We start from the raw sequence: 71340 nt of genomic DNA, 5'->3' as shown, positions 1-71340 counted from the left end.
TATTACTTATGTGGAATTCCTATAGTGTTTCCCAGCCACAGATCTCAAAGTATTTTATAATTCAGCCTCACAACTGCTTTTGAGACAGTGAAAAATGGATGAGAATGCCTAAAACACAGCCACGGAGATATTACTTGGTGGCATGTGGCTGCAGCTTGGAGGTAGAACTGATAAAGATCCCAAGTTTCTAGACTGTGTCCTGTGCTTTAGCCACACAACTCTGCTCTTACTGTGTCATGTGCTTTCTGGGCTCAGAATAAATAGCAATATTGATGTGGCTGAGAATAAGCTGGTTTGGTTCCTTTCTGAGCTCTGAAGATGCATTCTTTGTTATAATGTTGTTAGATGGTGAAGTGTGTTCTTCAGCCAATGCTGCCCAGAAGAAGTGGGTGCAACCTCCATGCAAGTCATTCATCCCAACACAGCAGACCCTAAGCACAACGTCTAGGAGGCTAAGTCATATCATTTGCACTAATTTGGCTTTGTCCTGCTATTTTTACTAAGAATCTGAATTTGTAATGCTAACCCTGAGTTAGCTCCTGCTTGTCAGCCCTCAGACAGGCTCCTGGATTTGAAGTGGGAAGAGCCGCGTGACTCACGGGCACTCAGTAGGTGATACTGTGCTGGCATCGGCAATACTTGCATCGGCTTCAAAGAAGCAAGTAATTCATTCAATATGAGTGCAAGGAGCACAATCAACACCTCACCATTTCTTTGCTTCCCTTCCTCCTCCTTCCTCAATTTCTTTGCAGCAGTGGGGGGTGTTGAACATTATCCTTCCCATTCCTCTCGCAGGCGGTAATGTCGGCTCAGCACAGGAGGGGGGAACAGCTGCACGGGGGCAGGAGTGAAAAGTTGAGGCGGAGGGAGGACAGGAATCGCTTAAACCAGCGTTGCTGCCAGAGACACTGGAAGATGAAATTGCACCTTGTCTTATAATATGGAGTCAGAGATTTGCTAATGTGTCAAAAGTCATGCGGTGACATTCTTGCCTGAGTGAATCACATCTCCAGCACAGCACACCTGCTTCATGAACAATTCCGTTTCTGCATGGTTTTCGTTTCACTTTAGTTGAAGTGTTTTGCTGAAATTTAAATGCTTCACATTGAATTTAGATCTTTTTAGATATGTTTTTATTCCTTATCAATTTATAGTGTATTTGTTCATAGTTACTTTTGTAATTAGAATTGTAACAGGTATTTTAGTAACAGGTATATTAAACAGTAATTGTTGAGGTTAGTAAATGATAGATAGTTGATTGTTAACTGTTTCATAACTGATATTAAAAAAGATAATACAAACCAAAATAACAGTTTAAAATTAAAATGTGAGTTATTTCATATAATTTCAAAATGAAAATAATTTTGAAAGGATACAGTTCAGTACCTTTGAAATGTTTTGCTTCATTGTGCTTCTTTTCTTAATGCACTGTATCCTTTCTTGTATTCTTCATTGAAATTAAAGTTTCCTATCTGCTGCTGAACATATATGTATTTTTTTTTTTTACCTGTGCTATGTAGGAAGGTTTGCCTGGGTAGCTGTGCTAGCAGTTATACATACAAATTTTTTTTGTCTACAGTTGGCAAGAGTTAAGGATTCAACCTTCAGTATGCTGTCTCAGTTACGAAGGCTTTTGTATAGTAAGCAAAGAAACAAGTAAAATAATAGAAGAAAAAGCTGCAGTAACAGAATGCCAAATATAAGCCACTTGTATTGCTTTGCTACTTCTAATCTGTTTTGCCGAGCTGTTTTGCTACTTGTCTATATTGCCGGAACGCAGCAAGCTCTCTGCTTGCACAGCTTCTCTTGATTTCACCAGATGGTCACTGTGGTCAAGATCTGATTTCTGAAGCTATTAGCAAAGGTGGTGCTTTCTGTATGATAGGATGCTTAGTTAGTTCTGTGTGTGTGTGTTTTTTTTTTTTTTTTTGATTCTGCAGTCATTTTATTACAGCAATTCAATTTTGTACAAAAGAGAAAAGGTAAGATAGTTTTGGAAACAACCACAAAGATTTTCTAGGTATATTAGAAGGAAGTGTAAGTATTACATGAAGTTTTTAGCTTAAAGGATGCAACATTAGACCTTTACTAATTTCTTCTCTCTTTTTTTTTTTTTTTTTTTGGTTTTGAGGCAACAGTCTTTCTACAAATATTTAAAACATGTAATGTAAGTAAGTGAGCAGATGCTTAGAATTTCCTCTCTCTCTCTCTTTTTTTTGTCCTCTTGGAAATCTATTGTTCCAGTTCTCTGATTGTTTGGATCCATTCCTGGAATTCTTGTTTTTAACTTAAAAATTCCAGAAATGTTGTCATGCTGCTTGTCTGCCTCTTTCTTTTGCAACTGGAAACAAAAGTGCTTTGCTGACAGTATTTGCAATACAAAATAGGAGAATGTTTAAATGCTTGCGGCTTCAGCTGTACATGTTCACACTCACTATTTTTTCCTTTAACTAAACAAGTGTGTGCAGAAAGATGTGGGTATCACTTTCTAGAGGTGTCATGATACGCACTCCCGGTTCAGCCAGCAGAAAAGTAATAATGGATGTATACTTACAGCAGTGCCATGCTAAAATTCTTTACAAGGGCTTCTCAGAAATCTGTGCTGTCTCAATAGGCAATGTGTATGACAGTCCTTAGTTAGAGGTACTTCGAGATTTTCCTTTCACCCATCAAATTCACACTTAACAGTGCCTTCATTCCATACTTCTTTCCACTTCCAAATTAATCACTCGTTTCTTGCTGCGGTGCTGCTTCTGCATTCTGCTCATTTCAGGAAAGCTTTGTTATTTGGCACAGCAGTCACAGCGCTGGCAAGTGCTGGCATGGCAAACAGGTATCCTCGGGCTGCTGCATGCAAGGGGTTGGCTTGCCACTAGACACCCTTTCTATGGCTGGTTTGGTGGTAGGCGAGGAAACAGGTTCCTCTTGGTTCCCAAGGTCTTTGGTTGCCTCAGCCTGCTGGCAAGTGTCATTCTCTCACAAATGCTGGGCAGAAACCTGGACGATAAACATTTCGAGTTGCCTCTCGACACTGGGTATATAATGCTCTAATAATGTAATTAATAATGTAATTGCTCTAATGAGACACAAACAAGGAAAAGTGATGGCTGTGTAAGTGGAAAACATCTTCTAGATGAACTTTTTAGCTTGGCGCTGTCTTCCCTGTTCTGCTGTAGTAACTGGCCCAGGGGAGATGAGCTGTGGGGTGCTGGGCTAATTGGGAACCTGGGTGATACACCCCTCTGTGGTGGTAGTGATGGTTATAGCATGGCAACAGAGAAGAAAATAGCAGTAAGCACAGTTGTTGGGCAAGAGTCAGCTTGGTTCCAGTTTCAGAGGGACAGACATGATGTTACAATGAAGTCACCGTTCCTCATGGTGAAGTCTTCAGTTCCTGCCTATTATGATCACGCCACTTTGTTTAGAAATGAGACAATGAATTTGGGGAGAGTACTGGGATAATTCTTGGGAAGTACTCCAAGCTTCATTATTTCTGCTGCATACTACCCACATCAAGAAACCAGTAAGATATTTGAACCCAGATTGTTGTCTTACGGTACAATAAAATATGTTCATGCAACTGAAGGATCTATTACATGAGTGAAGGAGAAGACTCATTAACTAGTACAACAAAAGGAAGGTGCTGGCAGGGATTTAGCTCATTTTCTTTTTACTTAAATTCAACAATTTTGTTATCTAAACTTTGAAAATATTCTCAATTTGAGAAATAAAAATAATCAAAGTGCTTCTTTGCAACAACTGAAATATGTAGATGTTTCTATTCAGAAGTACAATTCTGTATAGCTTCATTTGCTCCAACAAGTTTGTTTGGGATATTTTCCATAATATTATTTTGAGAAATTACTCATTGCCTGAGCAAATTCTCTAGCTATAGGATTGATCTTGTAATTTGTAGAATGTGAACAGAGGGAAGTAAAGAAACTGAGTATAGGGTAAAACGCTGCAACTTTGTCTATTTGCATTCTACGCAGAATAATTTAAGGGCAAATTAATTACCAAGGGGAATGAAAGTGATGTATTTCAGGATAGGCAGCTAACAGAAGCAGACAGATAAGGGCAGCTGTTTCTTTGGGAGACCATTGTGTATTGTACATGGTGATGAATGTTGCTTGTTCTGTTGACTACATCCTTCTGGCTCCAAGAAGCAGTTGTTAAATATTGTACACCCATTTAATGCCATATCAATTGCACTGCCATTTACACTCATTTCCTGACTAGTTTGCACCCACTCAGTATCTTGTACCATTGACCAGTGATTACAATCCAGAGACTTGCTGGAAGAACTCAGTTGATGTGACGTCTGCATTTTGCTGCTTGTGCTTCCAAAATCAAAATGGAGATGAGATGTTAGAGTTCAACTTTTGAGATTTCCAACTCTTTTAAAATGAGATCTGAAGGAGAATTGTAAAGGGGTGGGGTGTAAGGTACTCTTATTGTAACCCAACTTTAAGAAAGAAAATAGAGCCCTAACAACAAAAGAACGAAGAGGAACAAGGACGAGGGAGAGAAGAGTCAGATTAGGCAGAAGGGTCAAAGGCTGCACCTGGCGTTATTAATGTTTCGCAAAGTTAGCCATTCTGGGAGCTGGAGAAACATCTGCAATGACTAGCCACATCCAACGAGTATCATGCCAGTAAACAAACTCAAGGAAAAGAATGTGGAGTTTTTCAGATCGTGGCTCTGCACATTGAACATTATGCTTCAGCTCCACCTCTGAGTTTTGTGAATCCCAAAGGTCTCCACGCACAGACTCTGAGCTAACGGTGCCCTTGAAGAGATCGGAATGAGCTCACTGCCTAAACGAGCTCCCAAGCGCTCCCACCCCAGGGTTAGCAACACACTGAAGTGAGCAGAGAGAAGAGTGGTGGACAATGGGGGCGAGGAAAATAAGAAGTGACCATTTTTGAGCAGTGCTATTTCTTGCTTTACAAACTTGATACTTTTCTCACTTATCACTTTTGAGCAGGAATAAGTTTGATGCAGTAAATGGAATACATATGTGAAAATGAATATGAGAAGACAAAATAATTCTCTTCATTTAATCTATTGTGTGGAATTAGGTGCTGGATGTAGGTGAGATGTCTCAGACCTTGCTTATATAACATTAGGGGGAAATGTCTGTTGGACAAATTTTTATGTATAAACTTGTGTGGAGTTTGGTGTCCATATGGATGTCCTAAACTACTGCCTTTTGAATAGGAAAATCCACATGTTGTGGGTTGCCTTTACTCTGAAAGATGTCATCTCGGGTTTTACCACATTGCAGAGAAAATGATGGGAATACCATCAAGATATGAGTGATGTATTCATTCCAATGGCCTCCTAAAATTTGCTGCAGTAGAAGGCCAGCACTGAACAATACTGCCACTTTTTATCAGTCCTGGAGTGATTTTCTGGCCTTTCACCATTCATGCCAAAATCCTTGTGTTGCTATAGTTTCCCTTTATTGTATACACAGACCAACAGAAAGCGCCCTCCAAAGCAGGCTTCCGTGATAGCGATTCTGAGAGTCAGATTAAAAAGTAGCCTCCTGTCTTAATCATTTCTCTGCATTTTGGAATGTCTTGTTTTGTGGAAAAACACCCCATCGAGGATTAAGGTAGCTATAAACTCAAGGTGTTGCTCAGATGTGAAGCCATCTACTCTTTATGCTTAGATTCATCTTTGTGGATCAGCCACTCCAATAAAAACGCCTTTGTTGTAAAGTGTCTGTTTATAACCTCTGAGGTGCCATCAGCTGAAGCCAAGGATTATGTAGCGGTAGCCATCTGAAAGGGAACACTTCGTTATATTACAAAAATAAACATGTTTACTGGCACAGACTCTATTTTGAGCACATGGTGAGGGAAGAAGTCATGCAACAAGGGACTGAGGGAATAGTAAATAGGATGGGTAGGTAGGATTGAGGGGGTGCTTGAAAAGGGTAATCAAAACCAGGAGGATTTGATACTTCAGAAAAGGAAATGCTACAAAGCATACATAGACCGCTCATCCAGAAAATGGGTGTGGGTTTGGTAATAAAAGCTGAACTTGTTTGAAAAGCAGCCAATAGCTTCCCAAGAGGCCCCCAGAACAAAAGTTATTTTAAAATTCATTTTTGTAAGTGAGCCCATGATAATCCTGGTACAGTTAAGCTGGACATCTGCTTGGGGTTTGAGGATTATCTCTCTCTTGGGGTCAGACTCAGGCTGTAGGAGATGGATCTTGTGGGACGCAGGGTTAAAGTTCTGGTCAAAACTGCAGTTGTGATCTCAGGGCTACTTCACTCCTGTCAGGAATGATTCCCCAGGGAAGAAAACAAGACCCATTCATAATGCTAGGGCAGGGACTGAAAATGTGAGCACATGTCTGATTGCTGTCCATTATTATTCTTAGGTAGGAGCCCCTTCTCTTGTCACAGCACCGTATCCTGCCCTGGAACGGCCTCCATCCATTTTCTTCGTTTTTGCCTTGTACTTCTGTAGATTTGGGCTCTCCGGTGATGCTGTCAAGAGAGGGCGACATCCTATCCTTTCCCTAAACCGTAAGGAAATCCTTGATCTCTGCCCTTGTCCATCCAGAACCAGATGTGAGTGGTGTAAGGCCAAGAAGTGTGTGTGATGCTAGCAATAAATCCTTGAAAAAGAGGAAGATTGTGCTGCACGCTGGTACTTAAAGCTGGATGTGACACTGAGTCGGTATGATACCAGAGCAGCAGAGAAAGTATAATGAACCAAGGAGGTCCGTCAAGGTAAGAAGCAGACCAACTTGGGACAGCAGTGGGAAGACTGCTTTAGGAAGTAAAGTCCATCAGAAAGTACACCAAACCTCTCTCTCTCTTCCTCTCTCTCTCTCTCTCTCTCTCTCTCTCCAAGTAACCAAGTGGATTTCCCAAAAGTCACTGAAGTAACAACAGAATTTAGAAAGTAATGGTGGTATGTGGTGTAGACAAGCCATAAGAGAGGATAGGTGATTTATCCAGTTTGTCACTGAATAGCTTCTCTTCCTCCGGACTGAGTCCGAGGATGCAGTTTTTTAAAACCTGGCTAACTGGCTCACTGAGTCAGGTCACTGCCATTGACACAAGCACTTGGGTAGGATGAATTACAACACCCCTCTTCTTCGGTGTGGCAAGCACACTAAAACAGTGCTCCTCCCCGTGTTAGCATCAAGCTCCCCAAAGCTTGGAGCTTTGAACACTTTCATACAATGTACTTTCGTTGTCCGTGATTACTTGTGGTTTCTCTGCTGGCTAGGCTGCCATCTCTTGTCTTGCTGCGGGATTTGCTAATCTCAGAGCAAAGAGTGTGGCTAGAAGCCCACTACTGTGCTCTACTGCCATCATTCTTTCTGTTTGCAGAACAAACTAATAACATATGTGACATGTGCCCATCTTTCTCGGGCTGAACTTGGCTTAATTCTTTTGCTAACTTGTCGCAGTCTCCAGCCTCTTCTCATTTTCTTGGGGTGAGCACTCCTCTGTCACTCCTATAGCAGACATGAAGAATTTGGAATCCTCCTTTTTCTGATGCGTCTCTTTTTCCATCACAGAGATTTGATAATTTGATGCTATAGAGTGATTATAAAGTGCACAAGTCCCCCATCTTGACTTTCTCCAGTAAAACTGTAGCATTCCTGCAGTTGGACTCCAATTCGTCAGAAACTTTCACCTGAAAAGGTTCAGTTTCAATAAAACAATGATGCAGTCTGCCAGTGGCATGCATGAGCCTGCAGCCTCCACAGTCCCAGTCCCAAAGCAGAAAGATCAAAAATACTGCTCAGACGTTGCCCTTGCTGCCCCAGACCGAGCTATCTCCTTACTTTCCCCAGAGGCTGTCTTCCTCAGAGGGGTCTACAGTATCATTAGTCTTGCAAAAAGCTCTGGCTTTTCAAAACTATAGGTTTTAAAATACGGACAAATGCATAGAGGTGGTTTTTGACTAGTAGAAGGAGCTTTCAGAGGCTTATCTTTATTCTATTATGGTCTTTTCTGCACCCAAAGACAGGGTCTACTAGTCAACCTCAGTAACACCATTGTTTTATACACATTATCTTTAGGAGAGCACTTTATTGCTATTCCATTGTGAATAAGAATATCCTATACCCTAATCTCTGTCACATTCCCTATAAAAAACTAATCTGTAATGCAGCACTTGGTACCCACTCCCACCCCCCCATGTCTATCCATGCAAAAATGTTATGATTCACATTTTAAAGTTCCTGTATTTCAAAATGCTTCCATGACTTCTGTCACATACAATAGGGGTTTCCTATGCCACGTGGCATGTCACCAAGTGCAAAGACCTGGCAAAAAAATATTTAAACTGTTGGCCAACCAATCACACAGGTTTCAGCAGGGATCTTCCCCTTATTACAGCTGAATGAATCAGAGGGCCTTGCTTAAGTTCTCTAGGGGCTTGTGAGATCAGATCCGGCAGGGAATAGCAGAGGACTTCAATGGGAGAGTGTTCTTGCAGGAGGTACCAAGACCACAATGCTAAACACACACAGTGCTCACAGATGCAAGAAGAAGGTACTAATGGGTTAAACTGGAGACCAGTTTTATTCCATTTATAGAGCATTAGGACATTTCCAATGATGTTCTGCCAGAAAGAGGCCCTGGAAAACGGACTCTCTGCAGTGCATAGGGAGACGCAGAGCTCTGGCCAGTTTGATCACAAGTTGACATGCAGCCATGTTCTGCGGAGATGCACAGAAGAACTGCTGGACTGATATAGATTCATGAACGTTTTGTGAGCTCTTCCGAGAAGTCTATGTTGTGAAATACAGTACTGAGCTTCTGAGGATAAAGACTACCTGTAAGCTTTAAAGCTCCTAGTAATGGGCATTTAGTTCTCTGCCAGCGTGTGTGTGAATTCGCACCAGTAACTTTCAGGCACTCTTTAGTCTGAGTTGTTTAATGGAGACTTCAGCAGAAAAAAAGAATTGTGAGGAACCAACTGTCATCGCTTTTCAGTAGTTTTGGGAAATTGCAAAAATTAGCATCCACCTCAGTTTACAAGCTAATAGGACAGACTGAAAAAAATTAAATCTTTCTGTACCTGAAGTTTGTGTTATACCGAGCCAGTGGTGCTTGCTCTGGGTGTGTGAGAATAACGCTGTTTTATAGTCGGCTGTCAGCATAGGCAAAGCAGGCAGTTACCTAGGACAGTGTGGCAAGAAAGGCTAAGCTGAAGTAAGCAGGTAGTGGGCCCCAAAAGGAGTGGTTCTGTATTTGGTACAGAGGGCCCAGCGCTCATACTGTATGCATTTGGGGGGGGTTAACTGCAGACCAGCTCTCGTCTGGCATCCTGGACTGAACACCCACCAGTGGCCAGAGCACATGAGGTGCGCTCCTGGCTTGCATCTTTTGGTTTAATTTCAGCAAAAGGGAGTCGTGTTTCTGTGCCCCGAGACTTCTCTCCGATGTGAACCGAAGCTCAGCAAGCGGAGGTGCCTGGCAGGCTGGCTTTGAAAGTCCTGACAAAAACAGCGTTGCTGTAGCTGCACCCAGAGCAGCCGGGCCTCACTGCCTATGGCACTCACGGCTCTGGAAAGCCCGGCTGACCGGCACCTTCCACCTGAGGATAAAATAGTTATTGCCAGAAACAACAGTCACTGCTCACACCTCTGCTGTCCGCCCAGCAGGAGCAGGAGAGCAAGCCCGACGCTCCAGGGGTCTGCTTATTTGCACGAGGGTTGCGGTGAGCTTTGTGAGCCCTTTGCTGTGCCCTTGCATGCCATCCGAGGGCCCAGCTTCCACCAACACCAGATGAAATGAGGAGGTAAATGGCCCAGCTCCACTGGTCCAAATCTATACGTGAGAAATGGTTTACAGTACGTCAGTTCTTCAAACTTTAACTTGCTATTCCTTCCAGAGAGCTGATAAATCTCAGTACGCTCAGCACTCAGGGGACAAGTATCACATTCCTGGTTCTGTTTCAGTGAAGTTACCGAAGAAATAATGGGCATCTGAAAGCTTGTTAAGCACTTAATAAAGAGGGCAAACAACTCTGAAAATGCCACCATTCATAATATTACGCAATAACAATCCACTGACATTTAATGCCTTTAAAAAAATCAACTTGCAAGCTGTTTTTTGTCAAACGTTTGCTCACTTTCATGCAGTCTCATAAGGGACAGGCCCTAAAATGTTGTCACACTTGGAAAAACATTGAAGACTTTGTAAGTTGAAAACTTACAAAGGTTGTTTAGATGCAGTAACAGTTAGAATTACATTAAACTTCACCGAAAAAAGATAAATTCCATCTGGAACAAAGTTTCACATGCTGCAAATGATTCATGCATTCACTCATCCTCTTCTTATTAAACCCTTACAAAATAATTTCAAAACTTCATTCCAATTAGCAGTGCATTGTGATTTTTTTCATGCTAACCAAACCAATGAGAACGTGATACACTTCTTTCCTACATCTGCTCAGCTGCCAGACTGCTGGTTTTAGCGGTCCTATCGGTTGCCTGCAACAGCTTTGATGCCAGTTGCTAGAGTTACCAAGCACACAAAGAAAATACTGATATAACTGTGGCCGCCTTAATTCCAGCTAGGACAGTCCGGTGTCTTTTCTCCTGCTGTTCATCTCCTGGGTCATGGTTTTCACGTCCGCTGTGGTTACTTCTTGGTTATTTTCCATACTGTTCTGCAATTCTCACAGGTATTGCTCCTGCAGACAGAGCTGCAGGGCTTCGCTAGCGTCTCTGAGCACCAGGAGCTGCCTGGAGGGAGCCTCCCTGGCCCTGGGTGCAACTTTGCTCACTGGACATGGTCAGTTTGGTAATGCTCAATTTTGTTGTTCATGACTTAGTTTTACCAACACAATTTGGGATCACTTTATGGCCCTCCACAAGCAGAAGTACCCAAGGAAATGGCTTGGTTTTATCCCAATTGCTGTCTCTTCTCCACCAGCATTTCCCTAGAATTGTTGCTCTTACCTACCATTTACTGTGCAAGTCCAAACTATTGTATTGATATATGGGTCCCAAGAGGGGGTCAGTGAGGCCATGGTCAAAAGTTCACAACTGGTCCATACAACAAAAATAAAATCTATGAACTTCATTTTGGATGGTTTGATAGTAAGGTAGCTGGAGGATTAGCAGAGGTCTGTTGGTCCAAAGCTCCGAGGAATATCTTTTAATTAAAGTATGAGTTGAAAATTACTTCAGTTACAACATCAGATATTAACACCAATAATGGCAACATCTCAAAGATCCTTTCCCTACATAAAATTTTTGAATATAGATGTATGACTCTCTTTTCTCACATAGTGACCACATGCAATGATACCTCACCCCAAACCACTAATTAGAGTTTTCAGTATCATAGTTTTTTTGGTAATACTCCAATGTTGCGTCAAATTTGACCCTTTTACATTGGAAGACCTCCACATTGCCTTTCTCATATCTACCTACACCAATCAATTCAGACAATCTTGTCAATACACACATGGATTTATACTTAGCTGCTTCAGCACCAGCTTGTAAACTAATCTGTCCAATGACAGATTTATACAAAGGGTATACAAAATCCCTTAGGGCAGAAACATTTAAATAGAGTCATTCTTTTTCCTGTTAGGGAAAGGAAACCTTGTTCTTCCAAGTCTATTTGTAATTATATTTACAACTGATTACTAGTTAACTAGTAATACCTGTGCTGACTTTGATACTGAAGATCCATACTCAATGAAGGAGAACGCAAAGTATTTATCTTGAGCCTGCAGGAAAGCTGAGGCCTTCTTTGACATATCCAGTAAAAAAATACGGTCCTCAACAGCTCATGCTTAGTTCATGTGTATTGTGCTCATCTATAGCTATGCTAATTATGTCAACCTATAGCTCACACCTCTCACTTCAGATGGCTGGGGAATCTGAAATAGCCACCTCAAATATATACAGCAATATTAAAAGTCTACAACCTCAGCATCTCCTATGGAATAGCTCTTGCCACAGATATTTCCAGGCATTACAACATTTTCAGCTCTGATACAGTAGTGTCTCAGTTAAAGAAGGGAAATAAAGAATACAGAGTAGATTATATTCCGTAAAACAAACAGCTCAAATTAATAAAAAATATTTATAGGAATTTCATGGGCAAATACGTAGGTTGTGCACATGTATCCCTAATGCCTAGAAGGAGTATTGAGCTGACTTTGTAAAAAAATGAAAAAATCAAGAACATCCCTAAAAAATGAAAACAAGATCTACAATTTTGTTAAAAAGAAAAACTGAGCTTCAAAAGTACCGATCACCCCAAATCCCACTGCTAGAATCTCTGTACACGCCATGACTTGGTACTTCTCAAATTAGATTGAACAAAACGTTAATAATGTGATTTAAGGAATCATCTTTCAGTCTAGCAATTACTTCAAATTACTGAAATACATTATTATTTTTTCTTCTTCTTGCCATTCAGTATATACAGCTTATGATGATATCACAGTGGGTTTTTTTGAGAACAATATTATTAACCTGAATGTCTTAATGAATTTAAGCATGGGTAATTGTAATATATTATCAACAATTTAAAAATTGTAATATTTCCTAACTGAAATTTCGTGTCAAATTTCAGTGGAAAAAAAGCTAGTCTTTTCTTCTGACCAACGCTGGCACGTGAAGCGTTATTTACCATACTGCACCTCTGGTGGACAGCTGATCCCATGTTGTCATATGTGACCTTTTTTTTGTTTAAAATTCAGTGGACTTCAACAGGACTTTTTACAGCTGGTGAGCATTGCATAGAGCCCTTGGCTTGGAACAAGATAGTAGAGTTTGTCAGATGCTTTGATGTCCTTCAGAATGATAGAGCTGTCTGAGCTGTTTTATAATAGGTGCTTTATTCCTACCTTCAGATGTGTACTAGAGGCTTCTGCTGACTTAAATATGTTTCCATTCAAGGACAGGGTTTGGGTTTCACTATAGCCTGAGCAAAAGACTGTCCGTGGCCCCCCGTTTCCTGCAGCTTTGCCTTCAACATCATCTTGTTCAGACATGTGACTCTGTAAATACATTCAAGAAGATGGTGAATAATAATATTTGTAATAAAACCCACTCATATCTTTTGTGCCGCATAGAAAGTATTTTCCCATTTCAAGTAAGTGAATGTGTTTGTGTTACTGCCAGGAGGGGAATCCGGAGCTGTGGGTTAAAAAAGGCCTTCATCCTTCAGTTGCTTTTAAAGATAAGCGTTATAGACTATTTGGGAGGAAGAGGTAGTTAAACACCACTTGTATCGTGTGTAAATTTAGGAAAGGAGTACATCTGAACTACCTACTGCAAGCAAGAGAAAATTAAAGTATGTTTTATTGATACATTTAAAAACATTACAACGGGGAAAATTCGGGGGAAAACATGGGGGAATTTGTTGGAGATGGTCCTGAGGTCTTAATGCAAGAGCAAGATCATGAGAGTTGCCAAACATGCCGGAGCAAAAGAGAGCGGCTGCCGCTGCTGCAGCGGAGGAAGAGCAGAGGCGCGCGGGGTGCCCGGCTGACGGGCCCAGGGGAGACAGCACAGAGGGCTGAACGGGAGAAGCAGAAACAGGGCTGGGCGGGGAGGCTGGGGTAAATGAGAACAAAATGAGGACAGAAGCACGGAAACAGATGCGCACAAGCCAAACCGGGGGAGAGAAAGCAGAAGCAGCGGGGCCGGTGCCAGCAGGCGCCTAACGGGTACCAGCAGCGCCGGCCGCGGGGCGGGGGGGCGGGCGGGGGGCCTGGCCCCAGCCCTGCCGGGGGGCCGGACGGGAGGGGACCCAGCGCCCGGGCAGCTCGCTGCCGGAGGGGGCCCCGATCCCCCAAGCCAGGGGCGAGCGGAAAATACGGTCTTCTGCTGGGACCAGCAGCTTGCTTTGGGCTCACAACGGCAGCAACGAAAGCAAAAAACACAAAAACAACCCCCCCCCCCCCCCCCAAGCAGAAAAGGCAAAGAAGAAGAAAGGAGAGGGAGAAACTACCCGTAATTGCGGTTAGGGAGCGCCTGGGACTCGGCCTCGCGCTCAGCACCGGCCGCGGCCGGCGCGGGGCCGGCAGGGTCGGGAGAGGAGCCGCCGCCGCCGGACCCACGCGGCACCGTCGCGGGCTGACGGCGGTCGGACGCGGCGGTTTCGGGGCGGCGCGGGGGCAGCTCGGCACCCCGCAGCCCCGCTGCCTGCGGCGGGTAGCGCTGCGCCGCGGCGCCCAGGGAGGCTCGACGTGAGGGCGGCGCACCGGGACCCGCGATGGGCGGTGTGGGGTTTTGTATGTCTGTAACGAAGCTCGGCAGGTCGGGGCCTGTCTGCCACACCTCGTACCGGGGAGCCCCTCGCCCTCCCGCCCGCGGCGGCAGGTACCGAGCGGAGTCGCCGGGAGGGGCCGCGCGGGGGCGGCCCGCGGCCCCCGGCCCGCCCCCGGCGGTGGCACCGTGCCGCGGGCCCGGCCCGCCCTCAGCCGCTCACTCCCCCGCGCCGCCGCCCCGTAAGTACCGGCGCGGGCCGGGCCGCGCCCAGGCGGCCGCGGGCGCGCAGCGGCCGTCATGGGGCTCCGCGCCGCCTCCGGCGTCTACCTGGGCCGGCGCGCCGCCGCCCTGCTGGCCGCGCTGCTGCTGGCGCTGCTGGCGGCGCTGCTGGCGCTCGCCGCCCTCTACGGGCGCTGCCGGCAGGAGGCGCCGCCGCGGGCCTCGCCCGCCCCGGGGGCGCCGCCGCCGCCGCCCCGCGCCACCGCCGCGGCGGGGCCCGCGCCCGACCCCGGCCGGCGCCTGCCGCGGCACCTGGTGCCGCTGCACTACGAGCTGGAGCTGTGGCCGCGCGTGCGGCCGGGCCAGGCGGGGCCCTTCGCCTTCAGCGGGCAGGTGAACATCACGGTGCGCTGCCGCCGCGACACGGACGCCGTGGTGCTGCACAGCGCCGGGCTGCGCAGCCGCGGCGCCGCCGTGCGCGGGCCGGTGGCCGAGGCGGGCGCCGCCGTGGAGGTGGCGGCGGTGCGGCAGGAGGCGGCGGAGGAGCAGGTGGTGCTGGAGCTGCGCGGGCGGCTGCGGGCCGGGCGGCGCTACGTGCTGCAGCTCGGCTTCCAGGGCCGCCTGGAGGAGGACCTCGACGGGCTCTTCCTCAGCCGCTACACGGACGAGGGCCGCAGCAGGTGGGCAGCGGCGCGGGGGGCCGGGTGTGAGGGCGGGGACCCGCGTCCCCGGCGCCATTTTGGTCCCCCCCCGGCGCCCTCTTGCCCCCGGCCTGGTCCCCGGGGCATCGCCGGGTGCGGTGCCCGCGGCCGGCGCTGCGAGGGGGCGACGCACGCCCACGTCCTCTCGTGATTTTCCGCCACGTCCCGCAGCTCCATAGCTGTCCCCCGTCGAGCGTGGCTTGGGGGTGGCCCTGTCCTCCGGCATTTCGGCAGGTGGCCGCTCCGGCCAGCGCTGGCGCGAGGCGTCCCGCTAGCCTCGGCGGCAGGAGCTGCTGCGTGCCACAAGGGCTGCTGGTGGGGTGGTTAGCTGGTGGTGCTACCACGTGTTTCCCCCAGATGTACCTTGTGGGTTACTCTCCAAAAAAGAGCAGGTATGTGCTCGTGGGCCGTTGTCCCCTCCTCTGGAAAGCTCCAAGGAGTGCGCCCCGGCTTTCCCAGGGGAGCTCACGTGGCCAACAAGACCAGCTTGGGGTGGTTGCGGAAACCACGCTGGGACTCCGGGTTGCAGCGGCTGGGGCGGCTGCTCCCTGGAGAAGGGCGAAATGCACGGCATGCATGGTGTACGGACTCTTCTAACCAAAGGCCTTCATGTTAATTCATGTCTTGCAGAACATCTGTGCTCGAATTTAAGGGGAAATAAATACTCTTTGGGTTTTCACCCAAAACTCTGTAAAAGCAAGTCTGCTGAACTCCCAGATCTGCTGACCCTTTCTGTTTTTACCCATTGCCTCCCTGTTGTGCTGTGCTGGTGGTTTCCTGCTCTGTTGCCTATCTCTGAGGGGGCTCTAACAGCTCTCTTCACCATTCTTGCCTTCCCCCCCCCCCCCCCCCCCCCCCCCCGGTCAGTAACCATCCCTTAAAGCAGCTGTCCTGCCTTTTTCCCCAGCCTGTCATCAGGGCTTTTCTGTCTTTTTACCCAAGGGGCTTTTTTGTTGTCTATCAGGTTGGGTCTCCTTTTGTCAAACCACAAAAGGCTTATGGGAACGGTAAGGGCCTATCTCAACTGGTCAAGCAGAGTTTCTGAGACATTAACTCTCTCTTTCTTGCCCTGTACTGATGATGAGGGACCGGACAATTCCTCCATCCAATTCCTGGGAGCTGCGCTCCAGTGGAGTCTTATTTCTGAGCTCATACGTTGTGTATGACAGTGTAGAACTGTCAGCTTCTCACTTCGTCTGCGTCTGTGAGGAATTAATCTTGAGCTCAGGGTTTGGGCAGTGTATTTCTGGGCATGATTTCAGAGACACTGAACGTATACATTGCAGCTGTACAGTGGAACAGGCTGGGTCGTGGCTTTGGAGAGCAGGAGTTCACGGGTGCTCTTTGCGCATGAAGTTGTTTGGATGTCATCACTGAGTAGGTCTGTGTTTAAGTAATATGATTTCCTTAATGAGTGCTACCCTGATGCTTTATTTATTTGGAACTGGAAGTAGTATTGGCACAGTGTGAGTTTATCGAGTAGTCAATCACTTAAAAGTTGTCAGCCTCAAAATAATGCTGCTTTTTTTTTTTGTTTTTAAATTGGGAATCTTCTCTGTGTGAATTTCATCCTAAATTTCTGTATGTGAAACTTGCTAAAGAAAAGTCAAACTTAACACCATTATTTTAATAGTTCATATTGAAGACAAACTTCTCAAGATAAAGACTTTAAAGTAAAGGCAGATAAATGGCTTATTTAAAGTTATTTTATTTTTAATAATTAAAGATGTAGTGAATTGCTGGGGATCACAGTGAGTCAGAAGGAGCACTAGAGTAAAATGCAAGAGTTCTTGTTTCCCAGCCATCAGGTAATCCCAGTTACCCTCAAGATCCATGTTACCTGCCCTTACAGGAGTAATACTAATAAGAAACCCTGAAATAAAACTAACTTCTTTTTATGGAAACAGAAGAGGATTGTGTGATTTTTCCATAACAATGAGTAGGCTTTTCAGCTGCCAGCTCTTATGTAAATCTTCACTGATACCATTGTCTTCCACATCTGGAAAATTTAACTTAGGCAGACCTGGTTTCTTAATTATTTTTATTAAGAGAAAGGAGAAGTCGATTAGCTTGACAGAAAAATACAATATAGTCCTAAGTTATTTTATAAAATACATTCTGTTTTTCTTTAGTCGTTATTTTGCCATTCACAGGAATATTTATCCAACTTTTGAGTTTGTTAAGGAAAAGATAGAATGCTTATCTACATTTAAAAAATAATATTCTAAATAAGTAGGAATGCAACAAGCACTTAATTATTTAGTGCTGCATCAAATTACTTTTTGATACCGTATTAATTCATCCAAATCCTACCTAAGAAACACTGAATTAGACTGAAGCACACTGTGTAAAAGTCAAAGGATCTAAAAAATACTGTTGTCAGCTTTGCTGACATGGTAGAAATCAGGAAGAAATGTTTTAAAATCTTTAAAATAATGTGCATAGTTCAATTTTGAAGTGTTTAAAGGATTTATGGCAATCATTCCGTTTTAATCTTAACTTGTCATGAAGCACTAATGAAATGCGAGACTGCTGTCTGGGTTAAAAAGATGCCAGTAGTGTTCAGACACTGGAGTAAGTCAAAGGAAAGTCACTGATTGCAGAATAACATATTGTTTTGGTTACTTGTTCCTGCTTGCATTCCTGATATTCTTAAATGGATTTTACATATCTTTTCTGCTTTAAAAAGGCTTTCTCTGAATCCAGAGCATGCAACAGTATCTGGTTATTTTTCTCCTTTACTAAGGATGAAGTCATCTTTTTACCATAGCAGTTTCCTAATCTGCTGGGGTCCAGTTACACTGAAGAGGTTTTGCCCTCCTTTTTCAGAGAAGGTGCATTTTGAGGTCTAGCTTTTGTAAGCTCTGACAAGCTGTTAATGATGTAAAAAGTTTAATTCTGATGGAGGACCTAATAGGTGGGGAGCTATTTAGAAGCATTCAGTGTCTTTCAGCTTGGGGCTGTACATACAAACAAAGCCCATGACGATGCTGGGAGGAAGCCGCTGCCCCCGGTAGGCTGTTTTGTAGCTTTTCTGAGGTGACTTTCACCTGGCCCCAGCAGACCTCTTGGGATCTGATTCCTGCCTGGGCTTCTGACTTCTCTTGTCCACTGTAAGACCACTCAAGGCTGTAACTTACACCACCAGCTGTAACAATGTGCCATTTATCTACAGTCAAACAGATCCTTGTACTTTTTGTATGTGCTAGAAATTGCAGTGGCTTTTGTAATCTGTGCTTGTGAAACTACTGGAGACCTCTGATTACAGGGGTGTTTAAGCACCGAATGGCAAGCTTTCGGGAGACTGCTGGATCCTAAAGAGAAGTGAAGCCCCTGAAACGTTTATTGGGTCTGGGGTTTGGCATCTGCTGTTTTCTGGGTCAGATGTCTGCGTTGCCCTTGGCAAGTTTGCAGAATTAGCTGATGGACACAAAGTGCCGTTCCCTGTTCCCTCCAAATCAGAGCTGAAGCACACTGGCAAGGTGGCGTGGGAAAGTTTCTTTGTAATGAGAACGCTCTGCTAGTTTCATAAAACAGAACAAATCAAAACCAAACCTTACCTAATTTCCAAAACAAAAATTGCTTGTGATCTGTTTGATCAGAGGTGACAGCAAGTGTTTTTACTGTTGACAATTTGTGCTACACCCCTGATCAGGTCTTACACCTGTTGTCCAAAAAGCGGATTCGTTGCCCAGTGTGCAATAAGCCAATAATTGCCAGATTTGCGACTTTCCCTTTTACACTGATTGGTTAGTGATTTCTTCATTCCCTGGGACCCACCCCTGCTTCTCAAGGTCCTGATCAATTATGTGTTCCCATATTACCACCCTTAAAAGAACGTTCTTACCAATTACACTTTCATACACTCCAGTCGTCACTGTCCAAACGTGTACAAAGCTTACCTTTGGTTACCACAACCAATTACCCTTGTATCATACCCTTTATGCAATGTCTCTTAATAATTACTGCGTTGCACCTTTGAGCTGCTTACCTGTTCCGACCAGGGAGGGTGCTCACGGAGTCCCCGAACAAAACGGTCGGTGCGCGCTGGAGTCCGATGAGCAGTGTCTCCCCGCCGGGAACGGGCAAGACGATCCGGGCAAGGCTTTACAGCGAGGGTCCCATCTGGGTCGCCAGAAAACTGTTGTCCGAAAAGCGGATTCGTTGCCCGGTGTGCAATAAGCCAATAATTACACACTCAGGAGAGACATTTGCTTATTTATTTCAGAGTTGTGCAAGCCTGGGTGCTCGGTGGTTTCCCACAAATCAAGCACACCCCCCCCCCCCCCCAACTTTTCAAGTAGCATTTATAACAAATTGCCAGATTTGCGACTTTCCCTTTTACACTGATTGGTTAGTGATTTCTTCGTTCCCCGGGTCCCACCCCTGCTTCTCAAGGTCCTGATCAATTAACACTGCCCCAGCTGGGTCAGTAGACGTTATCTCCCAAGGTCCTGAGGAAGAGGACATAATCCAGACCCCTTAATTAACACTGTTTCAACAGTGAGAGGAGGCTTTGCTTCCCAAGGTCCTGGCACCCAAACAGGCCTTATTTCACAGCCTTGACATCCTCCCTTCCGGAGAGTGGGGCACAGGAATGCAGACTGCTCGTAACTCCCTTATCTTTCCAGCCTGCACCAGCTCTGGGGCCCTTTCTTACCGAACTAGGAGCGCGGCCTAAGGCTTCAGCAAATTTAACTACTTATGCTAAGCAAGTGTGCGGCTACTCATGCTAAGCAAATTCTATCTAAGATAGAAGTTATCCAAATCTACCTACTTCAAACGTTCTTTCTGAGCTTCTCAGGGTTGTCTTGTAACACACCCGATACCTGTCTGGATAGCACGCAGGCAGTGCTCACAGCAGCAGAGGAAGTCAAAAAGGAGGTTACTCCTACTTCCCCAGTACAAAGTATCTGGAAGGCTCCCCTTTTGAAATGGGAAATCTGTGCTGTACTTATAGCTGGGAGAGTTCATGCCAGGAGCAAGGTAGGGCGAAGATGGTTTCCACATCTTTGTGCCTTCTTTAGCAGTGCCGGCTTAAATATATGCAGCGCAGGAGGTTTGCGGTAGCGTTGTTCTGCATGAAGACCTGGTGCTGCTGCGAATGAGCTCGTGTACGATACTCCAGGGTTACCAGGGTCCTTGTGGAGAGTACAGTGAGGTGCAGGGTGTATGTCAGTGTTCATGTCAGTGTTTCAAAATCCTATGAGAATTTTGCTTAGTACCTGCTCTGCACATATTGTCCTCCAGGATACCATGCAAATTCTATACCGATAATTGACTGGATAGGGCTGGTGTTAATAAGCATCCCAAAATATGATCAAACACAATATTTAGGCTGGCTTTTTTTAATCAGTTGCTTACCTACCAAATACTAGAATGACAGAAAATAGGATTAGAATGGCATCGGTACAGTTAACTGTGTCTCAGAACAGGGAATCTTAAATTATTTTTAACTCTGTTTTCTGTGATTCTGTGGGTAAGACCATCAAAGTCATTTGACAAAAATCAGAGCAAATAACACATGATGTTTTCTTGGGTTGCATGTTAGCATGTTAGTATTGAGTACTGGTTACCTGAAAGAAGGACTGGCTGTAGGAGACAGCAGCTGCATACAACTTGCAATATTCTGCTCACTGTAAAACTCTTACTTTGAACAACTTTATGGTTTTTTTATGGATTTAATTCTGATATGGTTTTCAGTGTGGAAAAATGCAGCTGTAAAAGGTGTTAGCACAAAAGTGTTACAAATAACTGTTTTAGTGAGAAGGGCATTTTTAGAAGAATAACATTTTTGCATCAACATAAAACATTTCTTCTACAGTGATGTTTTTTTATCAGGTGAAATAATGTCCACTAGTTATATACTATACATGAAACTTTCTTCATTCTTGTTATTTAGACACCAACTGAAAAAATAACTGACCCAGTTTAAATCGGTAAAGGTTTAGGCTAGGAGATCCTGTTATCTGTGTGGTTCTCATTATTTCAAAATACAGTCATTTTGATTTTATTTTACTAGGAGGAGGAAGCATATTTATAAAAATTATTTTTAAAAAGAAAATGAATCAGTGCACAAAGCTGCAGGAGTAAGGGAGGAAGTTATCTATCTGCCTATGTAACATTAGGCTTTTTTGAAAATAAAACTCCGTTTGGGTAATTTGTTTTGTAATAAAGTTTGCTGGTGATTCAGTTCACGCTAATACCTCCACCTCTTCTAAAAACCAGCAAAAAACCCCAACAGTGACTCATTCTGACAAGTGAAATAAGTTTGTGAAATAACTTATTTGTGTAACATGCATGAAACGTTTTCATTTTTCTTCTTACTTGGAGACCCACTGAAAAATAACTTTTTAATCCTTCCTCATATTTCTTTTTTTACGATCATGCTTTGGCCCCATGTATATTATTTTGTGCTCTTGAACAAAAATTCTTGCGGGCAGTAGGCCAAATTCAGTCTGTGTCTGCATTAGTTTCTGCTAGCAAAGAGCCTCCAGAGACTGTAATTCCACTGGTGCCGGGAAATTTGCAGGAGTGAGGTTGTTCAGCGTTTCCTATAACCAAGCTGTAACTGAATGCACAACTGCGCGCACAAAAGCTTTGCTGCCTGGGAAGATGGTGAAGCTAGAATAGCAGTATTTTCAGTGACTGATTCCTCGATGAAGTGATCTATTGCTTTTACTGCTCCTGTGTAACCCTGGCAGAAGTTTAAGTTGTCCTCTGCCATGAACAACGTAAAGGAGGGCAGGAGGCGATGCTCAGGTAAAGCTTTTAGCTGCTTCAGTAAGGAAGCTGATGGCTTGCACAGCATGTACATGACTCTGCAGTGAATCAGGTCCTTAAAGAATATTTCTGTATTAATAGGCAAGAAGTCAGAGACACTGTGCTGCTCTCCCTTGAGCTAATCCTCACTTTGAAACAGACAGCATGGTCCTGATAGTCACCGTGCATCAGAGAGTGTTCAACACGGAGTCTTTAAATGTCATAAATTGTATTTATGGTATGGTGTCAAGCTGTGTCTGTTAAATGCAAGGCATACCTTGTTTTGAGACTGGGGCTTTTGCATGCTAGTCCTATTGACATTAATTCAGCCCTAAGCCATCAGCAATGAGGAAGGCATAGTGTAGATGGGCTGCAGATATTTTCATCATGTTGGTTAGACTTGCTCTGAGCAGGGTTAGGTAATGCAGCAGTTAAAATGGCAGCAGCCGTACGTCTGTCACAGTGCAGGGACTCATGAAGGTGCTGACCTTCGTGAGGGCTGACCTTGGGAGTGGGGTGGGAGCCTTGCTAAGCTTTGTTAATGGAAGCAGCAAGCTAATAGCTCTGTTCTTTGGGTCTAATTCCAGACAGTGCAGCACATCTTCTGTGAAATGATGTAAATATAAGTGGAAAGGTATTAATTTCAGATACTGAAAAAAAGGGCATCTTAAAAAATGCAGCTGTAGGTCATAAACATTGTTTTTGACGGGTCCTGTGCTCAGCGCTGCAGATCTGACTCATTGCTTGCTGCATAGGTATTGATACTGCCCTTATGGCCTCTGGCTTGGTTGTGATAGCTCTGTGCTAAGCCTAAGCCTGCGTGAACCTAATGTATCAGATATACTGCTAGGGGATGCCTCAACCACAGCTGAAAAATATTAATACTGTAATGGTGTTAAGGTCAATGAAAAAAGCAGATCATGCCATTCTTGCAAGCCACAGCTGCTGGGAACTTCCTTAACTTATCTGACTTTTTTCAAGTCTTCTAAACATTGTGGAAAGTTTGATAGTCTGAAGTTATATGGTTGCCTGCCTTTTCTTCTTCTCACCTTTAGCATGTGCATCATTGTTCACTTCATTCAGATACGTGTAAAAGTCTGTTTCCTATGGCGTTTTCAATGCTTTAAGTGGCCTTTGGCCCAGGGTATGGAGCTTGAAGAACAGTTACAGTAGCATTTTTCACATTCCCAGAAAGATGCCTTGATGTGAACAGCCCAGTGTGTGTGTGTGTGTGTGTGTGTGCGCGCGCGCGCGCTTTTTGAGTAACTTTAGCCACTGAATATAGTGACTTACCTCTTGATTCTAACCCCTGTGTCACAAAGATCTGCCCCAAGTGAGGCAAAGCTCCACAGTGTAAGGCAGAAAAGGGTACTCTGCACTCTGGCACTGTTTTCACTGGGGTTTTTCTCTATGTAGTTTGGATGGAAGGAGGCATGTGCATGTATGCATGATTAGCTAACAGATATTATGCTTACAGTCTTTTATTAAAATGTATTGCTAAAATAAGAGAGCCTGCATTAGAGAGATGAGCAGCTGTAAGGAGAAGAGATTCTAACTATGAAATGAAGTTGGTCAAAGTTGGTCACTTTCTGAGCATTTGCCTTCTCTGTGCAAAACTTTAATCAGTATAGTCTTAGTAACCAAACTCAAAGCTCAAATAATCAAAATATGGTATCTGGAAAAGCTTATGAAGGGGGAAAAAAAACATAACTCAGTTAAAACAAACAAACAAAAAAATGCTACTTTTCTTTAGAAGCCTCCAAACTGAGCTGTCTGATGGGGAGGGGATTTAATCGTGACTTTAATAACTAGATCTTTTCCAAATCTGCATGGTTTTTTTTCCTTTTTTCTCATTTAGCATTTTTGTGCACTCTCTGATTTTGATCAGCTGTAACATGCTGGGTTAATCTTATTTGTGTTTTCAATATAGTATGCTGATTGCATCCCAATTGGAACCAACATATGCCAGGACAGTTTATCCATGCTTTGATGAACCAGCCATGAAGGCCACATTTAATATCAGAATTGTCCATGACCCAAGTTATGTGGCTCTTTCCAACATGCCTGTTATTGGTAAGTAAACAACAGTTAGACTTTCGTGGGTCCCCTCTGTCCCGATCTAATATCGGGAGGGTTTTGTTACGATCCCAAGGACGAGATTAAGATGCTAAATCTGGTCAAATATCGTACAACCTTTTAACTTTATTTTCCACGATGTGGGGAGAAAAGGTGTGTGTGTGGGGGGGGAGGCGAAGGGAAAAAGGGAACAAGGGTAAGGGGAAAAGATAGAGAAAGTTGGAAAAGGAGAGAGGAAGCTAGCTACCACCACTCCGAGGCCGATGATGTTCCGCTGACTCCATTCGAATCACAGCTCAAGCTGGGTGCCTCCGACGAGGGCCGAGAGAGAGAGCGAGAGGAGCCCAAACAAAGAAATCCCTCGGCAATTATAGCTTTTTCAAATTAAGTTTTCCCACCCCTCACGTGGTAGTTCAGACCAATAGTAATATTTGGGTCTGGGGTCTCCTGCTCCTTATTGGGTCTCCTCACTGTCCCTAGGTAGGCCGTTTACTGTTGCCGTTTCTGCTGACAGGTGTGTCTCCATTCTTGGGTCCAGCCATTAGCTCTCAAGGTCCTGACAAAGAAGGCGATAACTCCAGCAATTAGCACTGTTTCAGCAGTGCACAGGAATGCAAATTGCTGGTAACTCCCTTCTCATTCCCGCCTGCACCAGCTCTGGGCCCTTTCTCACTGTACTAGGGAGTGCGGCCTAAGGCTTCAGCAAATTTAGCCACTCATGCCAAGCAGGTTTTATAGAAGTTGTGCTAAAAACGGTCAATAATTTACAGTCCAGATCCCAAAATCTCTGCCTGATTGTGGTCTCATTCAGTGCAGGCTCGGTGTGTCCTGGGTGGTCGCAGGGAGACCATCTCGGGGAGTTGCAGCAGCCCAGTCCTGTTTCCGCCAGGGACAGATGGCTTGTTCGGGGTTGTGGCCTGCCTGCACCCCATGCACCAAGAAATGTTTAAGGCAAAAAATTCATTCATCTGTCCGCCACACCCTCCACCCAAATTACATTAAATAAGGGTGTAATTTATCTGAATAAAGGATAACTTTATCATTCTCTCCAGCAGCATTCTGTTGTCCACGGGCTCGTGCTTTGAAAATGCACAGAAAATCTGTGCTCATACATTTAAAAATTGTCAGGCAGATATTCTTAATTAATGCCTTTGGCAATAATTCGAGGCTCAATTGTGATGTGCTCTTGTTTGGTAGCTGAGGCCTGGACATGGTTTGATTCTTAACATTTACTGCACAGCCAACGTATCTCACTGCATGACTTCTCCTCAAAACAAAATGGCAGCTCCAGAAGTTTGTGGAAAAACCTATAATTGTGGTATTAAAACACTGTTTTCCTTTTATGCAGATTTCAAGATGTACATACATCGTATGAAAAAGTCTTCTACTAGGCAAAGAGACTGTAGTCTCTTCTATATGTATGCAATAAGAATTACATATGATTACATATAATTCTGTGGCAGTGCCCCTCCTGTCCCTCGCTGGGCTTCGTGTGGAGTGCAGGCTTAGATTCCAAACAATTCCATAAATTAGTATTCCTACAGGAAGCTGTGGGATCTCTTGCCTGCTTCTTAATGGATCTTTTCTTTAACTCATTGTCATGAATCTCTATTTTTCACCTAAATAACTTTCAACAACAAAAAGGAAGGTTTATGAGATTTGCATAAAAGTTAAATAACTCAGAAATTGTAAGATGGGATCTCTGCAAGAATAGCTTGGAAGCATTTTTTTCTTCAAGAATCTTGTCCACTATTATTTTTCCTCCTTGTATAGACAGAAGATACCTGATTAAGTACTTTTTAAGTCTTAGACACACATAACCTATATTTGAATTATAATCAATCATGTGTATTTTATGCAGCATGGGATAAATTGTTCACAGTTTGTCCACATCCTAAAGCTGATGCAATCCGATATGCTTTAAAGGCTTGAGTTAAGAAGCTCAAGAGTGGATTTTTGGTGTTTGCCTGAAAGGTCACAACTCTGATATGGGGTAGCAGCACAGAGACTGGCTGCTTGCCTGCTGCCAGAAGCATATGAAGTTAGTGCAGATCTACAGTGTATCAAAGAGGAAACATGCAAGAGACAAAATTTCTTGTTTATTATGCAAGAGTCCTGGTTTGAATATTTTTTTGATACTTTTTTCTTAGATATTTCTGAAATGAAGGATGAAAATGGAAGCCTGTGGACTATTACCACATTTAATACTTCGCTGAAAATGTCAACTTATATAACTGCTTTTGTGATTTGTGATTTTGATTATGTCACCAGAACCGAGCGGGGGAATGAGGTAAATATAAGGCTGCATAACACATCACACAGTTTACGGCAGGAATTGGCTCTGTGCTGCATCATGTGCTTTAGAAGATATCACAGATATTAACTGTGCTTTCCATTCCAAAAGTATTTGCTTATGTGGAAAAACTGCTAACATTTATGCTAGAAATACCACTACAGAAAGTGTTCTTGTATAATAATTAGTGTACTATCCTGTCCTCATCATTTCATAGGTGTATTCTGATACGATTCTACAAGTACATACTGGGTGTGTATGTTAAAACTTTAGGGGGTGGTTACTCTGCATACAGTACTGGGTCTACATCTTCGTATGTTGTTAGCTGTTTTAACGGGAAAAAATATCCATTTCTGCTGCTGTGATAACTCAGTGAAGTTCAGTGTCTGGTAATGACCTCAGTAGAAGCAGTGCTGTGCTCCAAGCCTTTTATGTACTTGTTTTTCTGCAATGGGCACAATTTTTAGCTTTCAAAAGTAACTATTTTCTGTTTGAAGCTTCTTTATGCAGCGAGTATTCAGTTTTCCTGTTACACTAGAATTGCCAAAGCTCCTTGAGAGAAGCTGTAAAAAAAAAAATACTATAATGGCATTAGTTGTTTAGTTTACCTTCTTTTGTTAAAAGCCAACAGAATAGGTGTGTTAGCTCTATGGTTACTTCACTGTCATCCTCCTAGGGAAAGGCAGGACAAGGTGAGAGGACAGTGCAGAGGTGCAGTAGGAAGCACAGTATTGCCTCATTTATAAAGGTGGAGCTTGGACTTGTATGTCATATCTGCTGTCCCATGTATGAAACAAGTTGATGCTCACAGCTCTGATTGTGGTACCTCCTTCTTGCCCTGACATGTCCTGATAGGAGTCAGCAAAGCAAAGCCTTTAAACTAGTGTTTTTTCAGAAGATGAAGAGGCATCCCGAGTGTGCTGTTAAATAGAGGCAGGGGGATTTTGCCCTTAGGTTTCAGAGAGATGCTCTTTTATCCCTCTGCAATGTGTGTGTGAGTGGGCAATTCATTGCATCTGTTTTAACATTTCCAGTAAGTAATTTACAATCCCAAACACCTGTACTATGATTCAAAGCTCACTTCTGGATTAGAATTTTAAGTCTGTTCATTATGTTTAGCTGTTGCAAAATGAAGTGATCTGGTTTTTGAAACTCCTGAAGAGTGCTGAAAACTCCTGAAGAGGCTGAAGAGAGGGGCTCAGAGGCTGAGCATACTCTGCTGACTGAATATTTTTTATTTTTCCTTATAAATTAAATCCTGATGCTTCCACAACTGTGCATTATGGTTTGGCTGTGCAATCCATTCTGAGACCATGTACTGCATTTAGATGCAAAAAGTGCAGGCTTTTTGAGCTGCTAGGCACCTTGGGGTCTGGCATCTAGAGATGCATGATGGAGATGTATTTCTCTCTTTCACCTACTCCATGACTTTGGGCAAGCAGCTGTTTGCTTCAGTACCATGGCATCACAAATGCCACCAGACAGCCAGGTGTGAAGCATGGGCACAGGAAGGGAAAGCTTTGCTTCCTGCTGCTGTCTCTATTACTTAGAGATAAAGGTGGCTTCTGCTCAGAGGGGCCTCTCTCTGGCAGCAGCCAGAGACTAGTTCTCTCTTTCAGGCTATGAGAAAGTCCAAGTGGAGGGATTTGGCTGTTTGAACAGCACATGCTCTCTAAACATCCATTTCTCTCTCTTCAGAGACCCAGTGGTGGGCTGAAGGAAAATTTGTCCCCCAGGCTCACTGGTTGGAACACACTAGCTTAAGATGTGCGCATTTAAATATTTTCACGGCATTTCCTATTTAACAAAAGACTACTTGAGAATCCATTTGCTCCAGTAATGTATATTCGTATTCAACTCTTGGCTCTTTTGAAGTGCCAGAACTCTCCTAGATTTTAGTGGGATTAGGCTCTGCTCCATATTTTGTTAGGACAAGCACTACTTGGGTTGGGTTTTTGATGAAAAGCTTTATTGCATGATCTAGTGTGGACAGACAGCATTTTCAAACAATGATTCACAGAAGAGAAGCAAAGAAAATGAAAATGAGGGTTTTCTAAAATAACACTTCCTTTTTTATTGCAGATACGTATTTGGGCTCGGAAAGAGGCGGTTAAAAATGGGTATGTTGACTATGCTTTAAATATCACAGGCCCAATATTTTCATTCCTGGAAGACTTGCTTAATATCAGCTACCCTTTGCCAAAGACAGGTAAGGTTTAGAGGAAAAAAAAGGGGGGGGGAGGGGTAATGGACCAGAACGGGCTGTTGATGAAACACCATTCACAGAAATAATGGATCTTCTTGCAATATTCTCTTTTTATAGCATACCACATTCATGGAATAAAACCCTTAACCTTTGTTACTGATTTCTCCTTTCTGCACCATGGCTCTTATTAAACTATAACTCTATCTTCACATCACACTCATTCCTTTAAAGTATCATTTCCTAATACAGTGGCAGATACAGCTACAAAGTGAATAGAAAGGGGGAAAGGGAATTGTTTTGTCAGGTGGCTCTTTGTTGCCCACACCATTCCAGGCAAGCGTGCTATAGTCCTCAAGCCTTCCTAGTAAATCCACGCTTGCCATAACCCATGTGTCCCTCAAATTCCTTACTTTTTATATGTCCCTGTCTAACATGTGAGTTGGCAGCATGTTCCTGGAAGTAGATTCCTGTAGGAAAACATTATTTTTGCTTAAAACGGGACACCAGGTAAGTTGCTTAAGTCAACTTTCAGTCAAGAAAGGAGGGTGCCATCGTGTGGTTCAGTTGTATAGTTTGTCCGCTACTTGTATTTGGATTCACAAGGGCTTGATTAATTAACACTATTATTATTAGTTAATACTAATAATACTATTGGGGAGCATTAATACTATTGGGGAACTTGCTCTTTTATGCACGTACTCACTTTGAAAGCACAGAAGGCAGTACTTCATTTAAATGACTTTTGGATTTTTCCATGATTTTAGTAGACTGCAGAAGTGTGGGGGAAGAATTTTTCTCCTTTGTTGGTTAGATAGTCTGTTGAGGTCAAATCTGTATTTTGGCACTTGAAAGAATGAAATTTTCATCTGTGTAAATATATAACCTCCTGGTTCAGAATAACCTGTATAATTACTCATCATGCTTCTTACAGAAAATGTAACATATGTAGTTGTCACTCTCCATAAATTGTTACCTTAGTAACCATACAAGCTATCCAAGGCTGAAGACAAAACTGCTGCATTCTTCAGTTTAGCATCAATGTAATGATCAATTAGGAATAGCTCCATGCTAGGCATTTCTGTTGTGATCTCAAAACACAGAGTTAAAAATAAATGCATTTAAAGTGAGGGATATTTAAGGGTTTGTTGTTACCTGACTTTAAAGCAGATGTGATGTGTGCTGCTGCCTAACCAAAAGTCAGATAGGATTGGTCACCAAGGCTCTAAGCCTGAACTGGAGAGCCCCACTGAGATGCAGTCTAGCTTTCCTTGGGTTCATCACCATGCTCGTGTTAACTTTTGGACTGGAACTGGCCCATTATCAGCTGGTTTGGAGTACAAGCTTGTCTGCTTCCAAAATGCTCTGTACACCTGCCTCTAGTTTGCTCTTTGCTACCAGCTTAAACAGTGTATCTTTTTTGACATCCTTGATGCCTGTCCAAGGCCCACCTCTGTTTCTGCCCAACTCTCATGTTTGAACTGGAAAACTGCTCCCTGTGTTTAAGGCAGAAGGGGAGTAACAGAGGTAACAGCTCTGCTGTGGGAAGAAAGAGACGATGTTTCTAAGGCTCCTTTCAAATAAGTGTGGAAGGGATCCCTTTACTCACCCATCTGAAAGAAAGAGCCTTTTTTATCAGTTGCTAGGCTGAAAAAAAGAGGTATGATTTCCCCGCCCCAACGCCAAGAGAAACTTATGGCAAACAGAAAGATTTCTGAGACCTGGAAGTGAATATACTCTCTTTTAGTATTGCTAGAATACAATCTTTCCCCCCGCCACACTCCTTCTCAAAAGGTTGGTAGGTACAAGATAAACTTAAGGTCTAGGCTTAGTGGGGGTTTATTTAGCTTCCTGAAAGACTGGCAATCATAAATAAAAAGTGTGAAAAGAAAATTTCACAGAGTGTTTTCTAGAGTATTAGCATGATATAGCAAAGAACCACTAAAAATGTAGTGTCTTCTAATTGCACACTGGAAAAGTCTAGAATACTTGTGAGCATTTTATTTCTGAAAATTTTAAAGGTACTTTTTTGTTTGTTTGAATCAATTTAGATCTGGTTGCACTACCTGATTTTGAAGCAGGTGCTATGGAAAACTGGGGGCTAATCACTTTCCAAGAATCATCATTGATGTACCTCCCAAGTGACAGACTCACGGGCAGAAAGGCTATGATTGCCATAACTGCGTCACATGAGATAGGACACCAGGCATGTGGTAAACAATTCGGTACACTTATTTGCTTATGAAGTTATTTCTTTCCCATTGCTGATGATGTAAAGTCATTGACTAATAGAAAAATAATGACTTGACTGTAAGGGGGTTTGAAAAAATTAGTGGCAAATAGAGAAAGAACTATTAAAACATTAACACAATCCATATCCATGGAGCACTAGGAGGTTGAGAGACTTGTACATTCAATTGAACGTACATTCAGTTGATAAATCAATATCAAAAGCAACTTCTTTCAGATTATGGGCTGCATACTGTCTGCACAGTGCTCTCCGGTATGTACAAGAGTGTTAATGAACTGCTTCCACCCCCCCCGCCACCAGAGTACCCGAATGCTGTACTAGGAATAAAAAGTAGAGATGTAGGGATGATATAGTACTCTGTATACTCTATACTTGGTACCTCAGTGGGGGAATGAATGGACTTCATTAGTGGGAATGCACATATGTATTACAAGAGGTATTTGTTCTTCCATAAGAAACAGCTTATGGTATTATAGAACAAATGCAAAATAAAAACATTTTACAATGAAGCTGGAACTTTGCGCAGTTTTCATAGAGATTTTCAAAATACTTTTTTATTTGGTTTGGAATGATAATGCAGTTTTGCTTTTTTATTGACTGTTTAATTTATTGTTGTTCGCCAGAAAAAAAGTAGTTAGTCAACAAAGCTAGCAAAAGAGTTTAACCTGGCTTGTACACATTTATGCCCTCCTGACAAGGTCTGTAACTTTTCAGACCTTCAGATGAGCAGAGTGTTTTTATTGCAGGCAAATAAAATGCATGTCAGTACTTAATTTAACTTTATTTTAAAACATAGTTATAGGCCAAGATTTTAAGAATTAACAAATAAAACACAAATGCTCAAATGATCGGTGTTTTGTTAAATATAGACTGCCAAGTATGAGTACGTGGCAGCTGTTGTGGAAGTTTTATTGCTTGCCAGGATATGGATTTGCTGATTTTGGAAATGGTTATTTCCCCAGTTCTGTTTGTCATCCACTTGATAATTTTCTTTCCTTAAGAACAAGGAAAAACAAAAATTATTTGGAAATACTGGCTCTTTGGATGGAAAAATGTTTTTGTAATGGTTTGATAAGTAGTGTATTTTTAATCATAGCCTGATTAGATTTTCTGATTCTGTACATTTTATTGGGAAATATTTCCAATTAAATAGAATAAAAGATTGATAACAAGCACTGATATGCTTGTGGTATGAAGTTTTAGATGAAGCAATTAAAAAAAGTAGCTGACCTGAACATCTGACTTTTTTCATGATGCATCTTTGTCCTACTGAATTTCTACTAACTGCAGCATTTTATCCAGTTGACATGTGCACATTAAATAGTCTGCTGGGCATAGATATTTCTAATTTACAAGAATAAAGACAGCAGTTCAGAGAGATGTTGAGACATTTCTTTTCTTTCTATTTAAGTGGTTTGGAAATCTGGTTACTATGAACTGGTGGAATGATCTGTGGCTTAATGAGGGACTGGCATCTTACTTTGAATACCTGGGAGCTACCTTTGTTGAACCCAAGCTTTCACTGGTAAGTGCCAAAGCTGAATTGTTCCAGCTTGCAGGAAGAAAAGGAAGATGGAAGAGATGGAGTTTAATCCAGCCACGGCATTAGTAACTTAACTCCCCTGGGAACTATCAGCAGGTCTCGACTCTTTCCCAGAAGTTTTCTGTCTGCTGGGGACTGTGATCAAGCACAGCTCTTCTGCAGTTGGTACAGAGGATGGCTGGACAATTGTGATTCTGCAGTGACAAGGAGCTAAAGAACTGGGGTTGTCATTTTACTCCAGATCTGTCCTTTACCAAACCCCTCCTTTTTTATTTTCTTTTCTTTTTTTCCTTCTCTCCTGGACTCTGTAGCAGATAGCTTCCCTCCACCTATTTCCAAGCCCTGTTTATGAGAGAACTGGACACCCTGTATCTCATGTACCTATATATTTCTCCTTTCTGTGTTAGGTGAGAGAATGCTGCATGCTATCTGGGTCCTGGTTGCTTAACTTCTGAATACAATTCAGCTGAGTCTACATCTGTTTTCTCTACCTGCAGTAAAGATTCCACATCTGATAAGCTGGATATGGAAGGTTTATGTATGTTTTTGGAAAGTTTCGTATTGTTTTCTGTTAAAGCAGCCTTTATTCTCACTTGTTATGCCTAGATTCAGCAAGTCAGAGGTCCTTCTGTGTCTGAACCTAGTGTTTTCTATTGGTTAGGTACTTCTGAAAGCCTAGTGCCAACCAGCAGGAACTTGGCTGAAAGTTAGTACATAAGGAATAGTCCGTGTTCAGCTGATGCCTTTAATAACTGGAAAGACACTGTTTAGTCTTAAAGACCTGTTTGGACTCAGGTCATCACCTGTAGTCAAAGCAGCAAAGGAAAGTGACTTTCATCCTCACAGATTTCTTACAGTAAAAAGCTGAGTGACTGGACTCAATGTGCCCACTTCTTGACTTTCCCACCCTGTGATATAGTTGTACTATAAAAGCTGACCTTTGTCAAATCTACATCCATACAATCCAGCTGAAGTTGCTATAAATCCTTCTGGTTTAACTGAGATCTCTATGTGGCCCAGTGACTGGGAGTTGAGTAATATGTACTTGGTTCTTTGCTCTGACATAACTACTTGCATTTTAACTGAAAAATTTATTGATAGTCTTATAATAAACTTACAGAAAGATCTTTTTGATACTGAAAAACAAAATTTACTGATCAATGAAAGCACAACTAGATAAAAGAATTCTCCACTGTAGGATTTTCTTAATTGTGCCTTATATGAACAAATTAAAACAGCTATGGTTTAGTCCTTGAAGATATTTTAGAGGCTTAACATATTGGGAGGAACTAAATTTACTAAATGTAGAGAATATTGCTTTTTACCATATAGTTCTTGTGTGATAAGTCCCCAGACAGATTGGGTTACTGTGCTCATGTTTCTGTATTCTCACAATGGGTTTATATTCTTGATTTCTGTATATTACTCTCAAAAGTTTAATCAACTGTACTAAACTCTAAAACTCCTGCTGTTTTTAAAAATCTAATCTATGATAGCCTAGAAGCAAAACCAGAAAAACTGCAAACCATCTCCTGGTTTCTTAGTGATCAACCCAGTCTGTTTTTTATCTGGCTCAGATGAAAGACCATTCATCACTTTCCTTCTCTAATTCACCAAAGTACATAATTGCACGCTTAATTGGAAACTAATACAGGCATGTCCAACAAATTCTGTCAGGAGGATTTTTAGGTCATGGGATATGCTAACCTCTTTCTTTGGACTTCAACAACAGGTCACTTACTTCAATGCTGCTTCACAGAGAATAATCATTGCAAAGTATAAAGGCTACCAAGTTTTAAACTGGTAATAAGTATTTGTCTCCTTTTCAATTTTGATCTTCAATATTTAGAAGGGCAGCTAAATAAAATGGTTTCTGTTTTATTTGGATAAAGTAAATTTTAGTGCAGGACACTAAATTGACTGACATTTGATAAATGGAATGTGATTTGCCTCGGAAATCCAGAATAAATTACACAGGTGTAAGAACACAGGGTTTTCTTGTGCAGGTTTGTGGGCCACACATAATTACAAAGTAAACCTGGAAAATTACAAAACCTGCTCTGAGGTTTACTTGCTCTTTACAAAAAGAGAGAAATGGGCAAACAAATTTCATCTTATTTATTAAAAGCTGTGTTCTTCCCTTTGACAAATCCAAGTGCTCAGACTGGCCTGGAGTGTTTTAAAAGTTTAAGTTCTTTCTTTACCTACCTAATTATATCGTTTGCCTTCCAGTCTTAGGACAGATGCTCAGCTAGTGGAAACTGAAGCATCATTTGCAAAAAAGAGACCTTCATTGATTTACAGCAAAGGAGCAGTTTTTCCTCGTGTTTATTCCTTGGCAACATCAGAAATACTGCATAGTGCAACTGTTAAAACTCTTAGTGTACTCAGTAGTATAGTATTCAGATTGTTGGGGTTTTTTTTTCAGGATTGCAGCAGGAGCAATACAGAGCCTAGGTGGAAGATGCTGCCAGATTAACGAGATATAGATGTAAACCAGATACAAATTTTCAGTTGTTTTTTGTGATTTGCTATAATACAGCTGACTTTTTTCATTGAGGATTACAGTGTAGCTACCTTTAGCAGGCACAAGCACACAATCTTCTCGGAATTAGAACTTCCACTGCCCTAAATGTTGCATCTGGAAAATGTTATGTTTGGGTGTGGGGGTCCATTTTACTTTTTGTGAAAGTTAGAGAGGAGAGACTGTTGCTTGTTTATTGACAGGCTTTTTCTATTAGTACTAATTCCATAAGCCAGATTCTCTGCCTGAAAATAAATATTTTCTTTTTGGCTCACAATGCACTTAGATTTCTGTCTTCCACTTTCAGGATAAAATCTTTTATGATCATGTTGTACAACCCATCTTAAGAAAGGACAATGAAATAGGAGTTCGATCACTGTCAGCAAGTGAAGACGAGATCAAAGGATCACTTTTCTTAGCTTCTCTGTTTGACAATATCACGTATAACAAGGTGGGAAAAAATAAAATTCTTCCCTTTTCTTGTATATTCTAAGCTAATATGACGCAAAGTAGGCTTGAGCAGAACAGTGAATATGACAATACATTGTTATATTACAGTGGTTTTTGGTTTTTTATTGTTCAAAATTTGTTTCTACAGCTCACACAGGTATATCGAATGTTGCAAATCTATTTGTCTACAAAAGAAAGGATGAATAAATTTGTAACCTCCATCAAATGTGAAGTGTAGGAACAGCCAGATACATATCTCTGAAATACAGTTTGAAAAAATATTGCAGTTAATAATTCATATACTCATGTAGCATTTTTTGTGCTTCAGGGGGCTTCCATTACCTGGATGCTTTCTAATTTTCTGACTGAGAAGCTGTTTATCAGAGCACTCCATGTAAGTTTGAAAAATTAATGTCTTCATCTTGATTTATTAGCTTAAAAATAACAGTTGTACAAAATAGTTTCTGCCTTGTTGATGGTTTTTCATTCAACCTGCATGAATTCTTCTTTTTTCTTTGCAGTCTTATCTGAAAACATTTTCCTTTTCAAATGCTAACCAAGATGATCTGTGGACCCACATACAAATGGTATTCATTTTATCTCTACTATTCTTCCTCTGGTGTTTGTCATAGGCCAAATTTGGGGAATACACTGTTGATAGAAGATTGAATTGGGATTTGGCTGTCCCTAATTCAGTCTTTCCCTTGCATGCAATTTCCTTTAGGTCTTTTGGTGAAGATCTTCACAAATGTTTATTTGGCTACTTAACTGCACTTGAGATCAGTGGAACTAAGTACAAGGAGTAGAAAGATGAGGTGGAAAATCAGGGATGGGGTGGAGTTTTGTGTTCCATGGATTGCCTCAAACTGCCTGAAATTGCAGAGCCTATTTTTTTGGAGAGGAAGTTTTGCCAGAGCAAAGTGTGGGACATCAGGGTTTGATCAACAGTGCTGATATGTCACAGATTCATCAGTCTCTACACCTGTGGCAGTAGCTCAGTATTTCACCCTTTGCTGGTTTTGGCAGGAATCTGAATAAGAAAACAGTTGTTATTAATAGGTTTATTAAAAAAAAAAAAAATCCACCTCACTGTTCCCCTATAGAAGGCTTCCATTGTGCTGCAAACTATCTCAGATTAAGAGCAAGAGTGCCACAATTTCAGATATGCGACACTGGCAACTTTTAAGCCAACAGAGATGATGCCAACTCTCACTGATTGCAACTGTAGCTTAGTATCTCTTTCCATACGTTGCTACTATTGAATTTGTTCATTAGGCTGTCGCTTTAAAATCTCTATGTTCCAGCAGCTTTTGGTGAGTGAAATAAAAAAAAAAAATTGTCTGTTGTCAGCTGTACAAGGGTGCAAGTATATTAAACGAAAAAGAGAAGGGTTGGCAGTGTAGATACAAGAATGAGAAATGTCATCTCAATTCCCATAAGGGTTATGCTGTCTCTATAATAGTGTCAATAATGGCCTTTTCCCTTTGGTTTTGTGCATGAACCAAAGACCAGCAAACTCCAAAGAAGTTAATTTTTCTCTAGTATGTTAGAACAACCACTACAATGTTGCTGAAGTGATATCAGTAAGTGCCTGTTTATCATAAATATTTCTAATTCCTGTTTCTTTTGAAGGTTGTAGATGCACAGGATGAAGTTCAGTTGCCAGCATCTGTAAAAAAAATAATGGATTCCTGGACATGCCAAAATGGGTTTCCAGTTTTAACATTAAATCTATCCACTGGCACAATCAGTCAGGAACAATTTCTTAATAAAAAGAATGAAAACAGTACTGATTCTTACAAGTATGTTTAGCTTGTGTTTTTATACTATAATGTATATACCCTGTTTTTTGCATGAAAATCTTTAGTTAGGACATTATGTTTTGGTGATCTGCGTTTCCCCCGCTCCCCGGTCATAAACTGTCAAGTAAAAAAAAATCCGTTTAAGGCTTGGAGTTTGCAAGCTGTTTGTTTTGCCGAAGGGTTGCTCTTCTCTGGAGTAGTGACTCTTCCAGCCACATAATGGCTTTGTAACGACAGATGCTGGCCGTTAATAAGCTGTGGGGCAGGAGTTTTGCCTGGCATTTTCTTCACTGCTCATCCCTCAGTTGTTGAGACTGACCTAGCAGTACTGTGTTGTAGCTTTCTTCCAGCACATGTTCCCAATTTCTTCTCCTTGGCAAAGACAACGAGGTTGCATTGAAGCACTTAAATGACCCATTTTTCAAGAAGTAATGAGTACCTGACATGGAGCTCTAAAATTCCTGACTGTCAGTGAATGTTGTTGAGTGTCTGGTGCTTTTGAAAGCCACACTGCGTATTTAGGTGCCTAAAAATGGTGAGAAGAGTCATCCACTTTGGAAACTCAGGGCCAGAATTTGAAGCTTTATGAAATTTACTGGTTGTCCTGAGTGGTAGGATGCATGGGGAGAGCCCATGAGATGAGTTCTCAGCCAGGCAAGAATTAGAGAGCAGAGCATAGTCCAAAACAGCTTTTCTCTGGCTGCAATTGCTGGTAACATAAACAACCACAGGAGAGATCTGATGAGAACCACAGGGTTCCCTTTGCTTCCGGCCTTGAGGAAGTGCAGAGAATTAGTCCATTCAACCTATTTGGTTAGCTCAGATAAGGAATTCCAAGTCACAAATGTTGAGTCCTTTACTCTGCCTCCAGCAAGAGGCAGTACCATGGGAATTTAAGTAAATCCAGGACATGCATTACAGAATTTTTCATTTCCTTGAACTTGCAGGTTTCATAGCTTTCATGTGTTTCTCTGGGAGGTTTACATTTTCTCAGAAAGGAAATTAAAGTTGCCAAAACTAAGATTGTAAGGCCTGGAGCCTTTTTTTAATGGATACACTTCTGAAAAGGAGCTTTACTGCCTCCAGAAATAGGATGAAGTGTAATAAGTAAGGAGAAAAAGATTACTGCCTGGAGAAGGAAAGCAGACCAGAGAAACAGTGGTATTCAAAGATCTAATGTATAACAATAGTCTGAATATGAGTGCCTATTGAAATCCATGCCAGAACTTTCCCTGTCTCCAATGAACCTAAGGCCTGGTCCAGCATAAGTATCACCTTCTGATAAGGTTTTGTGTGTCAGAGAAGGAGGATAGATGGAGATTTTTATAAGAACTCATTGCAATCTAGTTTAGCATCAGCTGAAAGCTTGTTTTTAAGCATAAGTATGAATTATCTCTCTTTTTTTTTCCTTCCCCCTCTCTCTAAGTAACACATGGATTGTTCCCATTTCTTGGATGAGAAATGGATCATCACAACCCTTACTGTGGCTCGATAAAAGCAGCAGTAAGTAATGAATTAGTTCATACATCTGAAAAAACAACCTGATAACAACATGCCTAAACACTTCTATAAATGGAAGATATAATTTGAATTGAATGAGAGGTAAAACCTTAGTATGGCAAAGTCTATACTTACCTATTGTGTTAACTTTTGTGTTACGATATTTCGATTTTCGATCGAAATTTCGATCGAAGATTTTCGAATAAGTTATTGTATTGTTTTTCTCTAAGTTGCAATCAAGCTTTAGAGTATGTTTTTAATAATACTGCAGAATGCACATTCTGAGTAGAGACTTCCACAGCAATTTTGATTTGTCATTTTGCACCCAAATCTAAATTGGTCCTCACATTTCTGTATTATTCTTACTTCAGCAGGTCCCATTGACATTAGTGAGAGTTCTTGAATGTATAAAGGGCCTCAGGTTTTGGCTGTGATGCATCAGAAAATGATCAAGTTCAAGTAATAGATATGAAGACTGAAAAAGATTGAAAACAGCTGTATGAAGTGACCCAACATTGTCACATGGATATCTGTAAAAACAGAAAATGCATATTTTCAACACCGTGTAATTTGATTTGGTTATGCGGTCTTCTCAGAAGAGTAGAATTTTAAAAAGTTTTAAAGGCTTATAATAAAAAAGTGAGTTTATGGGCATATCCAGTCAAATAAAACAATTCATTTCTTTCTCATCTCAGTGCTTTCCAATAAACAACTATATTTTTTGAGAGAGAAAAATCTAATCATTAGAACCGGGTAATTGTTTTTCTTTGGCAAGTCAGTCCTGAATTCCATCAAACTCTGAATCAGTTATAAGTAGATGCAGAGACTAATGTGTTTATGGAGTGCTTAAGAGCAAAACTACAATATGTTGTGTGTGTATTCCAGCTCTCTGCCCTCTGTTCGCAATGATTAGAAGTTACTTTGCCTATTCTTGAGGCAAGAAGATGAGTGGAGAGGTTATTTCACAGTATATAGACACATAAATAAGCAATCAGTGGGTGTTTATTCCTCTGAGTGCTTTAGATTTAAAATAAAGTAAACCACTGATAGATAAGGTAAAAAATTAGAAAACATGGAGGAAAGAAGTGTTAAGCAGTGCTTGCTTGGAAGGAGCTAGTGTTATGTGTTAAGCTTTTATTAATGATAATAATTCCATTTCTTCAGCCATCATGTGCTTTGAGCTAGAGGAGAACATATGAAAAAAAAAAAAAACATTGTGTTGCATCTGTCTGAAGCAACTATCATAAAGTAGAAATTCAGTCATTAAAACACATTCCACTTGCATTTGAAAAACATGTTAAACCTATCAAAGATGCTAGACTTCAGTCAGGGAACTTGCATTCACGTTTAAAGATCTTTTTTTTTAAAAAAAAGTTTTTTTACCTACTTTTTGATAAACCAAATGGTTTCCTAAAAGGCTAGAAATGTTGAGGGTATTTTTAGATTGAATTACCATTTGTTCCTGTAAAATTGAAATGTCTTCTGGATGATAACTTTTATTAACGTTGTCATTCATAGGTGTTCATGAGAGTGGTTGTGGTAAATGAAAATGAGGGATTTGATAAGAAGCAGAGCTTTGTTGAATAGTTGCTGCAGTAGCATAACAATGCATAAAGAGAAAAGATCTTAGAAGTAATTTTAGGGTATGTATATTTTTGTTGCAAAGAGCTCTGCAAAAGCTAATTTATCTTGCTTCTGAACAGGATAAATTAAACTCAAAGCTAGGATGCTACTAGTAGCCAAACCAGTCTATTTAAAGCTGCACTGTGCCATGTTAAAGGCCTGTCCTATTGGTTTAAGGCTTGCCAGGCATATCTAAGTACTTAGCTTCTGCCCATATATTTGTGTTGGTCACTGGCAGGAAGAGACTTGGTCCCTGAGTGATATATGTCTTTGCAGCTAAAGCAAAGCATGAGGAATACTGTGCTGTTATGGTAGAGCATGTTTCACTCAGCATGAGGGATGGAGATGGGGAATAATTTGCATCTCTTGGAGCATATTTTTGCTATTTTAGCTGCATCTGCAGGTGCTTTTGATGATTAGCAGGGCATTGTACCCATCTGCCATTACATGGAAAGTACTGCTAGTGCTGTAGTCTAGCCACCCACAGCCGCCTTAAACTGTTAAGCTCGTATCTGTCATGTACCACTTTTCTCTCTTGTTTTATTTGATTTGTGAAAATGACTAAGGCTGAGTCCTGTAGTATCTGCTTAGTCAGAATACTTAAGTCCCAGTCTCCTATTTGGTGGAGCAGCAGTGTCTAGACAATGCACACTATGCATATCAAAACTGTTTTTTTGGTCTTCGAGTTTGATTTCTTCTTAAATCAGGCTGATAAAACCCAGTTAAAGCAGCATTCCAATCCTCTCGTGATGAGGCAGCTTAGAGCCTTCAAAGCTGCATCGGCTCCTTGAGTTGTACATTTGGCTAGCGGGAGCAGGTAATCAGCCACATAGTCTGGGTCATAACTAGGTGAAATGGGACTGCAGAAGGAGACCTTTAGTGAGTGATATGACTCACGAGGGCTACAGGACTAATTTACAGCTAAATGTTTTGATAGATTGTCTCTGTTGCATGAGCTTAGCTATTCTGCTTCCCTAGATCTCCACTAGATTTATATGGCTACTGTTAGGAGGTCAGCTCTTGTGTGAGGTAGAGTTGTGTTTTGGAGTAACACTGGAAGCAGCAAGCATGCAGGGGTATTGTTCCTTACCCAGTTGTTTTCTTCCCAGATAACCTTTCTGAACTTTCACAGCTGCCAGCTAGCCAGCTCTTTGGAGTAGGAGCAAGTTGGTTCTTCGGCCTTATCTTTGCCATCTTCAGGGTGGCCTGGGGGAATCGGTTGCTTGTTGAAGTTCTTCCACTGTGCAGAACTTGGAGCTCAAATGTGTCTGGCTTTTGGGGTATTCTCTTTGTGTCCAGCCACCAAGTTGTGTCTTAGATCTCAGAGGAGCACTGAACCCAATGCTTATAAATGCAGGAGAGTGTATCATTTTATTTTCTGTGCATTGATAAATTTTAATGTCACTTTACAGAAATGTTTCCCGAAATGCAAGTATCGGAATCGGAATATGACTGGATCCTGCTAAATGTAAATTTATCTGGATACTATAGAGTTAATTATGATCAATTAAACTTAAAAAGATTAGCACGCTTGCTTGAAAATGATCCAAAGGTAAGATCATGATTGTTTTTTTCAAGCTTATAAGCAAACTTCTTTCCATGTATTTCTTCTTGCAATTTTTACCAGTAATCGCTTTGATTTAGAAAAAAAAGGGGGAAAAAGAAAAAGGAACAATGGGAAGCTTATATATGGCATATAAACAAATAACCCACAAGTGCACCACTCACGTCACTAGCAGCATTCCACAATGGAGTAGGAACAGGCCCGAGTAGTTTCACATAAACAGTAGGCTGAAAAATAATTTACATTAGATCACATCCTGTCTTCAAAGTTGTCTTAAAAACTTGTGGTTCTTCTAATCTCTTAAATTTGGTTTAAAGAGTTATCAGTATGGATATGTGACTAAGCTTTATCTGCAGTTAGAATTAAGCAAAAAAGTTCTGATTTGATGGAATTGAAATATCTTGCTGATTCAATGGGCTGTTCATGCAACCTCTAATTTACCATAGCTTGGACTAAAGATGAGAGATACGGAACAGCCTATGTATATGACTTCATATGGGGTTGCATAGTATTTAATGTTGCCTAAACCTCAAGTGTAGCTTAGGTGATAATGTCAGTTTATTGGGTTTGATACCAAAGATTAGAAGATTTAAACTTTTGAAGTCTGAGGCACATGTAGTAATAGATCAAGGGAGTCAAGATTACTTTTCTGGAAGGTTTGAACACTATGCCAGTCAGAGCACATAACTGATTAAAGCCTTTCTGCAGCACATTGGCTTCCTTTCTTCTAAGCTTTTCTTTCACACCAAATCTAAGTCAGCACGAACTTAGGCATGTGCAGTCTTGGGGCAGTGCTCGGACACTGGTCAGCAGGAGGGTTCACCAGAGCTGTGGCGAAGCCGTACTGCACAGAGACCAGTGGTCCTTGTGAGAGCACAGGCTCTCAGTAGAGGTTCAGCTAAAGTTCTTCCTCAGTTATTTAATTCATGATAGTGTTGGATTCTGCTTTGGGCTAATTTTAACAATGTACTCTGCGCTGAAGCCTCGAAAAGAAAAAAAGCCTGTACCAAAATGTTACAACCAGGATTTTTGTTAGGTACTGTAGAGTTTCCTTATTTTAATGTTCATTCCAGCATGCAAGCAAGAGGGGTTTTGAAGTGTAGCATTTAGTGTTATATAGTTGTATGTTTATATATATGTGCCCATAAAAGCACAGCAACAACTTCAATTTAAGATGCAGGATCCTATTTTATCATGTTTTGTAGAAGATTTTGGCTTAGAAAAGATGTTAGGATCTTTGTCTTATATTTTTGAAACATAATAAAGCTTTATTTTAATAATGTGTTTAGATCTATTAACACCAAATGAATGCTTTTTGCAGGCTATTCCCGCTGTTAGCAGGCTCCAGCTGATAAGTGATGTTTTTGCGTTGACACAGTAAGTATGTTTTGGATATGTCATAAAAAATTATTAAAATTGCATTCAACATTCCTATTTCTGCTTCTTTCACTCCTACCCATACATGCCTCATAAAAACAACAGATGTTACCTCAGAATGGTGGGGCAGTAAATATTTAATCCATTCTTCTGTCAGTGCTGAGTGGTTTCTTTCAAAACTTGCTCTAACTTTTGTCCATCTCTTAGAAAATATTTTAGATAATGGCATTGTCATGAGTTTTCCAGGGATCATCCTGTATTTGTTGTGACAAAAAAAAATTCTCAATGATGATAATGAATTTTTCTTTTCTTAATTTCTTTGGGGGCATCTCAGCTGTCATGCATCATTCTTAATGCATCCTTCATTTCCCTTGCTAATGGATCACTGTCATTCATCTCTTGGCAGAAAAATGTCACAGAACACTTGTACTGCAGATGTTTTAGGTCTGCAGAAAATCAATGCATTAAGATAAGCCAATTTTATGTTAATTTTCTGAAATCTGAGCAGCTCTTAGAGGAGGCTGATGTTTAGAGGCTACAGAAATGTAGTGCTGGAGAGCTGAGCAGTGCTGAAGGGAGCCAAAGACCCCCAAAGTTTGCCTGTGCCTCTAAAATGTACCAGAGATCCTAAAAGCATCAGGGACCAGTCATGTGGGAGCTCCAGGAGGAGGTGGCTGAAGCATACTGCCTCCCTTCAAAGCCTAGGCAGGGAGCTCTGAGCAGGGAGTCAAAGGTTCCCTTTCATGCAGACATCCCTTCTCATAAGAGAGCTCAGGCCTAGCATATAGTAAGGAGTGTAACTCTAATGTAACAGTGCTCTGACGTTAGTATACCAGAAGTGTTTCTGTTCTGGGAGAATGGGGCTTGATTGGCATTTTTTGGGGAAGGAATGAATTCCATGTAACTACCATACTGAAGCACAGAAATGCCATGCTGAAATTCTTAATTCTAAGAATAGTGTGCATGTGAAACATAATTGTAAAAACGTACAATTTAATTATTTCATAAAGTAACCTGTAATGAAAATCTGTTGTTCATCAATAAAGACAGATGTGTATTGTAACTCAAAATAGTGCTTTGTTCCTTCATTTTGTCCTAGTGAGGCTGAAGCATGCTGTAAATGTGCTTGGATATCATCCTAAAAACACAACCAGAATACAGTCTGCTTCCTGCTGTGCTTCCTGCCAGGAGTGTCCCATTGCTTTGCTTAAGCACTTTTTGCTTTGTAATAAATGTCTGGAGAGCTCAACTCTTAAATGGGGCACCATTGTTTTATATTTATTATAATTTTCCAACATCCTTGCCAGATTATTCTCCACCCAGTATCCTGGCGTTTTATGGTCAGTTCTGTAAACAAACAGATAGTCATAGTATGTATTAATATGAATAAGTATGCTCAAATATGAGGGTTTTTTTTCCTTCAAATAGGTTTGGATATACTCAGATTGAATCAGCGCTTGAACTAACAAAGTATCTTGCCAGAGAAGATGAAATCTCTATATGGAATATGGTATTATTAAATCTAGTACCAGATAATTTGGAAAGCACTCTGAAAAACTATGAAGTATATCCACTTTTAAAGGTATCGCCCTTTTTGTTAACTGGCGAAGATTCTAGACCATTTAAATAAAAGACCAAAACAAATGCTTTATAAGGTTCTCAGGAGTGTAATGATGAGTATGATGGGTCATAATTCTTAGAGTTCCCTTTGGATGATTTTGCCAGTTTTTTTATAGTATTTATTTGTATGGATTAATCAGTGATAATTGTCATTAAATCCTAAGCTGCTGCTTAGTGTAAAGCAGAAATATATTCACATTCTTAATATTAAATTTGGTCTTAGGTTTTGGTAAAACTGAAGATCTGGAAAATACAGCTATCAGTAGTAAATAATCAGTAGTAAGTAATGGGAGTAACACTGATATAAATAAAGGGGATATAGTACATACGTGATCTGTGTTATGTACTGCCTTCCAATTCATCTTCATGGTGAGAAAGAAAGAATTGGGTTTAATCTGTCATGCTTTAATGGTCTGGATACTAAATGAGGTGATTTTCTCCCATTTTTGGGCTACTTCAGATAACATTTCCTTATATACTTCCTTGACACCTATTTGACTTCCACTTTTATTTAAAGTGCAATCTCATGATAGTCATTCTGTAAGTTAAAACAGTAAAGATATGTTTTAAACATGTGAAAAGAACTAAGTGTTTTTCTATTTGATGACAAGGACTTTTCTGTTGTGTTTTTTGAGAATGACCATATGTTTTCTTCCATAACAAGTTCCAAAGATTTTTTTTGTCTATCAAAGTGAGGTGGAACGGGAGCTTCTCAGTTTGAATGGTTGGTTTTTTGTTTTTTGGTTTTTTTAAACACACAACTTAAATGTTTTATTTTAATGTGGTATGTTACCAAGAAATTTATAGTGGTAAATTTTTAGGATAATCTGAATAAGTAAAGAAAAACAGAGTAAAATAAAAATGTGGATCTAAATGACAGTAACTTTTTTTTCCCCTTCTTTTAAAAGAAATACCTTTTAAAGAGAATGTTGCCAATATACCATTATTACGCAGGTTTAATTCGTCAGAATGTTGATGCTTTGGAAGATGACTATTTTGCTCAGTAAGTACTTTGGTTTTTTTCTCAAAGCTTGATCTGGCATGATTTGATCCAATATGCTGTAATGTGCCTTTAAGTACAAGATCAAGGAAAAATATTTGAATTTATTTGAATCTAACTGAATTGTTATTTTTACTGTCCTATAAATTGTGTGTTACTTATGATGGTGCTTCCAATGAAATTTTAGTAGCTGGATTGTTTGGGGTATTTTTTGTGAACTTAATGAGCATGGAAGATGGTAATTTTTGTTTATTGTGAACAGTTGCGACAGGTTGCTGCTAGTGAGAGGAAAACCCACAGCAGTGAACTTCAGACGTGATTTACAGATCGATCACTAGAGCTTGAAAATAGTTTATTTTGCATGGCTACCCAGCATTAGATGCTTGAATGTCAGAATGATGAGGCTAGAGCAAGAGTAGTATAAAACACACAAAGCCTATTAAAAATTAGTCTGTTGGTAGCCTCACTAATCTCCATGAATATCAATGTCATGAACCTGTTGTTGGTAGTTTAATTTGATTTTTTTTTTATTTTTATTAAACTTTACTGTTTCTAGTAGAGGTTCTCCTGGGTAAACAGCATCATGTGCTAAAACCATGCTGACTAAGCATTTTCCCAAGTACTCCAAACGTAGAATACATATCTTTTATTCTTGCTATTTTGGCTTCCCTTCAAGAGTATATTTGGAAAAGCTTTTTGCAACAGCATGTTGGCTGGGTCTCCAGGACTGTTTGGATCTGTCATCTGAACTGTATGCAAAGTGGATGGACAGCCCGGAGTACAAGTAAGAATGATAATGTGCTCTTAGAAGTGTGCATGTGGTAAGTGAGGTGGAAAGTTAGTGGGCCCTTACATAGGGTATGCAGAATGGGACGCCTCCTGTACACTGCTCTTCTTTCTCCACAAAATGACAGAATTTAAGCTTAAAAAAACCCCAAAAGACTAAAAATCCCCGAAGCCCCTCCTTTTCCCCAGATTCCAATTTTATATAGAGTTCATATTTATTGCTTTTCATGCAGACTTTATAGTCTGGAGGATGCATAGTGTTGCCAGGAAGATCAAATTCTGTTTAGCTGCAGAATGGCTGAAGCTCAGATCAGGTGTAATATCCCATATTGCCCTATCCCTTTCTAGAGTAAGGCCCCCAGCTCTGGGGGCATCATGTGTACCCACATAACTTTTAAGCTTCTGTAGGAAGTACCGACTGAAACAGTGTTTGTGTGATATGGGCATCTGCTCATGGTAAATCCATCAAATCATTTTGCATGGACTATATTTGCAAGGACAGATGCTGGGAACAGCTGTCAGATCTCATGGTGATATCGGAGCCCAGTGGTTAGGTCTGTGAGAATAGAGGTCTGGGCTCTGATCCCTCCTACCACAATCAGATTTTCTGTATTAGAGTATTGCGTTGTTGGAAAAATTGTGCAATGTATTGAAATTCTTACTCTCTTTTCTCCTTTCTTTTGACATTTTTCTATGCAATTATCCTATAGTATTGGCACTGGTGAGTGAATGTTTAAAATTTGTCATTACTTTTGTTTTATTTGTTACAGTTGTGTAACTTTTATAAATGTTTTTGTTGATGTATGTAGTTGGCTAAGTGAACTGAACTCATATTTGTACTTTTATTTTAAAATAGCTGTAGTGATCATTCTTCTTAAAAAAACAAACTGTGCTTTAAAGGTAAACTGAAAAGCTTGAATATGCTAAACACACTCTGGTGTGTCCCACAGACAATATTCTTGTTATCACACGCTAAAAGCAACAATGCTATGCTAAAATCTGAGATCATTTTCAGAATAGCCACACATTTTCCCCTATTAATAATATTTGAAGTGTTTTTTTCCTTTTGGGATTTTACATACCTTATCTGAGTTCAAGAGTTGAAAAGTGTGTGAAATATTAATTGTGATGTGGAAAAAAGATCAGGTTTCAAGGAGAAGAAATCATGGGAGGTAGGAAAGTTCTTAGGTTTCAAATAATGGATCAGCGTTCTCATTCAGTAAAAGAGGAGGCTTTTCATATACTGGATAGAAAGGGACAAGAGCACAATAACCTTTTGACTCGCCTTTCACAGAAAGATACCTTTAGATGCTCTATGTTCTCTGTTCTGAGACCAAAATTGATAATGGTCCATTATAGTTGTTCTGCCACAGGCTAGCAGCATGTATGTTATGATACCCAGCAGGATTCTTGTATCTGTTGAGGGAATAATGGTTTTCCCTTTCAGATAAGGTGATCAGCCTTCAGCTGAATCTTTCCAAACATTGACCTCACAGAGCTTAACCAATTGGACTTGATATTGTGCATTTTTATCTGTTCTGTGGAAAGAATAAGCTGAGAGCCATGATTCCCAGCCAGTCTTTCAATATTACCCCTTTTTTGCTCAGGGGAGTGAAGTAGACCTCTCTAAATTAGTTTATTCCCTGTGGTTCTGTGTTGTTGGCTTATCTCCTTAGAAAGAAGAAAATGAGCTTAGAGGAAAGGATAGTGTTGCTGTATATTTTAGTTAGTTACTAAAGGTAACTATACTACTGTTAGTCTTTAAACTTAAGTCATCACACCATTTCTTTATTGACTCCAGGAAAATGACATAACGTAACCCACCACTCTTCCTAGCAGTTTGTCACGTTACACAAGATCCACAAGCATGGGAATCCTGGCAGACCAATAATCTTCAGCCACAGGACCATCCTTGGAAAAAATATCAAGATCAGTAAGCCCCACCCCTAATCCAACATTAAAAACAAAAACCCAAGCTCCAGTTTTCCCCTGGGTCACAACAGAGGTCCTCCTCTGTGAACTGTACATCACAAAGCACTTCCAGGCCACTGTAGATGCCACCAACCAGGACACCAGTGTCCCATACAGTGCTGCCCTTGCAGCCTGCCTTCCATACTCATTCAGAGCTGCAACGAAAACGTTCACTGAGCTTATCCATTTCATCTTCACCCATAACAACTTTACATTCAATAACGAACATTTTCTTGAGACTATTGGGACGACTATGGGTAGGAAAATAGCAGTATTTTAGTTGAGGCAGTTTTTTAGGGAGCATATGGAGAAGGAGATTTTAGCTAACTACCATTAACCTAACATTGAACTGAAAACATACAGATGATTTCTCTTATCATTCGGGTGGGAAATCTCAGTCCCTCCTTTGCTTTCCCCCCAAAATTCAGTAATGTTCATGCCAACATCGTACTGAATCCTATGCAAACATCACTTCCAAAGGCACCATGGTCATCATAAAATCCACAGTGCAACACTCATGTAATTGATGTCCTAGACTGTGCTGTGAAAGAGTGGTTTTGAATGCTGTAGGTATATGAGCTGGTTTAACTCAGCTGTTTTTTTAAAAAAGATTTTTGGTTTGCCTTTAAACCCCATGTTTTGTTAATGTTTAAGTCATAAAGCAATCAAATTTCATAGTTTTATTTAGATTGCTGTTTTATGTGTATTTCTTTTTGTACATATTTTAATTGTAAATAAACGTATTTTTCAGTTAGCGTTAACTGCTTATTTTCACTTTATAACAATAGAGTACCTTTTAATCATATTTTGCTTTGCAGTATTCCTTCTTTAATTGAAAGAACAATCTGTTGCTATGGTGTTGCAATGGGAAGTGATAAAGAATGGAATTTTGCATGGGAAATGTATAACAAAACCAACTCCACAGAGGAAGACATCCTGCTCTATGCCTTGAGCTGTGCCAGAGAATCATGGTTACTTTACAGGTGACCTGGATCAAATTATATTTTTGTGTGTATAAAAGTAAGTCATAAAAACACGAATACTGTACTAAGCTGGACAGAGGTGTGCCTGCTGCAGAACCGTATGTCCAGTAGACCCAGTGGCAGATTCGTAAGGATTTTCTTACAGAAAAAGTATGATAAACAGGCCAAAAACAAATGAGTCTTCTGCTGTTGTAACATCCCAGACATTGGTAATCATGGATTTCTTGGGCTGGTAAATAGTTCTACTGTATTATGTCTAACACTAACAATAGACCTGTCTTCTGTCAATGTGTTTAATTCCCTTTTTGAACTTGGATTTCAGGTTTTATAGCAGGCCATGGCAGTGTTCCATAGTATGTATAACTGCATGCTGTATGAAAACCTACTTGTTTTTTGCTTTTAACCTTGATCCCGTTGGCTGCCCTTGCTCTCTGTACTGTGAGAAATGGTAATCATAATTTGCCTTGACATTTTTCCCTACCATTTATGGTTTATGTCACTTTCCCATCTACTTTCTCCCCTGATTACTTTCCTTCCAAGCTAAGGTGTCATCGTCTATTTAGCCTTTGCATGGAAGCCAAATGGCCTGTTCCTAGGTTAAGGACAAAATTAAAATGGGCTTAGTAGCAAGCTGTTCACCATTTGAAGTGCAGTCTCACACTGCAGAGTTGTTTTCTAAATATTGCAGTGTGGAATACCATAGTTATTATCTTTCACTGGCTTCCATATGAAACCTCTTCACTTTATAAGTAAAAAGATATTGAAGCTGAATTCTGTAATCTGTCATATCTGTGTTACCCTAAAGAATAGCTCACAGGACAGAAATTTGCCAGTGACCGCCTACAGAACCATCCCCCTCCCATTGATGTAAGCTCCATGGAGCTAAAGCTCTGAAAGTAGCAGAGGTGTTTCTCCTGCCAGCCCCCTGCTCTTGTGATGGTGGTCATGTGAAGGCAGAACAGATGTGCTTGAGAAGAAGGCAAGGTGGAGTGGGAGGATGTGTCCAAGTAGAGCTGTGCTGATTTTCCACCTAACCTATGGTCATTTAGTGACATTCTGTCTCTAAACACAGACTAGCAGTGGTCCCTGACCAGCTGTGAGTAATGCTGAAACCAAGATGATGACACCAGTTCAGGGAGTTGTGGTGACATCCATCCTCCCTGTGCCTTAGTAGTTAACAAGCGAATCTGTTTTTCTAAATGCCATCTTGAAAGTCTCTTTGGATGAGAAGTGTTAAGCTGGGCTTTTCCTGACCCTCAGTATAGTTTTGTTAGTTCGGTTAAGCATGTTGGTGGCATGCAAATGGGAGAAATTCCTGCTTACCTACTCTACCCATAAAAGCAGCTGCCTGCACAAACCTGAAACTCTAGCTAGTTAGATAACTCTAACTGTGCTATTTCAAAATAGGAGACATACAAAGTTATGTATTTAGGCAACAAAGAGGAGGGTTGTATAGTTACTTTTTCAGGATATTCAGGCTCCCACTGCTGTTGACATCAGTGGCAGATAATTACTTAAATGCTTTTGAAATCATGACTTAGCTTCCATGGAAGTGTATTAGACCCCTGGTCACTGCAGTAGGTCTCCTCTGTGTAACAGAGTGCCTCACTGCTGCTCACTCTGTAGGCTCCATCCGAGTCCAAGCAGAGTGAGTCCCCAGAAACTCAGGAACAGCTTGCCCTTCCACAGAGTTGTCTGGTGGAAGTGAGAGATTGTCCTTAGTTCTTCTTTAACACAGGGCTAAGAAAAGCAAATATATCCACCTGATGTGCTGTGTCCTCATTTCACTAAGAAATGGAGAGCCAGAACAGGGAATTTCAGCAACATAAGCAGGAAACACAAGCTGAATAGACAGCTCAGAGTGACACCAACTTCAGTATAACATTCTTGATTCTAGTAATTGTTGAGATAGAAGTTTTTCCAAGCTGGTGAATGTTTCCAGATCTTCATGTTTAAACAGCAAGCCATAGTTAAACTTTTTAACTTCTTTCCTAACAGATATTTGCAGTATGGACTCAGTGATACATTATTTTCTTCCAACTATACTTCAGACATCATCTTACATGTGGTGGCTAAGGATATTGGGCAGCGTATAGCCTGGGAATTTGTTACAGAAAATTGGCCTCTTCTAAGTGAAAGGTATGGAAAACAGCTGCCTTTGGGTTCCCTTTATTTCTGAGGCTCTTTGGCTTTTTCCTCCATCTTTAGGTTCAAGCTGTAAAACCCAAGTGTAGATTTTCCTTCTAGATAAGGCTTTTTTGTAATGACCCATGTGATTCCTTAAGTGCACAGACCAGAGGATTCAGCTCTCATTAGGGCTTAATGTCAAAAAGAGCTCATATCAGACACAGAATGCTTAAAAAATGAGTCTGTTCATGATCGTCTCAGTGCTTGTTAGGTGTTCAACTTCCTGGAAAATCTGACTCTGTTTACCTAACTAAATGGTGAGCTTCCTCAAGGCTCCCAGTTGTGAGACAGTGAAAGCCAAAAATCTGTCTCTTGGAGTAACCTTAAGATGTGCTTTGTGACAACTGGTAGGGGGAATGAGTAAGCATGATAGAGGTGGAGGTATGACTGATGTGTCTCTTATTACTAGCAACTGCGCACACTGTTGTGCCTCCTTCTTGCAGTCCAGGTAGTATTTCACACTGAACAGAATGAACTTTCCAAACAGGAATAGCTGCAGTCTCCTAGTGGTTTGTAAGAGTAGGAGGGTGCATGGCCCAAATACTGTGTTGACTGGCCATGAAGAGGGATGGTTTCAGGAGCGGATAAAAGGAGAAGGCAAAGTGATGATGGACAGCTAGAGCCAGGAGAATCAGTAAGAGGTTTGAACATGAATGGATCTGAAGGAATAGTGATGGACTAGGATCAGCCTCGTCACTGGGAGTGTAGCATTAGACTTCACAGATGAAACGATCATCACCCTGAGTTTTGCCCACTACATGTTTACCTAGACTTTCTGTAATATGATGCAAGGCAATGCAGGCTTTCTTTAGGCGAGTGGGGAAGCTTTCTAGTTCATCTTTTTTACTGAATAAATAACAAGGTACATCTGTTGGTGCACAGTCAGTCAGACAATTCTGCAGGTAGCAGAAAAATGCACTGCTTGGCAAATCCCAGAAGAGTAGGCCCCCATATACTCTAGAAATGGGATTATCCACTAGCATTTCCTAAGCACAAATGTAAAATCCATCAGGAGTAAGACTGTAACCTCTCTTCCAAAGAGAGTAAGGCAATATGGGATAGGAGTATGCAGGGTTGCAAGGACTAACTATAGCATTAATCCCTGGCTTATGGCCTAGCCCACCTCCATTCTACCTGCACTGCTGCAGGTGAGCTTGCATCGGGCTATCTGGCTGGAGCAAAGCAAGCATCTTTAACGTTTGTTCCAAGAACTCCCTCTGTCTCCTAGGCAGTGGTGAAAAGGAGTGTGGCTGTAACACCATGCGTTCCTACTATCCTTGGGGGTAGAGGTGTCCCTCAGGAGCCATTAGTGGCAGCATAACCAAAACCAGCCACTTGGGAGCATTCAGTTGTGTATTTGAAGTGTATTTGTATTGCTAATTCTAGTAAAGGCAAGTTGCAGCAGGTTTGTGCCAGACTACTTTGTTCCCTTATGGAACTTTTCTGCGCTTTATACTGGCGAGACCCCTTATTTTCAAACTAAGAGAATCGTGTGGGTGTTAGCTTTATATGCTATCCTCAAAATACCAACAGAAACACCACATTGTTAGAAGCATTATTTCTTAGCCTTTCTAGTTAGGTTTAGCTGTATGGGCTGACACAGGTTACCCCTTTTAGGCAAAGAAGGTGATTCACGTTACCAAAGCAGAAATACTGAAACTTACAAAGAAACAAAAATGATGGGTAATTAGTGTGCTTCCTCCTGCTCAAATGTCTAAACTGAACTCTAATGATGTTTCTTTAATAGGGGAAAAAGAGTACCCAATTGCAAACTTCAGGTTAGAGGGTATTTCCAGTGTGATAAACACTGGGAATATTTTCAAAGGAGATGAAAAGTAGCTTATTTGCTAATATGCTGATGGGAAGGATCTTTGTCTCACTTTTACAGATGTGGGAAGCAATTATTACATGATGTATTAAAAGTAATGGGAAGATTTGTCAATACAGATGTACAGATCCAAGAGGTAAGTTAGTAACGTAGAACTAATTTCAACTTTATTGTCAATTTGTGAATACAGATTTTTAAATCTCTTGTGTCTTAAAGAAATCGGGGAATGTACTATATAATGTTGCTGTGATGAGGCATTCAGAAAAGTTATGCTTTCTCATCTGAGAAACAAATGTATGAATGTGAACTCGCAGCTCTGCAGTCATGTGTGCGTGCAGCTGGTTAAGTATGGTGTGAAAGCGCGCTTTTGAGCAGGAATGCACCTTGTCCTGCTCCTTGTGGTTGCAGCATATGAGACTACCTGCCCATGTGCTGGACAGATGGTGTGCACATGTGTGATACATCACTTATGGCAGCCCCGATGAGCCCATAAACAATACTTTCTAATTGGGCTGCTGTACATCTGGAAAATGAGGATGTGTTTTGGGAAAAATACTGAAGGGTGGAAATATGTGATTGGTGGCTGTAGCCTCTCTTTAGCTTATTCCCCACAGTAATGCACATCTTAGTGGCTGTGGCAAATGGATGACCATTGCTGCTTGTTTCATTCTCTTACTCTTTTCTCTCCAGTCCAAGTCTCAGCAGATTCTTTCCCAATGTATTCCTTTATTTTCTTAGCAGCTCAGCTTTTGTGCTGTCTGCATTTGATCCACGTGTCTGTGCCAGCTTTGAGCTGCTGGGATCTGTCATAGCCCAAAAAATTTTGCTTCTGTTCTTTGGCTGTTGGTTGATGCATGCATAAAGCAAGTAGCCGGGAAGGGATGGTTAATGAGGACAGCAATTCAGAGAGTTAGCTCCTAAAATCAAATTTTTCTGGAGCGTGCATGCACAGTTTTTCATGTCATGTCATGTTCTTTACTGAGAAGTCAACTCCCTATGATGGCAAAGCAATTGCCCAGTGCCATCCTTTCAGTTAATCTTCAGGCTTGGGAGGGAGTCTCAAAAAATATCAGCAAAGCTGCCTCATTTTTGTCTTTAAAATCTGTCCATAGAGATCACCTTTGCCATGAAGAAAACTTGCCAAAAGTTAGGCTGCTGGCATGTTAGGGTAGCTAGTTATCATGCTGACATCTATCTCACTTTTCTCACTATTTCATTTCCCTTCTCCCCCCGCTCCCTGCCAGCGGTGTGCATTTCTTTGCTGTTCTTCAGTCTTCTTTTGTCTTCTGCTTGTTAGATTGCTGGGAGAGATTTACTGTTCTGTGATTATAGAATAGGCAGCACAAGAGGGTGCTGATACCCAACTAGTCCTAGACAGTGTGTAGTACTGCTAGTACTAGTGAAGTTGGCTGCATTTGGAAGGATTTGCAGAGGGATGGCAAAAAGGCATATTCCTTGCGTGCAGGCTCCTTTAAGGGTTTGGTTCTTGGAAGTGCAGATTGCTTGCCCCTTGAAAAAGCTGGGCTTTCAAACTTTTTTTGTCATTTTTCAAAATGGAGCCTTCGACACTGGAGTGGGCCAGTATATTGGTGAATTGAAACATTCTGGCCCCTGGGAAATGGTGGTAAAACTCCTGCTGAATTCATGGAAACCAGAATCCCGTCTTCAATGTAATCTTTAAGCTTGCCCCTACCCACTCTTTGCTCCCTGAAATCTCCACCTTTTCTACATACTTCTCTTTAAAGTATGTAGAAAGCCTCTGTCAGATGATGCATAGTTGTTTACTCTGCTCCAAGTAAAACTGCACAAACTAACCTCATGTATTTATTTTTTCAGTTGCAAGTTTTTTATAATATGACACTGGAAGAGGATGAGAGGGTGGCTACCGCTGTACTACTGAAGTCTGCAAAATTTGAAAATATAAAAAGGAGAGAACATCTAACTAAAATTGCTGACTGGTTACAGAAAAATGTAGATGATTGACTTGAGGAAACAATTTCCAGTATATTTTAGTGCAATTCACTAGCATTTTAGTATTCATTTAAAGATTTAATTAAAGATAAAGCTCACTTTTATGAGTTCTGTGGTTGTCATCCCAATTGGAAAGTCTAGCTAAACCAATTCATAATGAAAGATTCATCAAAAAAAATGAGATATATTTTCATATTATATCAGACTTAATTTCCTACTGGATGATTTGTTAGTTGGGATATGTTGCTAATAATAACCTAAAATACAGATACAATCTAAAATCTTTGGGGTTTTTTTTTTGAATATCAGTATAAAGGGTGTGGTACAAGGTTGTGGCAAAAACACAAGAGGAAGCTAGAAAAGTTAAAGTTTTATGTTCTGTTTTGCTTCTGATTTTTATTGTGACCTTGGGCAAGTCATTTAATGTCCGTCTCAACTTCTGTGTTTGTAAAATGAGAAGGGGATAATAATTTAGAGCAGTGCTGTGCAACAAACTTGCGAATGTCTTCTGAGTTGTGGAGAGGAAGGGACTAAAGAAACCTCAAAGTTTAATTGTAACAAATGAATGCCTTGTCATTTAAATGCTTTATCTTTCCTTAGTGAATCTGCATGGGTTTGTACTGAATGTGTCTACAGTCACATTTTTGTTTGATTAGGCATGTGCTTTTGAAGAGACCCTCCCACTTGTCTCCATTTAACATGCTTTGGGTCCTGTCCCAGAGCAGCCGTGGGTGTATGAACTGGATTCTTTTTGGAAGAAGTTAACCCAGGAGATGAACTCCTGAGGCACATCTAATATGCTCCACCATCCGATGGTTATTCTGTCTGTGGGACTAGAGTGCAGTTAATCTAAACTAACACCTCTGAAATGTGTTAAGTCTTCGTTATCATGTGTTTCGATTCTTACTGTGCTGATCTGCTCACTAACGTAGACATACGTTTAGTCATCTTGCTTACAAGGTGTTTTGGAGATGACAGACAGAATTCAGGCCATTAGAATTAGCAAAATATATTGGCTTGTGATTGAAGAAATACAGCCTTCTCAGTCTATGCAGTTTATTCATTTGTGTGGTAAAAGTTTCACAACCAAAATACTGTACTCGTGCTCTGGTTAACATAAAAAACAATGTTATATGGGAGCCCAGGAAACCAAAGAAGTTAAATGCCACACTGTGAGGAGACAAGGAATAAAAAACAGACCAATATACAATGTTTCAAAATCAGACTTGTCAATGTAAAGAACTTTATTGGCATCCCCTAAGTACATTTAAGGAAGGTATTGCCATGTTGGCTGCAATAAATCTCCTTTGCTCCCCAGTGGTGCACAGGGGAGTTGTTTGAAGCTACTGGAGGATCCCTTTAGCATATGGGAATTACCAACTGATGGAGCCAGGTTTGTGCTGGAATCCTTTGATCTCTTTGGCTCTTGATGCAGTTAAGGGTAGTGCCAGAGAAAATTTTGTGCAGTTTTGAGGGTCTTCATCAAGCTGATTCAGACAGCAGAGCAAGTCAGCTAGGCTAGGATGAGTTGGGGGGTGGGGGGGGAGGTTGTCTCAGTGTTTCCAGTGACTCCCATCAGTCTGTCACTGGCTCCAAATGGCTCATCAGATAGACTAAGCAAAGCTTTAGAAAGTCACTGTTGCAGGATCTATGTACTGATCTTCCCATTGCAACATTCTAGCCCTAAGCCCAGCATGTCCAAAACATTTCCTTCCCAACCACTAGTTACCACTCTTCCTTTTCTCATTATTCTTTCTTTTTCTTCTTTTTACTGAACAAAAATTGTAATTAACATTGCCAATATCTAAATAACTACTAAAATTTTAAATAAGAAAATATTTTCAGATGGCTGCTTCTGACTAGTGCATGCCTTTTGACTGGCTTTCCGTATTCTTGAGTGTAGCTGAATAGTTTTCATGGCAGAAGCGAATGGTGAAGGTGACTTGTACACAAGCTGCCTGAATAGGAGTAGATCTGAATCTCTCATTCTTCCATTGTTCCCACATTTATACTTGTTGGCTTACAGCAGCGATAGCTGTGCAATGGCAGTTCTTTGTGCTGTTGAGTGCAAGTTGAATATAGAGGGTTGGAGAGGGAGAAATGGGAGATGCAGCAAGGGAAAGGGGGCTGGGAGGGAGGAATCCAGAGTAATCTGAGAAAGCTGCTTTATTGCTAAGGGAGTTGGGCTGAAAGGAAGTTCATTGAAAAGTATGAAGTTGACAGGACTTTAGGAAATGAGCTTTTGGAGTACTTATACAGACCATGAGGTGTTACAGGGCATGTAATTGTGAGGGTGAGTGTGCTAGGGTAATTTCAGTGAGAGGAGGTGACACTGATGGGCAGGATTGATTCAGTAGGCCCTGAGGGGGAAAAATCTAGATATAAAATGATGAAAAAAGGCCTGCTGTTTAGTGCAAGTCCTATTCTCTGCCCTGAAAGTGAAAAGTGACACTTCTCTGCCTTTATAGCATTCATGAAAGACCAGGAGCCCTGGGGGAGTTGGCAGGGACAGGGAAGAGGTCATGGAGTGGAAGAGGTCATGGAGTGGAAGAAGGAGGGGAGATGGAGACCTGACAGAAGAGTTGGGACTGGAGCATGGAAAGAGGTGAGAGGCCCAGGGGTCCAAAGGAGAGAGAGTATGGGGAAGGAAGTGTGGGAAGCTGCAGGAGCAAGGGAAGATCCAAAGAGAATGAGGTAAACAGGGAGATGTTCAGGCTCTTCTTGCATGTGTTGCTTGCTCTGCTAAGTGCTTTGGTGACTGAATCCTACTAACTCCAAGAGCTCAGGATCAGGAGGACTTCCTTGCCCCAAAGGAACTAGCCATGAGTTATTTTGAAGGATTATACTGTGTTCTTTTAAAGTCTGTGGTGTTTGTCCAGAAAGATCTGGATCCCTGTTGCTGGCAAAACAGTCTTAACTTGGAGCATCTTACTTAATTTATTGCCAATCAAGGCAAACTTTTACGTGCTAATTCTAGTATTGAGAAAAGAAATAAAGAAAACAAACAGGGAAATGTCTTTCTTTTCCTTTCCCCACATTCAGCTTCAGTCTAACACCTCTCCTCCCCCCTTGCTAGTCTCAGCTCCCCTTGTTTTCACCACTCATCACACTCGGTCCCTCGCAGTCCTCTGGTGAGGCAATGAGTGGTGCGGAGGTGGCAGTCGTGTGTGTGATCGTTTCTGTGTGCTGCTTCTTGCTTCTTACGTGGGGTGCCCTTGCCTCAGCGTGGGTCACTGGTGGGCCGCAGTCCCTCAGGGGTGTCCCTGCCCTGGCGTGGGCCAGCCATGTCCCAGTGCCTCCTTCTCGAGCCGTGTCCCCAGCAACATCACCTTCCACACCTCTTCTCTGTGTTCTCCTGCCCCTCGTGGGTGCTGCTCTCTCTGAAATACATTTGAGCAGTGGCACCACATGTTCCCCTGACTGGTTGAAGTTTTGGCACGTGGTGGGTTGCTTTCATCTGTTTCAAAGCGTCTGGATCAGGCTGCGATCGGCACAGGGCAGTTCGTGGCCTCCTCCCCTGGCTCCCTGCCACTCCCAACCGGCTGGGTGTGCCCAGGACTTTCTCTTGGAGAGTCTCCGCTGCAGCTGCCTCTCAGTGCACAGCTTCCAGCTTTTCTCCAGACACTAGTGTTTGCTTGTCCCTCCCACAACCCCCCACTCTTCTGGCCAGTTCCCAGGGAGCTGGGCTGCAAGCAGCCCGAAGACAAACTCCAGAGCTGCTTGGGTCAAGATTCAAGAGAGCTGGCCAGCCGCAGCTGACCTCCGCGGCTGACGCTCAGGCTGAGCGCTGGCTGCGTCCCCTTTGTCCCCGCCATGCCGAGGGGCTGGAGGCGCGGGGGCCTCCTGGGATGGGACGGCGCTGGTGTGTGAGTGCGGACGTGGCAGCCTGCTGCAGGTGCGGGTTGTCGAGGTGCGTGCCCAGCGCTGCGCAGCCATGCAGATGGTAGCGAACAAAAAGGGAAAAGTCACCGGCACATCCCCTGGCCCAGAGGCAGAGAGGCTCTTCCAGAGCAAGGAAAAAGAGGCACCTTTTTGGTGCCATTTTCTGTGATTCTCAGATCTTTTTGGTGCTGTTTTCTGTGATCGTGGCAGATGTGGTGTTCAGTGAGGGAAGGATGTGAGAGGGGAAACTGCCGGGGTGCAGAGCGCATTGCCCACCTGGCGCTTGGCCATTGCTGGCCAGAGCTGCGGTGAAGGCAGCGGCAAGTAAGGGCTGCCGCTCCTCGCCCTTGGGAGTCACGAGCCTGGCCTTCACCTGAACCGCCAGCTTGGCTTCCCGGCTTGACCCCAGCCCCAAGGACCTGTTTGCCAATGGATTAAGAACATTAAGAACATCTCTTCCGCTGCCCATTTTGTAATGGCTGCAGGATGCTGCTGAGCACGCTGCGCAGCAAAGCATATTAAGGCATATGAGGATATTCACTGATGCAGTATCGACCCCATTATGTGCTCCTGCTTTACTGAGGAACTACCAGCAGCAATGAGAGTGCTTCCAATCCATTGCAATTTTTTATTGCCATTTAATTTAATAGTGGAGGAAATATGCACTGAGAAAACATCACAGTGAAATTAATAGTTCAATTTATCTATGCAGTAAAGTCTGTAAAATGTGATTGTGTTCACCTCGCCTATGATATACTTGTGTAATACTCCTAACTCCAGGGTGATATAATAGAAAGCTGGTTATACATCAGATATTATGTTCACATCATAGCTCTTAGTCTGGGAAAGAAGGAATAATATCCCATGTTCTACAGAAAACAAACAATGGATGTCTCTAAACTTAACTGAGTGCTGTAAACCCACTGTCTGCTCTCACCGAAATGGTGCCGACCCCTTGCACAGGGGACATTCCCAAGGACCTTCACTGGTCCTTGGGAAGGGAGAGAAGAGCTGAGCGAGCGGGCTGGCCTATGGAAGACCTTGCAACATCCCAAAGATCAGTCTCATCCAGAACCTGTTGGGATACAGCTGTATGAACAACAAATCTGTAGCAAAGCAACCAACTTGATACTGGAAGATGACCAGGAACCCTTCTACTTAGAATCTGGATATCTTTAATTGTTTCTCTATGTCTTTTTTTTTATTCACAGGGACATTTGTATCACGTCTCCCAAGGCGCACAGTCATATGCTCATGGAGGGAAAGACTTGGCCCTGTAGGAATTGCTAGGAGTTTCGTCACCGGTATCAATCTCCCAGGATGTCACCTAAGATCTTAATTTATGTGTATGTCTTCACTTACTCCTAGGCCAACACCCACACAGTAAAAATAACTCTGAGTAGATTGCAGGCTGCTAGTTATCATGTATGTCATGATAGATAAATATCATAACTCATACACAAAGAGAAAGTTTGGAAAAAGTTCAGATTTATGTGTGTGTAACTATTAACAGAATGGAAGAGACCAAACTGAAGAAAAGGAGAGATTACGCATAAGGCAGTTCAATTGTAATTTTTGCATTTGTAGAGTTATTAATTCCTGTTTTCTCTGTTATATAGAATATGGAGAAATCAGAAGAATATGGGAAAATATAAAGCAGAATAAAACAAACAAGTTGTATTTTTCTGTTTGTTTCTTGCTCTTGTAGGAGTACCTTAGAGATTTTGTAATTTTTTTTCCCTTGAGGGATTTCTGTTTTATTTTTCTCAACAAAGAAAACAGTCTGTGGAATATAATGACTGTATGTGTAACTGCATTTAAATCACCTAGGTAAAGTCTACTGCTAAAATGTTAATCAACATTTGGTTTTAAAAATGTTTGGGGGAAAAGAAAGCAATATAGTAAATAATAAATTTACTTGCCCTCAGACTGTTGTGAAATTCCTCAGAGAATGGATGGATTCAACTGATGAAGACAAAAAAGTGTGTTGGACCATTTGTCTAAGCACAACAGAAGAACTCATAAGACTTGACAATTTTGGATGTTTGTTAGGATTTAGTTTTGTTCTAGGAAAGAGTAATGAAAGCCATCAGTGACTGCAGCATGCTGGGAATTCACGTGTGAAAGTATCAGGAGAAGCCTGACTTGCCTCCACTGGCGTATCTGGTAATCCCAAAAGGCAGAAAGCTGAACTGAGGTCGTGATGTTGTTTTAGCCATTGGGGAACATATTTATTTGATCACTTTTGGCTGTTGGAGATGGCAAACAAAATCAAAAAGATCTCGTCTGAAGTGGTAATATATTCCCTTCATACATCCATGTTCTAAAAAAATGTTCATTCTTTTCTAAAATGCAATAGTCATTACAGTTTTATTGTTTACTTATCCTTTAAAAAAAGAGGTCTGAGAACTACTTTTGGTCTGTGGACGTACAACAGATGCAGGTAATAAATGAGGACTCTCATCTCAGTTTATATTGTTTCCTCTACTTCCACCCTTTGTGCTAAGTAAAATGATTTTTAAAAGCCACAGCTAAGGAGACAAGTGCGAGGTCCTTTAAGACAGATACCTGGCACCGTCTTCAGCCTGTCTCTCTGGGGAGCACTATTTCGATGATTTGTCTTCTGTTTCAGTCACTCTGGGGCTGACGTCATACTCCCGGTATCAGAGGAATTGCGCAGCGGTAAGTCTAGAGCCATCAGTCTTTGCTGTGCCAGCCTGTTTCTTTGGTAAGTACAATTTAAAATTCTGGGGAACCTTCCTGCTCTTTTATAGTGTGATCTGAACTGAACGTATCCCCTGCAGAGCCGCGGGGGTTTCAGAAGGTGGGTCTGGCAGGCCTCTTCTACCTGTTGCATGATAGATGCCCATGATTTTATAATTATCTTGGAGTTCAGCTGAAGGAGCCCTCATTTCCAGCCATGGCAGAAGTGCTCTTGGCGTGGGAAGGAAAAAAGCTCACAAGGATTTGTATTATTTTACTGGGAGATGCCGAGCCATTGCTCTGTCACTAGTTGCACGGGATCTCTGGGAAAACTGGCCGAGTTGCAAGAGACAAGACCTATGTTTTGATCTGCTCTGTGTTTCCCTGCTGTCCCCAAGGCTGTCTTCTAGACACACGTCTACATTTGGGACTACGAGAGAGATACGCTAGTTGGTAGGTGCCCCCTCCACATCTTTACAGCTCACTCCACAGTGGAGACTGAGGAAGATGAATTTATTCTCATTCTTAATTAGGCTAGCACCAGATTTCCTACAGATTTCAGGGTGTGTAGGTGAGCGTGTCCCCACCCTGCCTGCCGATCTCTGAGCCCATGGAGAGCTCTGCAGAACTAGACTAGGGTTACTGTCAAAATGGCTCGGTCTAACCCCTGTGTGCATGGGGGGCTCAGAGCCACAGGGAGAGCATCTTGCATTGCTCTGGTGAAGGTGATGAACGTGTTTACGTATCTGAGACAGAGGGGTCCACTGGGGTGAACAAATATAACTAGTAAACAGCATGCATTTGCTCTGGCAAGCTCTGTAGAGATACCAGTATTAGGCTGCTGTGGTCAAGCAGCCTGAAGCATCAGGAATGCTGGTCACCAGATTTTATATCCACTGAAGTATTTAGACAGCGCAAATTGCAAAGCTCATAAATACAAATAATAAATTCTTGAAAGAGCAGATATGAAAAAAATATTTCCCCTATGAAAATCATAAACAAACGTAGTTCCTGCCAACTTCCAACATCTTCTGAAACTGCTCTCTGAACAGAAACATCTGTATCTTGGATAAATCCAAGTCTCTCTTAATGCAACACATTGTTGTACTAATTTGCTTCCTCCCTTCATCTGCTTTTAGCCTTGTTAGCCCTGCCAAGGGTCTGTGCTGAAATTGCCATTTCCTAGAAAGATGCTCACAGTGGGACCCTAAGCTGTGGCTGATCACCTCCAAGAAGTACTTGCTCCATTCAAAAGATGTGGGAGAGCACAGCTTTTGCGGGAGGGAGAGTGCGACTGATGGCTCCCTTCTAAAGGTTTCGGAGCAGAAATCTGTATGGAGGTGACTAGTGCTTGAATGCATCGGCTTTGGGTTGATCACTACAGCCAGACAGGATAGATCCAAAGCATCCACAGCAGCAGGATAAACACTGCTTCGAGACCACGATTCCCTTCCTTTAGATAATTCAGTTTTGCAGAGTTGAGAGTGGATGTCTGAGTCTCATAGCCTCCCTCTTTCCCCTGCCTCCCTTTCAGAGGATGCCATGGAGGAAAATCAGTCTGGTGAGCATCACCAGCTTCCAAACTCTGCACAGTTCTCTAGTCCCACCATGCCTGATTTTTTAATATCTTTCCTAGAGAGTAAAACCTAACACTCTGGTTTTAGAATATATGTGGAGACAGAAAAGCATTGTATTTTCTGTGGAGAATATTTTCAATGAGGTGAAAGAGCAGTTGAAGTATGTCTCCATGTGGAATGAGTTGCTGGCTGGTTCCTCTTAGGCCAAGATTGTAGAAGTGGCTTCTGATTTTGGATGTTTAGCTCCTAATAACTGCAAGGACCTGGTTTTCAAAGGGGTCAAATGTTTGCAACACCGGAAGACACTGGGGGAATTCTGCATGCTTTCACTGGTAGTTGCTGATGGCTGTCCTGCTCTAGACCCCCGCACAGTTTAATAATTAGGAGGGGATAATGCTCGTGCATACTCATAGAGTGCTTTGACAACCTCGGATGCATGATTGCGCTTAAGAGGAGATGTAGGAAGCAAATCCTTATCAGGACTCCAACTTGAGTGTAAATGAAGGGCAATGTTCATTTTGGCTGGAGCAGTGGCCTTCACTTTTGTTTTATTTCTGGATCTTTATCAAATTTTCAGTGGGGAAGCAATCTTTGGTACAGCAGATGCTTATTGGCTGGTAATAGCCTCCTTTTTCTCATCTCGAGAAGTGGTCCCTGGGCTATCTGGGGTCCACAGAGCACAGACTGAAACTGCTGCTCCGGAGCGCCCTGCTGTGAACAGTACCCGGAGTCTCAGTCATTCTTGGTATTGCTGAAAAGGAGAAAGGGAAACTCTGAAAGCAGGCTGAGGGCTCTTCTCCCCTCTCTTGCAAAGTCTCCCCTCTCGTCACTACCAGGTCACTGCTTGAGCCCCTTCTCATCTCTAACCCAGCTTCGGCTGCTGCTCTGTGGAGGGGAGCTGCCCTGGAGGTGCCTAGAGCCGGAGGAGCTCCTCTCCTGCAGCTCCCTTCTCCTTGCAAGGGGCACCTGCTCTGAGGCACAGTGGAGAAGCAAAGTGCATCCACCTAAGCAGTCCTAAAACAGCTCTTCTCAGGGACAGGGTTTGGGCAATAATCCTAATGTGGAGAGTAGCCATTGCAGTGCCTTTTGGGGACGACAGGAGAGACTGGCCAGCACCTGGGGGAAGGGTTCGAGGAGCTCAAAAGCAAAAGGCTTGAACTTCCCCTGCGCCGTCTGGACTTGAAATCTGAGGCCCTGGAGCAGCCTATACTATATGGACTGGTATCTTAGTAGCTTCCAAAGATGAGTAAAATGGAGTAGCTAACATCCGTGGTGTACAGTTCTCCCCCACCGTTTCTGTGTGACGGAGAGAGAAGGAATGGGGAGAGGTGACGGATGGCAGTTGCAGGGCGGCCTCGCAGAGCCCACGGCTTTCCTGGGGCGTTTCGTTAGCAGAGTGAGGGCTGCACTCCTTGAAGCGGAAATGTTCACAGCGATAAGGACCGAGATTTAAAAGCCAGGTCTGAAGTCTTCAGAAGCAAAATTGTGGATCTGCGTGGAATAGGCCAGCTGCCGTAGACCTAACTGACACTCGCTTTGGGTATCTATGAAAATATCCAAAATGATGGTCCACCACCACAGCGATTTTTTTTCCCCTCGTTATTGGAGACTTACCAGAAGACCTGTAGCTAGGACAACAGTGGCACCTAGTGGTAAGCGACGTGACCCCCCCCCCCCGCCCCCCACGCGTGCCGCAGTCCCCCTCGCCCCGGGCGTCCCCGAGGAAAACCCCGCTGCTCCCGCTCGCCCCACGGGCGCTGCTGCGGGCGGAGGGGAGCGCGCGTCTTCCAAGCGACCCTGCTGCGCTGCCTTCACCTAGGAGTTTTTCTGAGTTCTGCTGAATGGCGAACGATAGAGTGGCTTTGGTGATACAGCTGTTGCTTTATATGTTACCTATTTTATTTCAATACAGTTTTAAAACAGAGGCTGATGTTGAGCCACATTTTGTTCTGCAATCACAGTGGATTAAGAGTATTTAAAAGCCTAGTGTGGACACCACCTACTCATCCTAAAACCTAAGACATCTGTGGGTCTCACACGTCCATGTATGTCTAACACATCTGTATGTATATATTTCATTAGGATGTTGAAATGAGTGATCATTCGGAAGAAAACTGGAAGAAAAGCAATTCTGCCCAGGAAACATCTGCAGAAAGAAATGCCTCTCCTCCTAAGGACTGCTCAATAACACAAAAACAATTGGTATGACATCTCAGGTACCATTTTATTGATCAAGACCCTTGCCATTGCCTTCAATTTCTTCCATATTTATTAAAAAAAAAGAGCTGGAGGCAATAGGGAAATACCAGTGATAACAAACAGGGAAGAGAGCCATGTTTGCAGTGCAGGAATTTGGAGGGCTAAGAGCACTTCAGAGTCCAAATGAGACAGGATGGGGGACCCCCAGGGTCACAGAGCAGCTGGGGTTGTGAGGGACCTCTGGAGATCACCTGGCCCAACCCCCACAATAGATGAGTGCTCTTGGAGGGACGGTGGCTATCTCTTAAGCCTTGTTTAAAATCTGACAGGTGACCCTTGTGTTAACCATTTAACCCTCCATAGCTTATTATTTGTTTCCAACCTGAAACTACATAATTTAAGATTAAGTGCAGTGATGAGGCTGAAAACTATTTTATACAAAAAAAAATCTACTCCACACCCAAAAGCAGAAATGTCTGAATACTGCAGGTATTGCAGGATGAAATTGCCCTTCAGGTTTTCAGGAGGATACAGGTGAAGATACACAGCATCAGCCACCTGCTGTCAAGTGCATATATATGTTTCAAAGTCACCACACCAGCAGATTTGATTGAGCTCCCACTGCTTTCGCCATGAGGAGCCACCAAGGCACTCCCTCGGTTGCGAAAAAATCACCAGGGCTTCGGAAAGCAATGACACCCGCCAGGGAAGCTGGCAGGTGGCAATTCATCTCGTTAACCTAAAAGGAGAAAAGATCAATTTATACACATTTGTGCCTTTGCACAACGAATGACAAGTGGAGGTACAATGTCCACAGTCATTGTCCAAACAAAAACTCTTTGACATAATGTCTGTGTTCGTTTGCATTGACTTTGGACATGACCGACAATGCACATGGGTTGTGTGGAGAGGCAGTACACAAAGACCCTGAGGAACAAGAGCTGATGATTTTTTCAACCCCTAAAACTAATCAGCACTTTTATCTAATCGTAAATATGAATCCCGTAAAATACGCAAGAAAAAACTTCCTCCTATTTCTCAGAAGCTGTGCAATTATTGAAAAGGTGTTTGGCTTGGCTTTCTGGCTTTCTCCTGTGCTTCTCTCACACTCCTCATTTCTGTGACTGCTTCCTTCCCACACCAGTTGCTCATCCAGACCTTCTCCTTGTCCCCAGATTGTTTGGACAAAGCTGGGCCATGGGCACCTGAGGGAATAGGCACAGAGAAGGGTTCAGAGGGCTAATCAAGCTGCGATCAGTATAGTTATAGCACTCATTTTTACATTATGGATAAAATTGAAGAAAAAATACATGATTTCTGCTACAGGACAACCTTCAAACTCCATGCCACTGTAACAGAGTGAGAATCTGTATTGAGTCCTGGCTGTTCCCTCTTCTCTTGGGCTGCAAATTTGGTCAGCGGTATAGTCAATTAACAGCTAGACAAGCAAACATTTTAAACAATGTGATTCCTAATTTAGGTTGGGTTTTGTCTCACCTTCCTACCTGTGTTGTTTGAAGTTATTAAGAATATTAATTTCCAAATTGGCATTTGGAAGCCTGCAAGGGCATTTAGCAGCTAATAAATACTCAGTCTAACTATAATGTTTATAACTTTGCTCTTCTCTTTTTTATTTATAGCAACAAATAGAGAAACAACTAAAATGCTTAGCCTTTCAAAATCCAGGACCCCAGGTAGCTGACTTCAATCCTGAAGCTAGAGAGCAGAAGAAGAAAGCACGCATGTCACAGATGAACCAGGATTTTTTTTATAAGCCCAAGTAAGATGTGCTAATTTATTACATGGTTTACTTTTTAAAAATTGCTGTTATGCTGTTTACTGAAGATATATGAAATGAATAAAAGCATTAATATTTTTTTCAGAGAGATTACTTATTAGATGTGAAAGCTGTGCTGGGGAAAATAAGCTTTCTCGGTGTGATTTAAAGGAATTCTGACTTCTTTGGTGGACACGTTTTTAATAACAGTGCCTGTTGCAATTAGGATCTAATGCTGGTATTTCATTATGTTGAAAGGGTGTTGCAGTGGAAATACTTGTTCCTGAACAGATGTTTTTTCCACATTAGTTCTATTTAGTCTTTGAACACATTGGAGTGGTCTCTGAGAATCGGTTTTTTTTTTCTCTCTCCTGCAGAATCACAAAGAAGTATGACAAACACGGCAGGCTGCTCTGTAATAATGTCGATTTGTGTGACTGCCTGGAGAAGAACTGCCTGGGTTGCTTCTATCCTTGCCCCAAATGCAATTCCAACAAATGTGGACCAGAATGTCGCTGCAGTAGGAAATGGGTTTATGATACAATTGAGACTGAGGCTGGGGATGTGATCAGCATGTTGCCATTTATTGTCCCTGACTGATGTTGTTCGGATGTTTTTTGCATCTGAGCAAAGTTCTTCTTTCTTCTAATTTTATTAAAATAATCTTGACTTCATGAATTCACCCTAGTGAAGTGCCTCCAGTGGTGCTCGTGCTTCTTTACCACTGCTACTCAGCACATATTAATCTTCTCCGTTAGGCACGAGTATGTATTTCATTCTTCCTACTCCTTGCCAGGATTCCTGAGGCTCCTAGACAGTTCCTCCTAAATCTTGACTTTTTAAAAGAGAGGTTGTCTGGACTGCTGTGGGCAAGCAATTTTCTCACACTGGGAAGCTGAACCAAATTACTTGGATTCAGCTTTCTCTTGCTAATTTATTTGCCTGTGCATTTACTCAGACGTGTGACTTTGCTACCCTTTTGTGAACACTTGTCTAAGCATCTCTCCCTTCTGACACGTTCATGCCTTGTCTATATGAGGCAGGGCACTTTTGAGATAACACTGTCCTTTAGACCGTGCTTTGAAACTAAGTCACCACTTTTCAGTTCCCCCAGGAAAGGAGAGTGGAAACTGCTCTCCAATTCTTGCCCATTGCGCAGTGCTACAAGACCGAAACCAACATGTTCAGTCAGCAAGTTTTTCAGCATATTGTGCACTCGCCTTGATGAGCTGTTATAGTTCAGGCTAGAGGTAAACAGATTGCACTTTTTTGCCACTGGATAGAAGCCTCTTCAGTTCCAGGAGCTTCCTCCTTACCACGAGACGTGGCAGGTTTGAAATATCACAAGTTACACTCTATCATCTCATGAGGTAGCTCTTCTTGTTCACCATGGGCACTCTGTGTCTCCTCTCGCACCTTTTTGGAAAAGTGAGGGTCCCTCTGGCCCCCGAAGGGGAGAAGGCTGCAAGTTGCTGCAGACCACCTCCAGGAGCGTGACACTAGGTGGGAATCCAGGCCCCAGGGCTTGCTGGGTCTTCTCTGTGCCATAGACTCACTCTGAACTTGAAAGAACCAGTAGCTCTTCAAGAAATAAAATAAATTTACATGGAAAAGAAGGCGGGGAGCCTTCCCTTGAAATAACCTCAAGATCTGAAATGGGCAGGTTTGAATTAGCTTTACTTTCTGCCCACTCACAGGCAAAGAATGAACAGTTTCTCAAGTGGATTCCTCTGGATAAGGCTGTATGTTAAATCTTTGAGTAACGTGATGTAGTGAGGACACCTGCGGGAGACCTGGCGAGGAGTCAGTGACTGGCAGAGCACCTGACAGCAGGCCCAGTGTGTGAAACCACGCACTGACCAAGTTCCCATCGGAACCAGGCAGGCATATTCTGTTTTGTCTGCGGTGTCTAGCTGCTTCCCGGGCAGTAGTTTCTCAGGGTTAGCACGACTAAGATAAGGAAATAGCTCTAGTAGATTTAAGGGGGCCCTTACAACCCATGGAGGGGAGTCCCCCCTGGGCATTCATCCTGTGCCTCCAGCAGCCTCCCATTGGCAACCCCTCCTTGCGGTTCCTGGGGCTCCCCGTGCAGTTCGCAGTGCAAGTCCTTTACTAAACCTATCCTCTTTAACCCCTTATGAACCTTGAGTGTCTCTCTCTGCCGGTATCCGACCCTCTCTTGCCCACCTTGTGGTCACATGCAATTAAACCCAGGTTGGTGTAAATCTAGAATCCCATTATTAAATTCATTGTTTAGTGTTACTTTGTGTTTTTTAGCATGGATTTTGACCCCATCACAATCATAGCCAAAAGCAGAGAGCAGGAGAGCTCCATCACTGACACACTTATTGCAGCTTTGAAAATAAAGCTGAAAACCCAGCAGTGAGAGCCAGGACAAGGATATTGAAACCATGAGCGTGCTGCAGAGGCAGTTCTGCTGTGGTTTGAGAACAGCTCCTCACTGCTCCGGACAATGATCCTGCCAACTTGGCTCTTAATTTCAAATGAGCAGCTGACAGCACACAAGAAGTCCTATTAGGGCAGCTACTCACAAAAAAACAAGACCAATGTCACAAGTATTGATAGTGAAACTTGCTGCTACATATATGTGTGTAGAAATAACAACAGAGTACCCTTGTCTGATAGCTTTTGTTAGGCAATTACATAATGCCATACGGGAGGACTTTTGCAGGTGATTTTTAAATAAAATCACTACCAGAGAAAGCTGAGAAGATTTCTTAGCCTCTTATGAAATTGTCCAGTCTTGAGATAACATTAGATCATCTCTTTACCTCATAAGATATCAGTCTAAACAGAGTACGTTTTTGCCTTTGGAATAAGGTGGCTTTAGAAAGCTAACATTTAAAATGATTAAGGGCAAGCAGCTCAATGAACTGTTCCACAAGGTCTGTCACTTTTTCTTCTCTCTCTCTCCCAAATTATACAGGTTAAACAGTGTGTGACACTGTCAGTTTACTCAGCCTATCTGTTCCTCCTCCACCTGGCTGCTTTGCTGATAGTCACCAGTGATTCCCACTGTGGCTTAAGGAAAGATGAAAACGCAGGTACATATTAAAGTATAGACTAGCTAAGATACCATCTGCCAATCTCTTGCCTAAAAATGGATTCAATTTGTTTAATTTGAATTCACTGTGCCCTCCACTTTTACCCCTTTGTCTTAAAATCCATGCATATCTGGAAGGAGACATTCACCTTCTGCTTTATTAAATACTACATTTTTACTTTATTACTGCAAGGAAATCAGTCTTTCATGAATGAACAATGTGTGTCTGTATGACTTTTGTGCAGATGAAGATGGTTTTTCCCACCCTAACCTCCCATTTGCCTGGGCCTTGTCCTGTTGAGATCCATTTGATTTCAAAGACTCAGCTAAACAACTTCGGCTGTGTATGAATTTGTAAGCCAAAGAGAAAGAATACCTGAGGCTTTATCAGATAGGTTAAGCAAGAGACTGGGAGTTTTGAATAAGGCCTAGATATTTCAGGCATAAGCTTAGACCACTAAATAAATCCTCCTGGGTTAACATGAACTTTTGCATATTGGGTTGGGGCCACTCAGTCCCACCGCATCATCTAGAGAAAAATGAATCCAAACTGTTATTGAACTTAATACTATATGTCAACATCTGTTGAGGTGAGAACTCTGTAGTTAATATTTGCCAATATCTGCGATCCATACAAACACAGAAAGACATAAAAAAAGAGAAATAATATACTTTGAA

The 71340-nt window shown here is 41.9% G+C and overlaps 2 protein-coding genes across 3 annotated transcripts; both read left to right on the top strand.

Annotated features, from left to right (window-relative positions):
- Positions 1 to 14263: 14263 nt before the first annotated feature.
- On the top strand, positions 14264 to 61001 carry LVRN (laeverin). Of its 2 annotated transcripts, none has more exons than XM_064502862.1 (20): positions 14264 to 15125; positions 23839 to 23981; positions 26135 to 26274; positions 28360 to 28486; positions 30532 to 30686; positions 32143 to 32256; positions 35106 to 35249; positions 35577 to 35642; positions 35770 to 35835; positions 36881 to 37050; positions 38477 to 38553; positions 41586 to 41725; positions 43059 to 43114; positions 44543 to 44696; positions 45643 to 45737; positions 46411 to 46518; positions 49310 to 49474; positions 51473 to 51613; positions 53550 to 53625; positions 60554 to 61001. In XM_064502862.1, the coding sequence occupies exons 1-20, from the start codon at positions 14524 to 14526 to the stop codon at positions 60620 to 60622; spliced, it is 2808 nt and encodes a 935-aa protein (XP_064358932.1). In that variant the 5' UTR covers positions 14264 to 14523; the 3' UTR covers positions 60623 to 61001. The 2 variants fall into 2 exon arrangements, with proteins under 2 accessions (XP_064358932.1, XP_064358931.1); XM_064502861.1 differs by lacking the exon at positions 60554 to 61001 and adding an exon at positions 55326 to 56012 and having other exon boundaries at positions 14265 to 15125.
- A 189-nt stretch (positions 61002 to 61190) lies between these two features.
- ARL14EPL (ADP ribosylation factor like GTPase 14 effector protein like) lies at positions 61191 to 68269 on the top strand. Its single transcript, XM_064502863.1, has 4 exons — positions 61191 to 65274; positions 65705 to 65824; positions 67462 to 67601; positions 67976 to 68269. Exons 2-4 carry the CDS (start codon positions 65714 to 65716, stop codon positions 68196 to 68198), a joined length of 474 nt encoding a protein of 157 aa, XP_064358933.1. The 5' UTR covers positions 61191 to 65274; positions 65705 to 65713; the 3' UTR covers positions 68199 to 68269.
- The last annotated feature ends 3071 nt before the right edge of the window (positions 68270 to 71340 follow it).

The sequence above is a fragment of the Dromaius novaehollandiae genome, chromosome Z (genome assembly GCF_036370855.1).
Source record: "Dromaius novaehollandiae isolate bDroNov1 chromosome Z, bDroNov1.hap1, whole genome shotgun sequence".
In the NCBI taxonomy this organism is placed as follows: domain Eukaryota; kingdom Metazoa; phylum Chordata; class Aves; order Casuariiformes; family Dromaiidae; genus Dromaius; species Dromaius novaehollandiae.
This window is presented reverse-complemented; position numbering and strand designations above follow the sequence as displayed.

Coding starts and splice junctions, on each gene's coding strand:
- ARL14EPL (XM_064502863.1), top strand. CDS start 65,714: ATGAGTGATCATTCGGAAGAAAACTGGAAGAAAAGCAATTCTGCCCAG. Junction 65,825..67,461: donor CAATAACACAAAAACAATTG/GTATGACATCTC, acceptor TTTTATTTATAG/CAACAAATAGAGAAACAACT. Junction 67,602..67,975: donor GATTTTTTTTATAAGCCCAA/GTAAGATGTGCT, acceptor TCTCTCCTGCAG/AATCACAAAGAAGTATGACA.
- LVRN (XM_064502861.1), top strand. CDS start 14,524: ATGGGGCTCCGCGCCGCCTCCGGCGTCTACCTGGGCCGGCGCGCCGCC. Junction 43,115..44,542: donor GATGTTTTTGCGTTGACACA/GTAAGTATGTTT, acceptor TCCTTCAAATAG/GTTTGGATATACTCAGATTG. Junction 51,614..53,549: donor TGGCCTCTTCTAAGTGAAAG/GTATGGAAAACA, acceptor TCACTTTTACAG/ATGTGGGAAGCAATTATTAC.